The following is a 72,089-nucleotide window of genomic DNA, read 5'->3' as shown; positions in this document are numbered from 1 at the left end:
TTGACTGTTTCCTACAAAAACTAGAGGTTATCAGCTTTCTATAGAGGTCCAACATTTGATGGTAGGGCCCAAAAGAGGTGGGAACAGTGCCCTTGTAAATAAGCACAGTGCAATTTCAGGCAAAAACTTGAAATTTGTATTGAGATCCATGTGGTTAAGAAGGCTTTGTGAATCCGGCCCCAGGAGCAAGCCTTTGTAAATGACGCTGCTGTTCACTATTAGTCAGTAGCTCTTGTTTTGATCTAAACAGGGTTCCTGCCACCCCCCTAAAATTTCTCCCTGAATGTGCATGAATCACACAAGTGCCCTTTTTTTTTATCAAAAAGTGTCTCACTTAAGTGAGTAGTTTGCATCCCTGCTAACTACATTCTGTATGTTAAAGACTGTTTCCACTTGTTTCTTTTTTTACCAGGTTGTCCTACTGCTACACTGTCCCTAACTGCTGTAAACAGAGCTACTGCTACACTGTCCCCAACTGCTGTAAACAGAGCTACTGCTACACTGTCCCCAACTGCTGTAAACAGAGCTACTGTAAACAGAGCTACTGCTACACTGTCCCCAACTGCTGTAAACAGCGCTAAGAAACACCGTCAGGAGCTGGAGCTGACCAGACAAAAGCTTGAATGGCAGAAGGAGATGATCCTGGAACTTTCGAAGGAGAGAGATTTACTGAAGGATCAGTTGACTAAATGTAAGTAATACAAACACTGCCATATGTTCACGGAGAACTCTCCTTGAAAGGAAAAAAAAAACAACCAAAACAGTTGTGAACTGGAGTCAATTGCCCAGTAGGAATCAACTAATATTCCAAATGAATGTTCCTATAACTTGTGCCTGTTACTGTGCACATATTTGAATTATATTATAATTATATATTTGAGTTATTCTGGGGATTTTATTTTTATTTATCCTTTATTTTACCAGGTGATGTCTCATTGAGATATTCAAATCTCTTTTACAAGGAAGCCCTGGGGTTGAATAATGGACCTCATTAGCTCTGCCCAGAAAATCGAAGAGCAACAAAGTGTTGAATACATAGTACTGTATGTACTAAAGTGTATATTTGTGTATTTTCTTTGTTCAGCAGCTAGCGTGGAAGACCATGAGAGACAGGAACAATCTTCTGGAACCTCTGAATCCAGCTCTGCAAGAAATTCCGATTCCTCTGAGTCTTGGGACACAAGTGCTTCATTTACCTCTGACTCCTCTGACTCAGCTGATGAGAGGAAGAAGAAAAAGAAATCAAAAAAAGGAAAAAATAAAAGAAAGAGAAGCAGGAAGCAAAAGAGAAGCAAGAGCAGGAGCCACAAGAAGGAAAAGATAAAAAATAGACAAGTCAGACGAGGTAATTATGAATTCTATCACTCTTCTCTTCACATAACAATCTGCATTACCTGCTGTCCATTCAAAATGTTGCTGCAAGGCTATCCACTAGATCCAATTAACACACTTGTCTCACCTCTATGTTCAGCTTCCTTCACCGGCTTCCAAATCCCCACTATTACATGTAGAGCTTTACATGGTTAGGCCCCTGCATATGTAACAAAGGTCGTAATTCGTCCGCCGCTCACGGCCCTCTCGACACACACCGGCATGGTAGTCGAACGCTCTAACCACTGAGCTAAAAGCCCAGGCTTCCAACTCAGCGGTTAGAAGCGTTCTTACGGTTAGGGGTGTGAGGATTTACATGCGCAACTAGCATGCTAGCTCAGTTCGCCTCCGTTACACATATCCCAATGGTTCAAGAATCAAAGCTGCTTTCTGTCACACATAGCCATATAAAGGTCTGTGGTGATGCTGTATTTGTAACTGCTGCATGTTATGGAGTGCTTAGATTTGCTGACATTGTAGAACGTTTTAACTCAAGAAGCTGCAATCAGAACAACTCCCTACATGGCTCTTAAAGCCACCAATAGCAGTTAGACATATGTGATAGGTGCTCCAAGATATTGTGGGCTTAGCTAATAAGCTGCATAGGTCATTTTGAAGGACTGGCTATTTCTGTGTAACGCACTACACAAATAAATTACTAATGTTCTACTTACTTTTCTCAGCCCGTGGTCCAGATGAGGTTGTCAAAAGGTACAAACGTGTACTTAAAGCCTACATGAAAAGGGGGCATATCTCTGTCACTCGGGCCTGTGAGAAGATTGGAGTGGACCGAAACACTATTGTCAACAATGCAGCCATAGGAGAACTTTACATTGCTTCTCCTCAAAACTATAACAACCTGCTTAGAAACCGTGATGTCACTGAGAAAATCAGTGAATTCTGTAAAAGATGCACCAATGTTATCACAGATGACCCTGATATCAGCCACAGGATTAACACTATGAAAAAGGAAAGGAAGCTCCTTCCCATTAGGCTGAGTGATTAATTTTTTTGTTTTGTTTAAGTGATAATTGTGTTCATTTATTTCAATTTGTTAACATTTCTTGTTTTGTCATTGAGTGGCAAGAGTGGCTCGCCAAAAAGCACCCAGATGGACCCCTTGGCCGAATCCTAAAGGACATAGCCAACAAATATCATTGATTGTAGGCTATGTGTAGGTTTGTCTGAGGGTGAATGGTGTGTGTGCGTGTGTGTGTGTGTGTGTGTGTGTGTGTGTGTGAGAGTATATGCATGTGCAAGTGTTAAAAAAGTGAATTGTGTTAATTTAGGGAGAGGAGAAAGGAGAGGAGGAGAGGTAGAGGAACGAGGAGGAGAGGAAGAAAGGAAAGAGGAGAGGATGGGAGAGGAGGATAGAGGAAGTGAGGAAAGAGGAGAGGATGGGAGAGGAGGATAGAGGAAGTGAGGAAAGAGGATGGGGAGAAGATAAAAGAGGAAAGGAAGAGCAATATAAATGAGAGAAGGAGGAGAGTAGGAAAGAGAATGAGAGGAGGGAGAGAATGAGCAAATTTAATTTGTTCACATTTCTTGTTTTAAGAAGAGTTTTAGAAGAAGAGTGTTTGTTTATTATATCTTCTTCATATTATGTTTTCATACCAGTAATTTGTTTTGTGAATGAAGACAAAACGTGACTTCAATAAAAAATAAGCATTCTGATATCATCTGGTCATTCATTGCCAATTGATGTTTATCAATAAAGTAATGTCTTCAGGTTTGAGGAAATCATTAGGCCTAGGCTAGGCTATAGATTATTATTGTCTGTAGGCTACTAGCCTATGCCTTACATTTAGCCTTACATTTGCTTCATATATGCTTAAAGCATATATCTCCTCTCATAGCACCACTTAGGCCTACAACAAGTCTTGCTGATCCTAGCATTTAGGCTACCAACCGTCTTAAACTGACACGTAACTGTTAAAAACAGCACTCACTGATTCTTACTGTAGGCCTACTCTACCGTTTTTTAAATTGTCCTAAAATTGTTGAGAATTGCTTTAAAACTTTAACTGTTTACCATATTGTTAGGCGCTTTGGTTAAAAATGCGTCAGCCAAACGTAATGTGAAGTGGCTGGTAGCTGAGTAGTCAAGGTGCTCGTTTGTGAAGCTGGAGTCCAGGGTTCTCATCCTGGCCTGCACAAGTAGCCTTGCCAAATTTTGAAAATTCTGTAAGCAAATAGGCTACATCTCTTGGTGGACTAGGCTATCCCTTTCTGCCAAATTCAAACAAACTGGCGGGAAAGGTGTAGCCTAAAAACTATATAATTTACCTTATTTTCTCATCCACTATTTATCACAATTGTTGTCTTTCTACAATGAATACCCAGCCACTCGAATGGAATGCAATGCAACCATTGACCGATGTGTGTTCAGATTCCTTGAACAGAGGCGAACTTTCGTGGCAAGCTGGTTTCCTTTGCACTGTTAAATTTGAACGAATTTATGTTAACATTCCATCTCAACGGTAACCGCTGGCCCCTGCATGTTCCTGTGTAACGTTTGTGGAGAACTACGTTCGCAGACATTCATGGAAAACTGAAGGCAAACTGAAACATGTTTCAAATCCATCGCGAACGTTCGCCTAATGTTTGCGACTTTGAACGCACCCACTTGTCGTCTATAAGCCTCGGTTGCTAGGTAACCAAACTATACAAATCTGGCATAATATCTTTAGACTGCTGACAAACTGACTGTTTTATGCGTTCACTCAATAAAGATTATGGAAATGAAACACCACTTTTCCATCAGAAACATATTTGTAAAAAACATAACTTGTATGATATAGAACATTATCGGAATATAGAATCAAGATTAACAATTTCGTCGTTATAATAGGTAGGAATGTGGCTCAGTAAGTAGCGCGGCAATTCACGACGCAGGAGATCGGGGTTCAAATCCTGCTCGCTGCAGCAATTTTGAAGGTGCATTTCTCACAGCTTAACCGAGTTAGATAGATAGATACAGTAAATATATAGAGATAGAAGGTTGGGCTTGTGGAACTATAGGCTACGTGGACCTCGCTTTAGATTGGGGGGCTGCAAAATTTACTACAAATGGTTAAGAAAGGTCTTATAAGCGTATTAGTTATCCACCCTTTTATCTTATACACCATTAACTAGCATTAACATGCTGCTTGTTAACAGTTACAGGCTGCACGTCAACTGTTAACAAATATGCTTGTAAGTAACTTAAAAGGCTGCTTATAAACACTTACAAGCTGCATGTTAACAGTTACTTAATGTTATGAACAGTTAGCTAGCTGTTAGTTATGAATTGTTAACTGCTAATTATGCACTGTTAACGCCTAATAAGCACATGTTATTCTAAAGCGTTACCCAAATGTCTTATGGACAAATGATCTGTGTAATATGAAACCAAAATAGGTGTATATTTTCAGTTCTTTCCAACATGTTAAGTTTTGAAACCATAATGCATAATAATTTGGAACAATGTATTTTAAGTGATTGGCAAAAATGCCAATTTTTTCCAATAGAATCCAGGCTTTACAATCAAAAAGTGGTATACACTGTCATTTACATTGTTCATTTTTCCAAAATAGTCTAAGACAGTATGCATAGTAATTTGAAACAGTGTAGATTTATTCTGAAGTACTTGTTTCTCCAGAGGTTGTAAAGTCACCCATACTATTGTTTTCTTTTGTTGCATTTGTGGAAGACCTGAACATTAAAGCATTTTTCAGATCCTGCTTTGAGTGTGAATCTGTCTGCTGAATTTCTACCACTCTGTTATAATTATGTTCAGTTGTTTACTTAAAACAAAAACAAAACAAGAAACTAACAAGACCAAAAAGTAGTTTAATATGAAACCCTGATGGGCCATGGGTCATGTGCTGTGGCACACTCAATTTCAACACACTGTGTCCATTACAGTAGGTGGAGTGTGAGTGCACTGCAGGTGAGTGTCCACTAAAGTAGGAGAGAGGTAGTGTGAATGGAGGAGGAGTGCACTACAGGTCAGTGTCCAATAGTAGGGGAGGGAGGATGTGAGTACTGTAGGTCACATTTGCAGAGCAGTTGTAATGGCCTCTCTTAGGCGCATATACAAGTTAACAGCCTGATAAGGGTCCCAGGTAGATGCAGATCTAATTCGACCATGAAATCAAGGCAGAGTGAATAAACATCTCGATCACAGGGAATGGGCTCCCGAAAGATGCACTCAGTCTTGCATATATTAAGATGTTCCCTCTGAACAGGACAAAGGTGGTCTCTAACATTATAAACAGGGTTCCCGCGGATCCTTAAAAAGTCGTAAAAAGTCTTAAATACAACTTTCGGTTTTTAAGGCCTAAAAAAGTCTTAAATTGTCTGGGATGTCTTGAATTTTTGAAAGGGAGGTATTCAATTTGCGTATGGGACCGCCAGCAAGTGCAAGAGCGAGTGAAATGTCTCTATCCGGTTTTTCGTGTATTTAAAACGCAATTGTATAAGTGACTATAAGGCAACGGGAGGAAGTGTAGTGAAGAGTGAAGATGTTTTCACGGGTGTGGTTAAAGGTGTGAAAACGGTAATAATATGTACAAATATGCCTGACGTTTTCGTGGTGTAGCCGTGGTGTAGCCGCCGCTGAGAGATATGCAGGTAGCCTACATGAGGTAGAATGAGCGGGAGAAAGAGTTGGTAAGCCAGTTAGCGATAGGGTGGCCATACGTTGGAATTTAGGCAGGACATAGCCTATGGATTTTAAAAGCCCTGTCCGGCCCAGCCATAAGCCGGACGCTTATTTGTCCTTTTTGGAGTTGCGCTGGGCATCATGGTTTCACAAACTATGGACGTGAAGACTGCTGGTCAAATTATGCGCAGTGATTCTGTCACTCGTCTGATAATTTGCTGCGAAGGAAGGAACCACGGACTGACAGAAAAAGAAAACAAACGTTTTTGCAATCAGGAGGAAATATGTTAAGTTGATCTGTTTGCATCTTTCCAACGTGTGTTGCTGGCCTAGCCTAGGGAAGAAAATATCTGTCTAAGTTATAATACCTGTAATATCTGTCAACAGCTTGCTTGCCAGCCTTTCCCAGTAGGCCTACTTCGCAAAAGTTGTGAAATATAGCTGCATTTTTTTTAATGTCGGCGACTGGCTACATAAAAAAAAAAAAAAAACGTGCGTTCATAATACGTGCGTGCTTGAGATGAAACCAGCAGGATCTGAGGAGGACCTGTCTCTTAATTAATTTAAAACAAGTCAATGGTTTTACAATGTTTCAGTCAAGCTTTGGTTGGTTTAGATATAGGTATGCATAGGTATGCAAAATGTAAAGTCGTGGATTAACTTTAATTTGCTGTGCTGCATATGGGACAATAGATGCACATAGTACATGATATAAAGTAGGCCTATTAAAATATTTAAATAGCTTAGTCTAACTTTGAAAAAAATATTGAAGGGAATCCAGTCCAGTGCACATGTCTTTGGCAAGTAGCCTAGGCTACTACAGACACAGGTGAAGAACAGTCAGCCTCAGCCAGTAAGCACAACCAGATATGTACAGCCAGCTTCAAAAGCAAGCAGCCCAGACCCTAAAATTGGGCATTTATAGCTTTGAAGGTAATTCACACACAATTATTTTTCTTTCGCCAAAATATATGTGGTAACTTCTGTAGACATCCAAAATGGGGTGGGGGTTAAAATTAGTAGGAAAAAAAAAAACTATTGCATAAAACAGTTTTAAGTTGTCGTATGTATCTTTTTGCCGTGGTATAGTCTTAATTTTTCCATTTAGATGTCTTAAAAAGGTCTTAAAAGTCTTTAAATTTGCACTTGGAAAATGTGCAGATACCCTGTATAAAGCTTTGGCACGTTATACATGATAACAGGCCGGCCACTAGGGACATTGGGATTTCTTGATGGCCTGATGGTATGGGCGTTCCAGGTCTGTGCTGTGTCATCTAATTCATCCTGATGAGACAAAAGGTGACGATTAGGAAAGATGCAGCATAGTTCAGACTAAGTAAAATACGTGTAAAGCAACTGATTACTTTAATGTAGAATTTGGAAGAAACTTGTACAACACTGGTGCTGGTGGCCTCTTCTGTCAAGCACTAACTCTGCCCAAATAAAAGCTGTGTCGGCTTTGGCATATAGTGTTTAGCGTTGTAAAACGTTAAAAACAGATGTAAGGGGAAATGAACGACATGGCGTGCATATACCGGAAATTTTGCACGTTCAAGGTGGTGATAGTGTAACCTGCGTTGTTCTGCACGGTCCAGCCCTGCACACGCCGGGCTCTCACCTTTGACTCAGCAGCACCACGGACTAGGAGCGCAGCGCTAGCGAGTGAGCTAGAACCCTAGGGTGCCAGCGTCACTCACTAGTACGTTATGATAGCTAACACAGGGGAGAAAAGTGGAACTACTACTGTAGGTGTGTGGTTATCTAAAAATGCACATTTAAATAGCGCATCACAATAGGAAATTTGCAAGTATCAAACAGTGGTAGGATAATGTTGCATAACCATCCAGTTCAGTGTGCAGAGGTCCTGTAGAGTGTGCAGAGGTCGTAAACACTTTGACAGTTCTCAACCAGCTCGGCCACTAGCTAAAGCCCTTCCGGCATTCATCAGGCGCTTCTGTTGTGTACCATCACAACTACATGGTTTGGATGCAAAGGCAGATGGACCAAGCGATCAATGCATGCACATCACACCACACACAACTATGCTATATGCCTACATCTCATCTCCGACTGACTCACCTGAATAAGTCCCATGCAGCAGAACTGGATGAGACTTTTGTCCAAGAATCCCCCATCAAAGAACCCATTGCCCTTCAGCTCTCCAAATAACGCGATCCAGAACTCCACGCACTACCCTGGGACAGCCCTGTAGTCGAGCTACAGCCTCTAGGTAGTATCCACCAATCAACCTAGGATCGCTGCTGGTGGTGTAAGCGTTCAGCCAGATCATCTTCCTGGAGAAGCCATCAATGCAGCCATTGATGCATATGCAAACTCAATATCTCGCAAAAGAAACTCGAGATCTCGCAAAAGAAAGTCAATATCACGCAAAAGAAACTCGAGATCTCGCAAAAGAAAGTCAAGATCTCGCAAAACCAACTCGAGATCTCGCAAAACAAACTCAAGATCTCGCAAACCTAGTCAGTGTTTGTCCCAAGTACATACCTTTTCTCAGTATTTTTTTTTTTTTACCTTACCTTTTTTTTTTTATGTCACCTCACGGGCTGGACTGGACTGTTTTGGGATTGGGATTGCAGAGATATGAGCCTACTTCATGTGATTGTTGATTGGATTGGATTTAATTGGACTGGATTGGATTTGATTGGACTGGATTGGGATTGCTGAGATATGAGCCTACTTCATGTGATTGTTGATTGGATTGGATTGGATTGAATTAAACTGGATTGGACTGGACTGGACTGGATTGGACTGGATTTTATTTGATTGGATTGGAATGGATTGGACTGGACTGTATTGGGCTTGGGATTGCAGAGACATGAGCCTACTTCATGTGATTGTTGATTGGATTTGATTTAATTGGACTGGATTGGGATTACTGAGATATGAGACTACTTCAATGAGTAGTCAAGCATCACCTGTCATTTTCACAACTTTACCTTGGTCTGCTGATTTGGAGGGTTTCTGAAATAATTCAAAAATATTTTGATACCAGCTCGCCACACATTTGGATTGGATAGCGTAGATGCTATCCAGGCTCCGTTAACTGTGGCATCGCACAAACGTACCCAAGCATAAAAGTCAAGTTTATTTACTTTTGCAAACTAATGCTAACTCACTAGCTCGTTAGCTAACATGTTAAAGTAACTTTAACGTGACTTTCAACTTTCGATAGTTTTACAAGTTATTACGAAACTTCATATTACGTTAATGTAACGTTAACATAGGTCATATAATGTGAAGTCTGAAGTAGAGCTAAAGTTAGCTAATACAACGTTATTGAAAATGAGCTTTTTCACCACCGCAGCCAGTGCTGTGTACTTATCACATGGTGCTGATGACATTTAACCAAAAACATCTAGTCTGAGTGGGTCACGAGAAACATTCAATTTTGTGGTCAACGTGTGTGTTTTCCAAGGACCACTATTACGGGCACCACTGGAAACTCAGATGTGGAATCGGATCTGGACAGGAATACTCACCTCCGTAGACTAGTTGTTTCAAAACTTTTGCCTTAACTTCGACATCAACAGCTATTTTTATGGGACTCCCGGAATGTGACTAGTCTACATATGGACTAATTTTAATCGGATAGCAAATATTTTGGTCCTGAATGTTTTACAATGGCAGACCGCAGGACATTTAATGTGGTCGTTCTTGGAATAGGATTTCTTTTTATTTTTACCGCCTTTACAACACTTGGGAACATCGAAGTAAGTTATTATGAACTATATATAACTAACTTTGATAAAAGTTACAGCTGTCGCTGTCTGAATTGACATGTGATCTAATATATATAAATGCATGGCCTTTATTGATCTAAAAGCTTTCCACAGATTTCCTACTTAATTATTATGCTTCATAGGCTAACCTAGTTGATGTAACGTTAACGTTACATGTTATTTTAGTAGGCCTATGACCGCTTCATGATCAGATAACATTACCTTCGCGCTTTGAAGGCTACAACTTGCACAACACAACAGAGTGAGTCAGGGAAATTAGCTAACGTTGTGTCGTTCGTGAAGCATCGGATCAGTTGATCATGACCAGTACAGTTGAAGTCAATTAGTGTTATATAGACCAATGGTAGGCTACTTAACTTCATGCTGTATCTTTGGAGTAGGCTAACGTTAGTCTGTGAAGGCTTGCCAATGGTTACTGGGTCAGGCCTTTCTTTTACTGTCTATGGGTCAGGCGCATCTCGTGTTTTGAATTTGCTCGATACAGCAGGACGAATGACTGGAAAATTCAAATGTCACACTGTTCTGTTGGTGTCTGTAAGTCGACGCATTGTGGGGCTTTGATTTCCCTATGCGTCTGGTCTGATCACGGAGTTTAAGTTAAGTAACGTTACGGTTGGAAAATTGGATAGGATTCGCTTCCATTAGGCTACATCCAATTAATTTTACATCATTACAATTAATAGCCTGCCGTCGAGTCGCATGCTCCAAGACTTATGCATAGGCCTGGGCGGTCATAGATCGGCTACACATTTCTAAACTTTCGGATGGATTGAATGAATTTCTTTTGAGATTTGATCTTTATCTGTTAAATTTAATCATAAGGCTATTCATTATGAGTGAGAAACCCCTTTGAATATAGCTACCTCCTGTATGCAGCCTACACAGCATAGTCCAATATTTAGCTAGACTAAATGGACTATAGAGCAGGCTATATTAGCAATACATTTTATGTAAATGTCATATGATTGGAGGAAAACTGACGTTAGGATTCAAAGGTGTCAAGTGATCTACTCAAAGGTTACATTTGTGTTACTAGTGCTGCACAGTTGGACTGAACTGGTGTTGATTTGTTATTAACTGGTATATTAGTGTTGTTGTCAAAACCATGTGATGTGAGCTGGGATATAGCCTGATATGAACATCTGAAGAGAAAACGAATTGACTTTGGAGAGCAGCCCTCTGCTGGTAAAAAAACAGATTACTTCCATAACCTTTGTTCTGTATTCAGGTCATAATTGACACTATCAGGACCTCCCCTGCATGTAGCTTAGTTTAGTCATAAAGGTGGCAACTGTAAAAAATAGTTTTAATGCCACCATTTCAAGAAAGGTCCATGGATTTAATTGCATTTTTTGCTATAGCTTAAAGTGGAGTCAGGTATTGATTGTCAGCACATTTCTCTATGGCAGAATGATTTTGCCTAAATCCATATAGATTATTACACACCTTCCTAGGTTGATTTTTGTCCTAGTGGATTAAAGATGATGTCCATAATATGCAGTTAATTATGAACTATTACCAGGGAATTAGCATGAACAATGCTTTCACCAATGATGTTTCATCCTTACAGCACTTACCATCATTGACTCCATCACAATACTGTCACAATATTACCAAACAAAGCAAGTCGCCATAGTATTTGCTCACCATTAGGATTGGCCCTGTCCTAACCAGAGGACCAATCTCATGACTTGATGGGGCAAGCCCACTGTTTGGGCATCCCGTGGTGTTCAGTTGGATGTCATCTAGGAACATCCCTTCACAGAGAGCAATCCCATGAGCATACCGTGTGTGATTAAGGATGATTTTTGCCAGGGGGTCAGAAAAGGGCCCTTGTCAAACTTACTTGGACTTCCAAATAATGGCCCATTGTGGCTCTTAAGTGGGACAGCGGAAATCATTGATAGAGATGCAGACAAAACACTTAACAATGCTTGGGGAGAAAATCACTCAGAATGTAGTGGTTCACTGGCCATGGGGCACCAAACATTAAGATACTATTCTGAAATCACACAAGTAAACCACTAGGCGACAGTAACTATACCCATATTGCTCATTCTTGGCACTTGAGGTCAATGACGCTACAGAGACTCTCTGCTCTACACTGGCATCTTGTCTGAATGCAGCATGTCCTCTTTCCTCAAGACCTACTCGTTCTAAACCTCGCCATCCATGGCTGACGAACAGTATAGTCTCAGTACGAAAGGAACTTAGAGCTGCTGAGAGGAAATGGTGTAAATCCAGAGATGGAAATGATCTTAGTAACTACCAGTCTTTGCTGTCATCCTTTTCATCCACTGTTACACTTGCAAAAAAGGCATTCTATCAAAGCAAGATTGAGAGCGCCACTGACAGTAGAAAACTTTTTTCTACTTTCAAATCTCTTCTCAATCCTCCACCACCACCATCAACTACTTCACTGTCAGCAGATGACTTTGCAACATTTTTCACTGAAAAAGTTGCTAAAATAAGTGCTCAGTTTGATGCTCCTATAAGGAGGGCTTTGCCTTGTGTTAGTATGACCGCATCATTTGACTCTTTCTCTCCTCTTGATGAGGAAGCAGTCTCTCAATTGCTTCAGCGATGTCGTTCAACAACATGCCCATTAGATCCTGTCCCGTCCACTCTTCTACAGTCTATCTCACCCGTTGTTCTACCAGCAGTCACACATGTATTTAATGCTTCACTCAGTTCTGGAATAGTTCCTTATTCTTTTAAACAGGCTAGGGTTACACCTCTGCTAAAGAAAAGTACACTTAATCCAACTGAGGTGAAGAACTACAGACCTGTCTCCCTTCTTCCTTTCTTGTCAAAGGTTTTGGAGAAAGTGGTCTTCAAGCAAGTTTGTGACTTTCTTCACCAGAATAATCTACTAGACTCTATGCAGTCTGGTTTCAAGAGTGGTCATTCTACTGAAACTGCTCTTCTGTCTGTGACTGAAGCATTGAGAGTAGCTAAGTCCTCTGCTCAGTCATCAGTATTAATTCTACTAGATTTATCTGCAGCCTTTGATACTGTTAACCATGACATTCTCCTATCTATACTATCTGAACTGGGAATTTCTGGAAAAGCTCTTGACTGGTTTGAATCTTACCTTAAAGGGCGTTCTTTCGATGTGTCTTGGCAGGGACAGGTATCTAAGTCTCATGACCTCACCACAGGTGTGCCTCAGGGATCAGTATTAGGACCCTTGCTTTTCTCTATTTACACCACTTCCTTAGGTGATACCATTCGCTCCCATGGATTTGACTATCACTGTTATGCAGATGACACTCAACTTTACCTGTCTTTCCCACCTGATGACTCTAGTGTTTCCCACCAGATTTCTGCATGCCTTAAGGATATTTCAGCCTGGATGAAAGATCGGCACCTTCAGCTTAATCTCTCAAAAACAGAGTTTTTGGTGTTTCCAGCTAAAACAGCTATTCCCCAACAGATTAACATCCAGCTTGACTCAACTTCACTGACCCCAACTAGATCGGCACGAAACTTGGGCATTGTAATTGATGACCGACTTAACTTCTCTGAGCATATAGCTTCTATTGCAAAATCATGTCGGTTTATGCTTTACAACATTAGGAAGATCAGACCTTATCTGACACAAGATTCCACACAACTTCTTGTTCAGACCATGGTCATCTCTAAGCTGGACTATTGTAATTCACTATTAGCTGGCTTACCCGCTTGTGTAACAAGATCATTACAGCTGATTCAGAATGCTGGAGCACGCCTGGTCTTCAATCAGCCAAAGAGGACACATGTAACTCCTTTCCTAGTTACTCTCCATTGGCTCCCTATAGTAGCCAGAATTAAATTTAAATATCTCACTTTGGCCTATAGGACACTAACTAGATCTGCTCCTAGTTAATTTAATTCAATAATCAAGCCTTACACCCCCAACCGCCCACTGCGGTCTTCTGGTGAGCGTATGTTGTGTCGACCAGTCATGAAAACTGGGTCTAATTCCAGACTCTTTTCTTCAGTGGTTCCATGTTGGTGGAATGAACTGCCCAGTGCTCTCTGTTCCTGTGGTAGTTTTGGGTCGTTTAAGGCGAGACACGGCAGGTGAAAACATCGTTTTTTCATGCACTGGTCAATTTCGAGATTTTGAGCTAGTATGTTACCTTAGCATGTATTCTATCACACTACTACAACAAAAAAGTCCGATTTACACATTTAGGTGTTTATTTCATTATATTGTGTCTACTCGCGCCTGTATATTTCTCCTAAATTCAGCAAAAGTTAGCATTCTAACCTTGCATGCACTCCCGCGACCGTGGTCCAAAACATAACATGTGTAGTACCGTTGGAAAGCTCTGTTTTTCCTGTATCACGCTATGTGATCCATATATGGACACTTCCTTTGTATCAGCAACCAATCGCGAAAGTTCAAAGGCGAGTCTAGGCTGAGAACGGAATCTCATTGGCTGTCTTTCAAGGCTGTTTTCTCAAAATGAGTTTCCGCTCACACTCTGAGCTCAAAAACTCTACTTCAGAAGCACGTACATACACCAAACTTTCTAGACTTATGCCTAACTATATGTCGAAGATTTCTACAGAGGGGTTTGTTGATATATTATTCCTAGCCTGACTTACATGACATTTTATGCCTAAAAACATGGAAAAAAGCGATTTTTTAGGGCTAGTGACATAATTTTCTGATTTACAGGATAACAAAAGTAGATATTCATAAATCCCTCTGTAGATGTTTTCCCATCTAATATCTGAACACAATGAAAACATAATTTTGAACCTGGCTGTATCCAATGCTCAGGTTTCGTGCCTTAAAATGTATGCAAATTAGCGCATATTTAATTAGATAATGCCTAATTTGCATATGTAAACATTAAATTACAGCAAACTTGTAATACATTTTTTTCTCATATTAATGTAAGTAATCAACTGGGCAAGTTTCATAGTGATATCTGCTTGTTAAAAATTTTACCCTATTCACCTGTAGTGTCTCGCCTTAAGAGGGGTCTAAAGACATTCCTATTCAACATATACTTAGTTGTTTAAGCGCTTATGTGTTATGGTTTATATAATGTTGTTTTATTTTAATTGGGCTGTTAATTAATTTGACATTATTGTTTATTATTGATATTCTCCTTAATGTAGTCTTAGCATGTCATTGTTTTTATATTATTGATTGAATTGACATTATTGTTTTATTATTGCCTTTCCCCTTTTTTACATTGCTTTTTTATTAGGCTATTGATTGAATTGATATTATTGTGTACTACAACTATTACTATACCTTACTATATTTGACCTACATTTTAATCTGTATCCTGTTAAATTTTAAATATTATTATGTTGTTTTGTATTTATGTGTCGCTTTGGACAAAGGCGTCTGCTAAATCCATAACCATAACCATAACTTCATGTGATTGTTGATTGGATTGGATTAGATTGAATTGGACTGGACTGGATTGGATTTGATTGGACTGGATTGGGATTGCTGAGATATGAGCCGACTTCAAGTGATTATTTATTGGATTGAATTGGACTGGATTGGGATTGCTGAGATATGAGCCTACTTCGTGTGATTGTTGATTGGATTGAATTGGACTGGATTGGATTAGGATTGGGTCTTTAGTCCATGTACAGAGTTTGGTTTCAATCCATGAAAGCGTTAGTAAGATATGAGCCTAATTCATGTCATAGTTTTCCCTAGTGGTCAAAAGACACCAAATGTATTGTAGCTATTCAGGATGTGTTCATGAGTCCACGTTGGCTTTGCCGCCAAACTTGATTGGTCACGACGGGCGACGGGTTTTGAATATGGCTCCAAAAAGCAATGCATTTGTGAGTCATGGTCTGAAGATCATCTGCGTCAAGTTTCGTAAAAAACGAACACACTTTGCGAACTTTGATGCCTTTTAAGTGTTTTTGATGAAATACAATGGCGGCAGATCCAACATGGCAGAAATTGACGTCATGGGGTGCGTTGAGTTCGGCCTCATCCAAGACTTCCAAAGATATTGCGATATTCGAAATCGGGCATACGGTTCAAAAGTTAATTGCATGGATGCGATGTCAACTTTGACCCATTGGTGGCGCTAGACTGTCTGTGGTTCAGGCATAAAACTTGCTCAAATTCATTTTTATACTGTCCCGAATCAATGTGCAAAATTTCACAACTTTTTACTGTACGGTTCTATGGGCTGCCATAGACTCCCATGGCGGAAGAAAGTTGTGTAATAATAAGAAAAGGTAGAATCACTATGGGTTGCCTCGCAGCTTCGCTGCTTGGCCCCCAATAATAAGAATACGTAGAATCACTATGGGTTGCCTCGCAGCTTCGCTGCTTGGCCCCCAAATATAGCTGCAAGCAGCAATGTGGGGGCCAAGCAGTTGAGCAGGAGTTGTCATGGGAACCCAATGTTACATTATACACACACCCAATTAACCCCCCATCCCACACACACACACATATACAAAGATAAACATCCTCTCCCACACACCCCAATAGCCCCCAACACATACGCATGCCTCAAACATCACCAAATTTATTGTGCGTCCTCAGGTTGTAGTCACAAGTCCACATACCAAGTTTGGTGTCGATAGGAGAAAGTGTTGATAATTATAGTGCCTCTAGTGGTCAAATGTCACTAAATATATTGAGCGTCTTCAGGATGTGGTCCCGAGTCCTTGTACCAAGTTTGGTGTCAATACGAGAAAGTGTTGCAAACTATAGCACCCCTAGTGGTCAAAAGTTGCTAAAATTATTGTGTCTCCTTAGGATGTGGTCCTGAGTCCATGAACCAAGTTTTTTTTTGATACGTTAAAGCATTGCTGAGATATTACCTAATCTTCTGTTACTCTAGCGCCGCCCTAGTGGTTGAAGGTCACCAAATTTATTTTGTGTCCTCAGGATAACATTCCAAATCCATATAATAAGTTGGGTTTCGATAGGTGAAAGCATTGCTGAAATATGAGCCCACTTCCTTTGATTATAGCGCCCCCCTAGTGGTCAAAGGTCATTACATTTATTGAGCCTCATCCTTATGGGTCCTGACCCCATGTACTGACTTTGGTTTTTCTATGTCAAAGCGTTGCTGAAATATGACTATACTTCCTGTGATTATAGTGCCACACAGTGGTCAAAATGCACCAAATTTCTCGAGCCTTGTAATTGGGTCCTGAGACCATGTACTGAGTTTGGTGATAATACGCGAAAGCCTTGCTGAGATATCACTTCACTTCCACTTGATTGATCGTCACGGGCAACAGGTTTTGAATATGGTTCCAGAAAGCAATGCATTTATGAGTCATGGTCTGAAGATCATCTGCGTCAAGTTTCGTGAAAATCGGACAAACTTTGTGACCTTTGATGCCTTTCAAGTGTTTTTGATGACATCCAGTATGGCGGTTGGATCATTTATGTCGATGTCACATGTTGGCATGTGGCGGCCTAAGGACCTCTCAAGGTATTAACCCTTAGAACCCTAAGCTGTTTTTAGGGCATTTTCACTACCTTTATTCATAAGGATTTATTCTGGTCATTGTAAGTGCCACACACATATATTATATAGCATTGATTTTATTTTGATTTTTAAAGAATTAAAATATAAAAAGTTTATTATAAAAATTCTTATATTTCGACATGTATCTCACCACAGCAAGCTCACAGCTCTACATGCATTTAATGTGTGTGTAGGGCAGACTGTCCTGAATCTGGCAATTTAATTGCCATGTTGGAGGGATACTCTGGGGCTGAGCAATTTACAGAGATATTTGCTGTGTGATTTACGGAAATAAATGCCATGATGTTGAAAAATGACCTTTCTGCGCTCCATATCTGTGACATGAACTGATCTGACCTGACTTGACCCGAAGTTGCGTGTTAGCCTGCGTGCCTGTGTGTATGCAGTCATAATAATTCTCAACTTTTTACTGCATTGCCATGAACAAAGTAAAGGCAAAAAAGGTGTTTATTTGTTGAACAAATTGGGATGCAATGTGAGCCTTGAATTGGATGCCATGCAGGAATTTGCTAGGATCTCAAAACCGGAATATGAACATGCTTTGCCATAGAGAAACACATGATAGCATTGGATTATAAACATGCTTTGCCACAAGAACAGACAAAAACGTGGGTTAAGTCCAACTATATGAAGTTATTATTTTGCTGTCACTTCGTCTGTTTTATAACCCAGAAGGATGTACTTGGTATCAAATGATAGCTCTGAGTCTCCTCTTTCATCTGACATGCGTGGCATATCTATGCGATCACAGGTCCGCGAGTAATTCAAACGAGAGTAATGAGTGTGCAGCGTTGGTTTGTGTACATGACGTTATTATTTTGCAGTCACTTCGTCTGGTTTTATAAGCCAGAAGGATCGATGAACATGGTACCAATGGATAGCCCTGTGCCCCCTCTTTCATCTGATATGCTTGCCATATCGATGCGATCACGGGTTCGCGAGTAATTCAAACTAGAGTAATGTGTGTGCAGGTGAATGCAGAGAAGTATAGACTGTAAATATGATGCAATATGTGTAGTCTCGTTGGAAAGCCCCACTTCTGCTCTGTCGTGCAATAAAGGTTTCATCTCGCTGCGATGAACCGTTCCGGAGCAATGTAACAGAGAAGAAAGGATGTGTTTTTTGACGCACTTTGCGTCAATCGGGTTTTAAGGGTTAATGGGTTACATTGTTTAACAGTGGATTATTGTAGTGAGGACTTTTATTTTGAAACAGTTTTGGGCACAGGAAACAGTTGAATAGGATGTGTAGTCTTAATTGACCCAGATTGTATGCTTAAAGCTTGAGGCTGCAGGTGGCCTGAACACCTGCCATAGGATTCTAATTGCTTAACGACCGTATTATGATGTCATAATCGGCAATGTTAAGTCTATGGGGATTTTTAAAAAGTTTTTCTTTAATAGTTTAAAAAGTATAAAAGTTTCAAAGTTGAAAAGACATAGCAGCTTCATCCGTTTGTATACCTACATTACAAAGTTTGAATGAAGTTTCTAAGTTAAACTGTTCAAGAGAAATAGCGTACGGAAAAAGTGGTAAGCGGAATAATAATAACTAGAAATGCAATTCCAAGGAATTACCAGTGCATGAAAATGCTAAAGTTGTGATGTAAAATATCATGTATAGTTAAAGCAGATAATACAGAAATGGTTACTACGGTGATGCTAGGATAGACATGGTGGTTGCATAGCTTAATAAAAGTTGATAGTTTAAAAGTAGACTGTTTAAAAGCTGAATGTAGATAGTTTAAAAGTTGTTGATAGACAGTAGATAGTTTAAAAGTTGTTGATAGATAGTTTAATGATAGTTTAAAAGTAGACCGTTTAAAGGTTGAAGGTACATAGTTTAAAAGTGGTTGACAGACTGGAAGTTGAATGAATGTTGATATTCAAATAGTTTAATGGCTGTGTATAGGTAGATATTTGACGATAACTGAAAGTTGGAATGGCTCTAATGTTTGCTAGCAGTTATGCTAAGATTTTTAATTCTGCTAACCATGCTACTTAATGTTTTATAGCAGTGCTAGCAATGTTAACATGCTAACCATGCTACTTAGCTAACTTAACTAACATTTTCTAGCAGTTTTGCTAAACATGCTAACTATGTTAGCAATGTTAACATGCTAACTATATTAACCATGTGACTTAGCTAACCAAGCTTATCATTTTTAGTAGTAATGTTAATTAGCATGTTAGCATGCTAACTATATTAACCATGTTACTTAGCTAACTTAGCTAATCATTTTTAGCAGTTATGCTAACTATGTGAACTAGCATGTTAACATGCTAACTATGCTAACCATGTTACTTAGCTAACCTAGCTAATCATTTTTAGAAATTTTGCTAAAAATGTTAGCATCCTAACTATGCTAACCATGTTACTTACTTAGCTAACCTAGCTAATCATTTGTAGCAGTTTTGCTAAAAATGCTAACTAGCATGTTAACATGCTAGCATGCTAACTATGTTAACCATGTTACTTAGTTGACTTAGCCAATCATTTTTAGCAGTTATGCTAACTATGCTAACTAACATGCTAACATGTTAGCATGCTAACCATGTTACTTAGCTAACCTAGCCAATCATTTTAGTAGTTATGCTAACTATGCTAACTAGCATGCTAACTATGCTAACCATGTGACTTAGCTAACCTAGCTAATCATTTTTAGCAGTTTTGTTAAAAATGCTAACAATGTTAACATGCTAACTTTGTTAACCATGCTAACTAGCTACAGTGGGTAGGAGTCATAGTTGATGAAAAATGTTGACATAGTTGATGACAAGTTAAAAGTTGTTGATAGACAGCTAGTGAATGTATATAGTTTAAAAGTTGAATGTAGATAGTTTAAAAGTTGTTGATAGACAGCTAGTTTAATAGATAGATAGTTTAATGATAGTTTAAAAGTAGACCGTTTAAAAGTTGAATGTAAAAAGTTCAGTAGTTTAATGGGTTACATTGTTTAACAGTGGATTATTGTAGTGAGGACTTTTATTTTGAAACAGTTTTGGGCAGAGGAAACAGTTGAATAGGATGTGTAGTCTTAATTGACCCAGATTATATGCTTAAAGCCTGAGGCTGCAGGTGGCCTGAACACCTGCCATAGGATTCTAATTGCTTAACGGCCGTATTATGATGTCACAATCGGCAATGTTAAGTCTATGGGGATTTTTAAAAAGTTTTTCTTTAATAGTTTAAAAAGTATAAAAGTTTCAAAGTTGAAAAGACATAGCAGCTTTGTCCATTTGAATACCTACGTTACAAAGTTTGAATGAAGTTTCTAAGTTAAACTGTTCAAGAGAAATAGCGTACGGAAAAAGTGGTAAGCGGAATAATAATAAGAAGAAGTTGTTGCCTAGGAAGAACAGTACAGTGCATTTTCATGCACTGTAATAAGAAGTTGCCTAGGAAGAACAGTACAGTGCATTTTCATGCACTGTAATAATAAGATGTTGCCTAGGAAGAACAGTACAGTGCATTTTCATGCACTGTAATAAGAAAAGGTAGAATCACTATGGGTTGCCGCGCAGCTTCGCTGCTTGGCCCCCAATAAGAAAAGGTACAAACACTATGGGTTGCCGTGCAGCTTCGCTGCTTGGCCCCCAACAATGGGTGCCTTCGCAGCTTCGCTGCTAGGCCCCCCAAAAGGTAGAATCACTATGGGTTGCCTCGCAGCTTGGCCCCCAAATATAGCTGCAAGCAGCAATGTGGGGGCCAAGTAGTTGAGCAGTATCAACCAAAGTCCACATACCAATTTGGTTGCGATAGGTGAAAGTGTTGCTAATCATAGAGCCCCTAGTGGTCAAATGTCACCAAATGTATTGTGGGTCCTTAGGATCAGGTCCCGAGTCCATGTACCAAGTTTGGTTTTGATAGATAAAGGCGTTGCTGAGATATGAGCTAATTTACTGTATCTCTAGCGCCCCCCTAGTGGTCGAAGGTCACCAAATGTATTGTGTGTCCTCAGGATGGTATCCCAAGTCCATATACCAAGTTTGGTTTCTATATGTGAAAGCATTGCTGAGATATGAGCCTACTTCCTGTGATTATAGCGCCACACAGTGGTCAAAATTTACCACATTTCTTGAGCCTCCTCCTAATTGGGTTCTGAGCCCATGTAACAAGTTTGGTGTCTATACGAGAAAGTGTTGATAATTATAGCACCCCTAGTGGTCAAAAGTCACCAAATTTATTGTGCATCCTCAGGTTGTAGTCACGAGTCCACACAGTGGTCAAAATTTACCAAATTTCTTGAGCCTCCTCCTAATTGGGTTCTGAGCCCATGTAACAAGTTTGGTTTTGATACGTGAAAGCATTACTGAGATATCCCTTCACATCCAGTTTGGCGGCTTCGCCGCCAATTTTGATTGGCTGTTATGGGCGAAAGGTTTTAGGTTTGAAGACAAAAAGGGATAGCTTTTTTGAGGCTTGGACTGAAGATTATGTGTGTCAAATTTGGTGTCAATTGGACAAACTTTGACCTGTAAAAACTTTTAGGTGTTTTTTATTAAATCCAATATGGTGGCCGAATCAATTAGGATGACATCACAGTTTTGCTTGTGTCAGCCTAAGGACCTCTGACTGTATTAACAGACCCCACTAGTACATTTTAATTCCAAACACAACAGCAGCTACAGGCCAAAACACATTGTTCCTAATTGCAGCGCCCCCTAGAGGTCAAAGGTCACTAAAGTATTTGAACATCCTCCTAATGGAGTCATGAGTCTACGTACTAAGTTTGATTATGATACATGAAATGGTTGCGGAGATATGAGCTAACTTCCTGTTTGGCGGCGAAGCCACACATTTCGATTGGCTGTTACAGGAGAGCGGTTTTAGTTCCGAAGACGAAAAGGGATAACTTTTATGCGGCTTGGTCTGAAGATCATATATACTAAGTTTCGTGAAAATCGGACAAACTATGTGAGGCGTGAAACTTTAGTTTCACTTTGGATAAAATCCGGAAAATGACGTCATAGGATGCGTTGAACTCGGCATGGGCCAAGGATTCCAACAATACCTAATTTTTGACAATCGGGTCAACAGGTCAAAAGTTACGTGCGTGAACGTACGTCCAACTTTGGCTTGTTGGTGGCGCTAGAGTGGCGCTTCGCTGCTAGGCCCCCAATAATAGCAAAAAAAAATAGTAACTCAATGGGTGCCTTCGCAGCTTCGCTGCTAGGCCCCCAATCAGAAAACTAACAAACACAATGGGTGCCTTCGCAGCTTCGCTGCTTGGCCCCCAAAAAACATCCCGGGAGTGACACCCGACCAGTTTTTTTATACTAACCTTTTTTTTCTTGGTGGGCTCATTGCAAGTTGATATTACTGCGCCACCGTCTATGCTTCAGGCTCAAATATTGAGCGGAAGTTTATACGCGGTTGTGAGGTGTCTGAAAAAATAGTTCCACAATGGCAAACGGCTGGAAATCATACGTTACGCCGATACATTTGATTTTAAATAACCAACGAACACCACTAACCACTCGGTGAGTTGCAGTTTTGAAAACGAACGTTAAGGGTTGTTTTAGGACATGTTTGAGCATGTCTGTAGGCAGCCACTCTGACTAGTCAAAGGCGATTCAAAACCAGTCAGAAAAGTCGAGACAGGACCAATCGTCAAAATTTCGGTGTCCACCACTTTAGTTCATCTAAAACAAACCAGAAGATGGTCTCAAAGTGCTAAATACCAGAATTTTCCTTTAATTACTGCTTTTAATTTATTATTTTTTAAGTTGCTCTTGAGCTGAATAATTTCATTACATATAATTAATTTTATAAGTACAGTACATGACAATAAAACTACTTGAACTTGAACATAAACTACATGCGTAGTTCACTTTTTATTTTTTACCAGCAACCAAAAAAAAAAAGAAAGCACAATAGATACAATCCAAGGATAAAGTCAAACACAGTCAAACACAAAAGGGCAAGGCACAAAAGATCCAGGCAGTATATCCAAAACACAGGAAAAGCATAAAACTTGACAGAAGCAATTCTCCGAAACCAAAATCGGTTACAATCTCACAAATAACATCAAATAAACACATTTTGTTGGCAAAAGGTTCTAATCCCATCAAAACATGTAACAAAAACAAATATTTCCTTCAAACAACACAACTTGTGGCCAAATGAATACATTTTTCCAATCAATCATTACACAATTGACAATAAAATACAGCTATCAATTTGCAACAGAGCATCCTTGCTTGCATTTTGTGCTACCTGCCTCTGAATTACTATAAAACCCATATTACAAATACTTTGAAGCAAAATGTATTGATACCATTATTTTCTCATTCTTTGGCGGTAAACTGAAATACTCAGAAAAGAAAAGAAACCAAATGAAACCTATTACATAGGAATAGAGTAACCAAAAAAGTTCAAATACATAGGTACATATTCAGTCCACTCTGTCACAACAATTAGGCTACATATTCTCATCTTGCAGAGAGCAACACACCTTTATGGATGGATACAGACTGATTGCAGATTGAATGATTGTGGGTAGGAGTGTCATAGGGACACTGGTGTTTTCACACTAATGGAGGTAATTTCTAACAGTTGTGAGGAGATTGCTTGCTTATGTTTGCCATTGTGAAACCAATGGCATCTGGGCTGCTTGAATGATGCAAGAGTGTGAAAAATGAGTGAACCCAATAGAAAAGTATGTACATTATGCATTTGCAAGAGATCACTTCAGCTGTGCTTTGGAGGTGATTATTACATTACATTTGGCTGACGCATTTTTAACCAAAGCGACTAACAACATGGTAACAGTTACGTTTTAAAGCAATTCTCTCAACAATTTTAGGACAATTTAAAAACGGTAGAGTACAGTAAGAATAAGTGCATCAGTGAGTGCTGTTTTTAAACAGTTGAGTGTCAGTTCAAGATGGCTGGTAAGTGCTAGCATCAGCAAGACTTGTTGTAAGTGGTGCTATGAGAGATGTTTTCTAAGGGATGTCCCTGCCCTTGTAGGAACTGGCAGTGTGTTCCACCAACGAGGAACAACAGATGAGAAAAGTTTGGATTGGCCTGAGTGTACCGGTGGTAGAGCTAGACATTGTTCGTCTGAGGAGCGCAGCGGTCTGGAGGTAGCGTATATCTGTATGAGGTCATTCAAGTAGGCAGGAGCAGAACCGGCGACTACTTTGTAGGATAGTGTGCATCCCAGTTTCATTATGCAGGAAAAAGCAATTAGGAAAACTGTAAATACCGACAAGCCTAACTCCATGGAAACAGCATAGCGATTGAATAGCCTAATCCACTGCACAAAAATATAGGAATTGTAACATGTAGGCCTATCAGAGATAATTATGTCTTTTGCCGGATTCATCAATCCAAATATTGGACCCATATTTCTGAAATTTGATGAGGTTTTCTGCTGTCACAATAATCGATCTGTCACAGGGGACGAAGAAATTATGTGCTATTACCGGATCTTTTCCCCGACATTTATGCTTACACATAGACTTCAAAAACCCTGAGCGCTTACAATTACAGATGCCTTTCTCGATAAGGATGGTGACATACAATTCCCCCTCACCCTTGATATTGATCACTTCCTTGGGCGGAATTCTTATGGAACGCACAAGAGAATCACGACTGTAACTGTTGTTTTGGCCATAACCACCGGAAATTTGTGAAGAATTATTTGACAAAGAAGCACTGACATTACATTGTGATTCCATAGTTCCCATCCTCATTTTATTCACCTCATAGGATAGTTTGATGTAGTTGTTTGTGGCATTGGCCACATAGGTGTTGGACCTCGAGACGTCACCCCCCATTATTGATTAGAGACATATATCTGTGGAGAAAAAAATAGAACAATGCACTGAGCATAATATTTCAGTAACACTTTAGTGCTTAGGCATCAGTTTAGGTGGGGGATGGTGGGGATGTGCACCAACCACTTTTTTGTCTTGAGTCATTATGTCGCCACCACTCAAGGGCATAGGTTTGGTCTGAGCTTTGGTGGGGACACTGACCCAGCCCCCCCCCCCCCCCTCCCAATCCACTTGAAGCCGATGCCTATATGCCTCATCACTTTTGTTTTCTTCCCGCAGTCTTTTCTCTCGTCCTTCTTTTTACCCCCCTGCGCTCCACCTCCATCTTTCTGCCCCCATCCCATCGTTACCTGTCTCCTGCTCTGTTTCTCTCGCTTCTCTTCTTCGATTGCTTCAATTAGTCCTTTTGGATAGTGTCCCTGTTTTTAGACAGTTTTCCATGTTTGCCTAGCCTTCTACATAGCCTATACTTCCTCGAAACTAACACGCCAGATATTCTAGCTGCCCGCAGGAAATCATATGCATTGTGGGTAGCTTATTTTTTTATGAAAACATAGAGCTAAATCACACAAAATCAGAACTAAATCACAGAGCTAAACATAGCTCTGCGAGACACTCTGGCAAAGAGCAATGATGCACGTTACTTTTACCCCAACATTCCGGGGAAACAGCTAAACTGATGAAGACAGCGCTGCAACGTTGGAGGACAGTACACATTGGTCGTAGTGTTATCCGATTGCGTCGAAGTCCGAAATCATTCAGAGTAAACATGATATAGTGTTATCCAATTGCGTGCAGTGAGATTTTTAAATGCATGCTTGTTGCCGCCCCTCGAGCCATTACATTGTTCTTTGCCAGACCCTTAATCTTTCTAGATTATCAGGGTCTGGATTTTCCAGGCTACGTTTCCATATCATTATAACCCTATTAGAAATTATTTGTTATTTATGAACTAATTCAATTATTAATTAATTAATAATTTCTTGCACATTTCCGACATTGCCCTTTTCATCTCGCGTACCCCCTAGTGGCAGCTCTTAGGGAATCCCTGGCCTAGGCTATCCTTTGTAGTTCATATTGAGGTATAGATAATGTTTTCTCATTAACTAAACATTGAAACAAGAATTTGCACTGTAGGCTATATGCTTCAACAAAGAGTTGTTGCTCTAGGCTTGGCTCAATAGCATGTTGGATTAATTGAAACTGAATCTAGCTTAGGCTCGACCTACTAAATAAATAAACAAACTGAAAGATCCTTAATTCTTTATTGATGCATTTAGAGGTAAAACACAAGTAATAGGCTACATCATGAACTCTCTCTCTCTTTCTCTCTCTCTGCGGGCGCACGCCCGCAAACACACACACATTGACACAGACGTGTTCAATCGGTTTAAACCCTTGATATCTGTCTGTTGCCTAAACTTTACATTTTTATGAACTGAACCAGAAATCTGTCTAATGAAAGAAAGTTGAAATTATCATTAGGCCTATAACAGGCATCCACAAACTTAACAAAAATGCATCTGTATAGACGATCCTGTTTGATTTAGGTTAGCTGTTTGGCTGCACTGTGTAAAAAGAGAATGGAATACACCAAGATTTAATCTATTTCGACGCGCCTCCAGCCCCTGACCAGCTGAGCTGAAAGCGCGCTCACTTGATGCGCTTGTTGCGGGAATGCAGGTTGCAGCGCACCCTCTGTCACGTGCCTGCGTTAGAGGGAGAGGGGAAGAGAAGATGGAAGGTCTTGTAGACTAATCATACACTCTGTAAACCAGCTTGCTGATAGTTTAGGGCTGTGCCCCTTCCTCTCCCCCACCTGACGTGGAGTACACTACCCAGCACCAGGGTGACATCAACACAGCTGCATAGTATTTGAAGGTCAAGGGGGGGGAAATCGTCAGGCATATTCTTTCTACCGTCCAGTCAAGCAGCTGTCAACATGGGGAATTTTTTGATGGGGAATTAGACGACAGGGTCTCCATCATCTCACTCATTACGGAGTTGCACTCTCATACGAGGTAAAGCGTAAAAAGTAGGGCTGTCAAAATAACTGATTAATTTCGATTAATTAATTTGAGAAAAAATAACTGATTAAAAAAAATTGTGCAGATTAATCGTTTCCGTATGACCTTTGACCCCGAGCCATTCTAGTCAGTAAAAATTAGACTGTAAAATGAAGGAGAGAAGAAAATGTGCTGCCTGGATCATTGATTGGAACATTTACTTTTAAAAAATGGCCTGATGGTGCATATCACCGGAGTTCATCAACTATAGTCGCACATCAATGCAAAGAAATAAGTGTTGACATTGAGGGGAGTGTTAATTTATTTTAATTGTGTCCCCTAGGTTATATCTGTGGCCTGAAATGCCTTGTATGTGAAAAAAAAACTTCCTGAAGCACTGTTGAATTCCTCAGCATATTAGGTCATATCATAGATTATTATGGCCATTATTTGAACAGTGAAAATAATAATAAAAGAGTTTTTGAACTTTAATGTCACTAATGCTGATTATTCAATGATTCATTTGAATTAAAATATTTAAAATACTTTCACAGCAAAAATTATATATGCGATTAATTTAGATTAATTAATCACAGAGTATGTAATTAATTAGATAATTTTTTTTAATCGATTGACAGCCCTAGTAAAAAGCATTCAGCGTTAGGTGTCTTAATCGATGGTCTGGTAGAAAAGGGTATCATTCCTCAGCCTGAAAGTCCGCCTGCTCTGACTGAAGAGTCAGATGATGGTGACCCATCACCTGATGGGGCTGGTGGAGGTCATCCTCTGACTCCTCGTAAGAAATCTCCGCCAAAGACTCCGCGTCGACTCAAATCCCCCGATCGTGTCGATCCAAAAATACAAGAGCTACAGCTGCGTAAAGATCTTGAAGAATTAGAGATTCGTAGGGAAGAATTGGCATGTCGTAAAGAGTTAAAACTACAGGAGTTAAAGATACAAGCCCGTGAGCAAGAGCTTGCTTCTCAGTTGGAGATTGCTAGGTTACAATTGGCTGCTAAAAAGGAAGGTCATTTGATGTTGCTAGAAACATTAAACTCGTCCCTCCTTTCAATGAAAAGGATGTGGACCGCTATTTTGTCCATTTCGAACGCGTTGCCACTTCTCTATCTTGGCCCAAGGTTGCTTGGCCACTCCTTCTCCAGTGTGTGCTGGTGGGAAGGGCCCAGCAAGTATACTCGTCCCTGTCAGTAGTACAGAGTGCAGATTACGATGGAGTAAAAACTGCTATTCTTCGAGCTTATGAGCTTGTGCCTGAAGCGTATAGGTTGCGGTTCAGACGCTACCGTAAAACAGACAGGCAGACCTTCATAGAATTCGCCCGAGAAAAAGAGCAGTTCTTTACGCGTTGGTGCGCAGTACAAAATGTCACCGATTATGCCCAGCTTTGCCAACTAATTCTCATTGAGGAGTTCAAAAACTGTCTCCCTGATTCCGTGGCGATGTACGTCAGCGAACAGAGGGCCGAGTCTCTCGAGAAAGCCGCTGTTCTTGCTGACGAGTTTGTGCTAACCCATAAAGTGCGCGACAAGCCGCGGAAGCCTGAGACCGTGAACAGGGTGAACTCGCCGCCGGAGAGTAGCTCACAACGCCAATCTGATAGCTCCGACATCAAGTGCAATTACTGTAAGAAACCCGGTCACCTGGTGACAGATTGTCTGTCACTCAAAAGGAAAAACGCTAAAAGTGCAGGTTGATTGCTACTAAACGAAAACCTCAATGAATCCCAAGTGTGAGTACGGATCTTGAGTGTGATCAGTCGGAGGCTTACAAGCCATTTGTGCGTGTAGGCTACGTTTCCCTCCCAGGCAGCGATAACCTTAAACCTATAAGAATTCTTCATGACACTGGTGCCAGCCAATCCATGATATTAGAGGGAGTACTACCCTTGTCTGACAAAACTGCACTAGGGAGTAGTGTTTTGGTACGTGGGATAGGCATGACTTTTATTCCAGTTCCTCTCCATAAAGTCCAGCTCGAGTCTGAGCTGGTTTCTGATTGCATCGTAGTGGGAGTACGGCCGTCTTTACCAGTTCCAGGCATCGACTTTCTTCTTGGGAACGATATTGCTGGTGGGGGTATTTGGGAAAAGTCAGTTCAATTTCCAGAAGTTGTTGCTGTGCCACTGCGCCCTGAGGAGGACGAGTGCGGTAAAAAGTTTCCGGATGTTTTTCCATCATGCGCTATCACCCGTGCAATGACCAAACAGATCGATGCGTCCAATGCGAATGCATTTGAGGATTTGCAGAATACTTTTCTGGCGGATCTCAATTCGGACTCGTCAAAAATAATTGTGTCTAACACCTCTCAACCTGTATCACCTGCCATAGGCAGGGATGAGAAAAAACAGTGGCTGACTCAAAATCCAAAAATTCCAATATCTAGGGCGGATTTAATTAAAAACCAAGTGGAGGATGAAACTCTCACGTCATGTTTGGCATCGGCTTGTCCTTCCATTGATCTTGTGTCGCAGCCTCAAGGCTACTTCTTTCGCGAAGGGGTCTTAATGAGAAAATGGAGGCCTCACAATGTTCCAGACGATTGGCGGGCAGTTTCTCAAATCGTTGTGCCTGTTTGTTATCGAGGGGAAATACTACGAGTAGCCCATGATGCTGCTGCTGGACACTTAGGCGTCACTAAGACATATGATCGCGTCTTGCGTCATTTCTATTGGCCAGGACTTAAAAAGGATGTGAGGCATTTTTGCAAAACCTGCCACATTTGTCAGATAATAGGCAAGCCGAATCAAAAGATTCCTCCCGCTCCGCTGTACCCGATCCCTGTGATCCGAGATCCCTTTGAGCACGTAATTATTGATTGTGTAGGTCCGCTCCCACGTTCCACTAGTGGGTACCAATATTTGTTCACTTTGATGTGTGCCAATACCTGCTTTCCAGAGGCTGTTCCTCTGCGGAAGATAACGACCAAAACTGTGGTGCAAGCAATGATTAAGTTCTTCTCGCTCGTCGGACTACCCCGGGTAGTACAAAGCGACCGGGGAACTAACTTCACTTCTCGTGTTTTTGCCAAGGTTCTGAGACAGCTTAAGATTGAGCACAACATCTCTAGCGCATTTCATCCCGAAAGCCAAGGAGCACTTGAGAGGTATCACCAAACGTTTAAGTCAATGCTCAAGGCCTACTGTCTTGAACTAGGGGCGAGCTGGGAGGAGGGAGTTCCCTGGTTACTGCTGGCTTCCAGAGAAGTGGTCCAAGAGTCCACTGGGTTCAGCCCGGCTGAACTAGTGTTCTGCCATACGCCCCGCGGCCCACTTGCGGTTCTCAAGGAGGCTTGGTTGAGTGAGTCTAACCCCCGAACTGTGTTACACCACGTTTGTGACATCCGATCGCGCCTGTTCACAGCACGTGAAATGGCGAAAAAGCATCTGCAAGGTGCACAATCGAAAATGAAGAAATGGTACGATACAAAAGCGAAAGAACGTGTGTTTAACCCTTTGCAGACCGCGCCGAACATTCCATTTTTTCATACTCGATGGCCTTATGGCACAAAAAGGCTTATTGTGTGATTATGCTACATGACAGAGATATAATTTACCCACCATTATAATCAGGAGAAATAGCCCTTTCAAATGGTATAAAATATAATTAATAATTTTGAGGAGAACACACACATTATTTTAAAAATATCTTTAAAATTCAACCCCAAAAAACACAAAACTATCAGTTTGTCAAGATTAATCTCATTTTTCCCCCAATTTCTGTTGTAGATAGAGAAAAACCTAGAGTGTATGGGAGATTCACAATTTTGTCCTCTACTCAGTGATGAAAACAGAATCAATGTATCACCTTTTGTTCAAAAGTTATGATAAATTTATTAGACCTTTGCCGACGGCACGAAACATTCCGTTTTTTCATACTTGATGCCCTTGTGAGACAAAAAGGCTTATTGTGTGGCCATGCTACATGGCAGAGATAAGATATACCCACCATTGTAATCAGGAGAACTAGCCCTTTAAAATGGCACATATCATAGTTAATAAGTTTGAGGGTAACACACATTGTTTTTAAACAATACCTTCAAAATTCAACATCAAAAAACACGAAAATATCAATTTGTCAAGATGAATCTTACTTTTCACCTAATGTCTATTGTAGATATAGTGTGTGAAAGATAGACAGTGTTGTGTTCTCCTCAGTGAAACAAACAGAATCAATTTATCACCTTTGGTTCAGAAGTTATGATTAATTTACTCATAACTGCAAGTCGCAGTAACAAGTAGAATTTTTAAAGAGTAGGATGTTTTCCTTTCCTGGTTTGACATCTGACCAAAAATACACAGATATAATGGTCATGTAACAAATATAAGATGTTTTACCATAAAAACAAGATGCATAGCTAAATATAGGATGTCTTACTGTACTGTGAAGAGGCAAAATCAATTGTGGGGAGGAAAGATAAAGGCTGAAATAAAGACTAGCCAGATGGTAACAGAGAGATATATAATCCACCTTATGTCAAAAGTGATGGATGGCCCTAATTAAATCAAAAATGTGCTGATTAAGAGGGCGGGGCTAGGGGCCAGGGGGCGTTACCTTCCAGATCATTCTTGATCACGTGAGGTAGGCGTATCTTATGACGTCATGATGGGAGGTCTTACTTTCTGCAGGCGTGTCTTATGACGTCGTGCGAAGGGGTGGGGATGGCTTTGTTTTTTTTGTTTTTTTCTGTGTGTCTCTCTCTCTCTCTTTCCCTCTGGTACCTTAAAACCTAAAAAGTTTAAAGTTTTTAAAAAATGTATAAAAAGAAGTAATACTTTTTAAAAATGTATTATTGAAAAAATAAAAGGAAATTAAAATCAAAGTCTGTAAAGCACAACCTGAGTGTGAGGCAGCAGAGTTGAACAGAATTTGTGTGGAGCCTGTGTGGCGTGCGTGACTTGCGAGAGAGTCTGAGTTCAGAGCCTGGGCCTAGGCCTAGTAGTAACGGTAGGCAGGCAGGCAGAGTCCTGGGGATGCCTGCGAGAGAGTCTGAGTTCAGAGCCTGGGCCTGGGCCTAGTAGTAGCGGTAGAGGCAGGCAGACAGAGTCCTGGGGATGCCTGCGAGAGAGCCTGAGTTCAGAGCCTGGAGCTCCTATAGTCGCACGTCTTCTCCCTCGGATGGTTTGGCTGCAAATGACTGAAAAACGGGAGATGTGGAGGGGGCGTGATTAAACAAATGGGAGGAATCAAAAAATGTGAAAAACAAGCACAGCATGGGGGATAGGGGTTGAACTTGCACGTGCACATGTATGTTGAAAAACACAGGCATTCCTTAAGCATTAAGTCACGCATCAAGGACGAGGGTCGTAAACACAGAGAGGATAAAAGGAGCAGATGCAATCGGGGCCCCGGGTAACCTTTTTAAAATTCTCCTTCTCTTCAGCATCAGCGCGCATAAGAGGTGAAACCTAGGTTAGCCATTGTGTGAAAATGGCTGAGCAGAGAATTCCCTCTCCCACACGGAGGGTCCCATTACAGCCTGCAAAGCCTCACTTCACTGATGAAAATGCTAATGATGGAACCGGCGATGCTTTTACAACATTCCAATTACAAATTCCTTCTTCGGCGCAGAGGGTCCCATTACAGCCGGCAAAGCATTACCTCACTGGTGAAGATGCTAATGTTGGAACCGGAGAGGGGCCAGTGTTATTTGAGACGGAGCCGCAGCATGAACAACCTTGGAACGTTGTTTTGCTCGGGAGGGAGCGGAGAGTAATATGGAGATGTCTCGAGTGTGTTTCGGGAGAAGGGTACGAAGTGGAGTTGGGCATGATTCAGTTTCTCCCCGGTTATAAGTTGCATAGTTTTAAATTGAAGCCTCATGAGTTTTTTCTGTTTGTGTTGGGATGTCAAAGCGTCAACCAAAGCATTGCTACACCATCCAGCGGGTTTAGTGCCCTGATTGAGGTTATGATTACTCAAAGTTTGTATAAACATTATTCAAAGACAGTGTTGGGCAAGTTACTTCAAAATCGTAATGTACTATGCATTACTTATTACTGTCATTTCAAAGTAATTTGTTACATTATAATATTACTGTCTCTGAATTGTAAGGCATTACACTACTATTGCATTACTTTTAAGTTACTTTCACCAAAATATCTAGAAATATGGATTTGACATTCTAAATGCAGTTTATTATGCTCAATGCAGCTTGCTCTTCCAATGGAGGGAGATCTGGTATAGCATAATGACTGAGCTAGGCTTAAGGCAACAGTATGCAATAGGCGCAGTGCTCATAATGCAATACAAGGAACAATCATAGTCAGAATTTGGTTAAAAACCGACAAAAGGTCAAAGTCTGGTAAATTGTGATAGAAATACTGTAACTTTAAGGCCAAGGCCTACTCATTAAAATCAATAGAGAGCCTACTATATTGTAAATCAACGCTTAAAGGAACCATATAAGATTGTGGCCAAAACGGGTACTACAATCACTTTCAAATTACTGTAGAGCGGTGTATCCCCTTCCCCTCCCCTCTGACTGGCAGAGTTGGCAACCGGATGACGAAACACTACTGACTTTGTGATTAGTAGATAGGTGGAGGGTGGCGCATTAGGCCAAAACACAACATGACAACATCAACATCATTTGAGGGCAGCAACTTCACTTTTTAAATGACAATATCCTGGCCAGATTACTGTTGTCAGTGATATAAGTATTTGAAATGAACATGATTTCTTAATGTCTAGTGACATATCAGGGCAATTTTATGATTAATTGAAATACAATTTTTACATATGGTTCCTTTAATAAAGACATGTCAAGATGGTGGCCTGCTGGCCATTTCGGTGCCCTAAGTGAGTGGCTTTGAGTGAGTGACATTTAAATGATAACTCAAACACCTAAAGTAAAATAAAAGGCCTATTATTTACAGACCATTACTGTGTATTTTTAAACATTAATTTCTGAAGAAATGCTGTTTTACTTATAAATGGTGCACTGTCACTTTAAGAGCATTGATCTTTACGTTGTCATAATGCCCTTTTGCCAGCTCTTGTTTACAAGCCTTATTTGTTTGAGTTACATTGATAGCACAATATTAACAATAATATGCACAATGTTAAGTTGTTTTAAGCAACCTTCATTGCTTTGGAAATGGAAGTATGCAATGACATGTTGCTTCACATTTCGTTTTGCGAATGTAGCCTAAATGCTTGGAAAACGAATGATTGAAGACCCACCAATTCTAGTACTACGTGGTGATTGAGAGAACACAAACTTGCATGTAACATCGTGTTAGTGCATTTTGACATTGTAAACGTTATTGATGAAGAGTGAAACGCAGTTTGCAGTAAAGCTACTATTCATTGGTTACATTTGGGTGCCCCCTCTGTCCTTTGGTGCCCAACGCAAAGTGCGTGATGCGCGTGGTGGGAGCGGTGGCACTGCCAGGCTACACAATCTTTTTCTGCATTTCTATTCCTTAATTTAAGTTCACAGCACAAAGCTGACATGCACAACAGCATAGTTTGTGTTTTATCAAGAATCAAAAAGATTAGCGTGGCACTACTTTAGATGTTTCATTAATTTACTTGTGCTATTTCGCGAGCTGAGAAATCTGTCGGTTTCGCACACAAAGTGCACTAACTATTATGTTCTTCATAGCCTTGTCTCTGACGAGCTGAAAATAATGAGCGTAGGCTTATGTCCATCCCGCAAATAGAGTCCGCCTGCGAGTCTGCTGCAGCTATTTTGCGCGGATTTTTTCTACTCTGTTGTTCTCGCGTGGTGTTTGCGAATATGTATCAAAACAAAACAAGCGCTTAATTTTGGGTTAAACTGCATTGTAACGCGCGTTACTGAAGTTTGTACCGAGTAAATATTACCCAATTTTTTTTTTGTAATGCCTTACATTACCGCGTTACCGCAAACAGCAATATATTACAGTAATTACATTACTTTTGTAACGCATTACTCCCAACACTGTTCAAAGAGCATTTATATCGATGGTCTCTCCAAAGATGTTTTAGTTATCCGTATGTGTAAGGATGTGACTCGGATGAACGTGTTTCGTTTCAGAAGAATGAACGCAAGAAAGCGTGATGTTGTTGTACCAAGAAAAATGACCTTTCTCCTAATTGATTTACCTATATTGTTTCAAACCTTACAAGACATTGCGTACCATTTGAATGTAAAAACTACACAACTACAATATTTCCCTCCTATACCTCCAAATGATGAAATGAATGATATTGAAATGGAAACGGTATCGTCCGAGTTATCAATGATGGAACTCGGCTCGCCCCCGAAAGAAGCAAATGAGATGATGCAATATAAACGTTTTTCAACACCATCACCTGCACATTTGATGTTTAAACATGTGTACTTTTAAGAATGAAATAAACTTTTTATTTTATGTCTTCATCCGTGTTCTTGCCTCATCTCTATCATCAATGTTGTCCGTAGACTTGATTTTGTTTTAAAAAAAGACACCCCGAGCCACACGCACACATGTGCGCTTCAATCACTTGTTGCGTCTCAGCGCCTCGATGTCTCCACTCAGGGTGCAACAATACCCAACGTTCAAGGTTAGGGTCAGAGTTTAGAGAAGAAATGCACCTTATCTGATCATCATCCTTGAGAGAGCGTTTTAAAAATAAAACAGCAGCGGCTGAACTATCGGGCCTTTCATACAAAGCACCATGCACGCAACCCTCCTATTCATACAAGGGTCATATACACAACCCCTAATGAATGTAAGAAATGAGGTGGGCTTAACCCTTATCTTGATTTTTTGAAAAACGCAACTCGTCAAGTCACGAGACAGTAGATTCACACGCACACACACACACCCACACACACACACATACGCAGGCGCCTCAATGACTGCTTGCGTCTCACTGCCTCCAGTCAGGGTAAAACAATACCCCTAACGTTTAAGGTAAGGTCTAAGTTTAGAGAAGAATGTCAAAAGACTAGGCTATTGCATTCTTTTTAGCCTTGGGAGGAGAATAAAAGCATCTCATCTTTAGTGGTGTTATAGAGAAGGCAGCAAAGAACTTGTTTCCTGATCCGACAAGAGAAGGCCTGACAAAAGAATCCGACAGAGCATAATGGAAGAGGCTAGAGCTGCATCCGCAAATATTAATGAGACTTTATGTTCTCTTTTCCCTTTTCATATAAGCTAGTTTAATATATTTACTATATCATCCCATATAAACCTGAATGCTTCTTTTATAGCCTAGGATCACACGCTACAAGTGAGGAGAGACTATTAAACCCTCCCACTCCTGGTGAGTTGAGGCCTATGCCTATAGGTTATGAAATGATTTGCTTCTGGAATATTCTTACATAGCCTTTTTTCGTTACTAAATGTTTTTTTGTTTTTTTACGTGTTTGTAGGCGGAGAAAGTAGCCATCCATTAGGTAAGTTTTATTTCAACCTGCTTTACCCTACCATTCGCACACTATTCATGTTCGCTTGGAGGGAGAGAGGAAATTGAAAAATTTTTGTACATTTAAAAACGTTTTTAGAGGTTTCATTAAACAACTAAACAAAGACCCTAGTTCATAGTTTATGTTCTTTTCCGCAGATGGTAACGACGAACTCATACAAAGCAGCGAGTTCCAGGGTGAGTAGACCGTATATCGAAATGTTCATTACATTACATTAAACCGTCTTGCATATGTCTGCTATTAGCCTATATTAGGCTACAGAGGATCATATCGTCCCGCAGAGCAGCTTTCAGACTATCGCACACTACTCCTGCTCCTTAACCACGAGGCTACACTACCACAGTCCATAAAATAGACTTTGCCGAAACCTGGGGATTGAACAGTCAAACACTCTCCCATCTGAGCTATAGCTATTTCGGCTGTTCAATATTCTATCCCCATAGACCTATCGCTGTTTGTAACATTTGTTTTCTTTTGCTAGATATACTAGGACAACTCGATGCCGAAGGATTGGAACGTAAGTAGGCTAGCTATAGCCTATACGTAACATAGTTATTCAAATTGTGACTATTCAAAATGAAAAATATGTTTTTAATAAATATGCTTTTTCTTCATACAGAATTTCTTGATCCTGAAATCTTTGAAGAATTCTCATCGGACGAACTGACGCCCGGTCAAGACAGGACCAATACAGTTTCCTCGCGTAAGTTGATTTGATTCAGCCTAAAAGAAAAATCCCGTCTCTACTCCCGCCAAAACTAACCTACACAAACAAAGATAACAACTTCCTCTATTACTAATCTACTACTGCCATCTAGCGGTTCGAGAAAAAAGTGTTAGTTTTTGTATGACGATGTTTGAAAGTATGCTAAGTTAGAACTAATGTTATGTTTGTTTCCATAGGTCTGAGACCCCGAGTCAAACCGGGGGTACTTGCTCCTATTTCAGAGAAAACTCGGAGCAGACTATCGCGCCCAAATAGGCAGTCCAGGGGGCGAAGAAACACTCCACAAAGACAGTCAACTCCAACTAACGGAGAACAACCGGCGCAACCACCACCAGCGCCACCAAACACGCCATCGAGTGATCATAATAATGAAGCGGTAGGGGCAAACGGCTTTGTTTTTCAGTCTGATGCCTGCCAAGCATCACCTCATGCTCCAAAGCAACCTCAGCCTCAGTCTTGTGTAAACAACAGGGCAAGAGCAGGCCTACAGCCTTCACCTTCCCAGTTAAGACAACATGTCCTCCTGAATTTTTTCTCCAGACATATATGCAAAGAGTTTCGAGTGAAATTGCATTCGATCTGGAATGACTTACGATTAAGTATCATAGATCCTGCTGTGTATAAACGATTAAATAAACCAATATGTAATATAGCTCGGGACTTTGATGTAAATATTATAAGGACCGCTGTCGTATTGAAACGATTGGCATCCATTACTCCTTAAGACAATATTACCAACATTAATAATTTGAGTAGGCTATTCTGATCAATGTTTGGGGTTTGCTGTTTGGCTTTATTGTTTGAAATTGTAGCGGAAATAAAAGTTATCTGTATTGGTTACTTTTTAGTCAATTTTGTTGTCTAAATTGTAGAGGATTAATACTTTGAGTAGACTATTCTGATCAATGTTTGGGGTTTGCTGTTTGGCTTTATTGTTTGAAATTGTAGCGGAAATAAAAGTTCTCTGTATTGGTTACTTTTTAGTCAATTTTGTTGTCTGACTTTTGTTTTAAATTGTAACGAAAATAAAAAGTTCTTTGTATCGGTTACTTTTTAGTCCATTTACCGTCTGACTTTTGTTTTAAAACTTGCTGGATAATATAAAATGGATACTTCTAGCGATAATTCCGTTGAAGAACAGGTTTCATTTGATGATGATTTGTCTCAAGAATACCATAGTCTGATAGAGCAACTGAGAATGTTATCGGGTCATAATATTGCTACACCTGCTATTGATAATGTTAATACAACCTCAACTAATATGGTTACAGATGCTTTTGATAATGTTAATACTGAGCCAACTAATGAAGAACATGTTTCATTTAATGATTTGTCTCAAGAATACCGTAGTCTGATAGAGCAACTGAGAATGTTATCAGATCCCACTTTTGTTGAAGAGGGTCCAGTAGAGCTCAGTAGAGCTCACGATTCTGTCCAAGCAGGAGGTTCCAACACCGATAGACCTGATTGTATTGACATTTCTGATAATGACCCGTTAGAGGGTCCTAGCTCTGTTCAGAGGGGAGGAGGTAATGACTCAGAGACCCAAGTTTACGTTCGTAACAGACCAAAGTTTCGTAATGTAGAGTTTATAAGAAACATAAATATTCCCCGTTCTGAAAACAATGTTCCTGATTTTTCCGAATATTACATAACTATGTTACAAGCTATCGATGAGCTGATCAGCAGAATTGCTCCCTACCAGCAGGAAGGAAGCCTCATTCAAGTTCGGGTAGAAAATGAACGTCTAACAGTACCTGTTTCAGTGATTTTACCTAGAGATAGTAGAGATCTGACAGAGTTGTACGAAATATTAGACCGATTAGTCCAATCAAATAGCATATTATTGGCCGATGACCCCACTTCCATCATTGTTAATTTGATTCGTCCGTTACAGGGGGGTCACAGAAGAAAATTATCTTCTCTGTTGTTAAGCGAGATTATTAAAAAAAAAGGGCAACACATTTTTATAATCAATAATGATTATAAAAATATCTGCTTTAGTCTATCAATTTGTCATCTATTAAATTCCTCCGACGCTGATTCAACCGTCCTGAAACAAGCGCTAGAGTTACAGAAGGCAATAGGCTTAACAACTGAGAGAGGCGTATCTCTACACGACGTACCGAGGTTTGAAGATCATTTGAGACTTAACATTATAATCTTTTACTATAATGAAGGAAGTTTATCTCACTATTCTACGCATGCAAACCTCAGATATGAAAAAAACCTCTATCTTTTTTTACATGAGAATCATTTCTACGGTATAAAAAATCTGAAAGGCTTCCTCGGTTGTAGGTTTTTCTGCGAATACTGCTTAAAACCGTATACAACACAAACGTCTCATTCCTGTCCTATGCGCTGTTCCATCTGTCAGCATGCACCTTGCACTCTAAATCAATTAAAACACTGCTCAGACTGCAATAGAACATGCAGGTCCATTGAATGTTTCGATCGTCACAAAGAACTCAACTTTCACCCAAAATCAAAAACATACAATGCTAATTGTGATCTTTTTAAAAAATGTCAAGAGTGCCACATGCTTTACAACGTAGGAATTACAAAACGCACAAAGCACTCGTGCCCCGAGCCCATCTGTCTCATTTGTGGAGAATCATTGATGATAGAAATTGGCGATATTCAAACAGATTGTTCAACAAGGCGAAGAATGAATGAAGACGAAGTAAAAAGTCACGAATGCTTCATTCAACCGTTACTCCCTCCTCTGGAATTACTGATAAATACATATTTTATGATTTCGAGTGTAGCCAGAAAACGGATGAAAAAAACATGAGAACGCACATTCCCATCTTCGTTTGCGCTGTTAATTCCAAAGATGAATGGTTCAGTGCTCAAGGACCCGGTTGTGTAGCCATGTTTTTCAAACATTACAGGCGAAAAAAGTATAAAAATTACACCTTTATCGCTCATAATGCAAAGGGCTACGATAACTATATTTTACTCAATTATTTAGTTTCGGAAGGCATCACTCCCCGCATCATTCTACAAGGGAGTAAATTGCTATTCATGCATGATCCCCTGTACAACCAACGATATCTAGATTCTCTTGCGTATTTATCAATGCGTCTATCTCAAATGCCTAAGGCTTTAGGGTTTGATAATAACGATTCGATACTGAGGCTGGAAAAGGGATATTTCCCGCACAAGTTTAGTTGTCTGACTAAATTAAATTATGTGGGAAAGTACCCGCCCGCTGAAGATTTTGGTTTTAATGAAATGAGCATGAACGAGAGGGAAAAGTTTTTAAAATGGTACGATGGGGTGAAACATGGTGTCTTTGATTTTCAGAGAGAAATGAAATTGTACTGTCAACAGGATGTCCGTATATTACAGCTCGGCTGTCTACGCTTTCGCCAGGAAATTATTACAGAGACCGCTATTGACCCCTTTACTTGTATATCTTTGCCAGGGCTTTGCATGACGGTGTTCAGGACGAACCACTTGAAAAAAAACACTCTGAGCATAGTCACCCCCCATAAATACAGAGATCATTTTAAAGCTTATTCTCACGCTTCTATTCAATGGTTAGAATTCGTTTCCCATTGCCGAGGCATTTTTATTCAACACGCTTTGAATAAAGGGGAAAAAAAGATTGGTCCGTATCATATAGACGGTTATGCTGAAGCGGATGGTGTAAAAATATGTTTCGAGTTTATGGGCTGCGCATTTCACGGTTGCCCGCAATGCACCAGAGCCCAAGACATTTGCCCTTGGTCTGATGAAACCTTTGATTCGTTATATCAGAAAACTTTGGATAGAATTCATGAATTAGAAAGCCTGTACGGGTGTGAGGTGGTTGTAATGTGGGAGCATCGTTGGAATGAGTTAAAGCGTTCTGATGCTCAAGCGCGAGCGTTCATGTCTTCCTTTGAACTCCCCCCAGCATTTTCATACAGGCAAGCCCTCTACGGAGGACGCACCTCGGCGATATGTTTAAGATACACCGCCAGACCCGATGAAAAGATTTGCTACTTGGATGTTAATTCGCTATACCCCTCGGTTATGTCTTGTAAAAAGTTTCCTACGGGCCACCCCATCCTCATTTATTCAGACTTTAGAGATCCCAGAGAATATTTCGGACTCGTGCATGCTAAGGTGTTCCCTCCTAGGTCTCTGTATTTTCCTCTCTTGCCTTACAAATCATCTTCGGGAAAATTGCTTTTCACTCTTTGCAGAACTTGCAGCGAGATAAACAACCAAACCTCCTCTTGTAAGCACTCTCAGGAAGAGAGAGCAATCACAGGCGTGTGGGTAACCGAAGAGTTTAACAGGGCTCTAGAGTTGGGTTACAAAGTAGGTAAGATTTACCAGGTTTGGCATTACCCTAACCAAAGCACAGATCTCTTTAAAGACTACATACAAACTTTCCTAAAGGGAAAGCAAGAGGCCTCCGGTTTTCCCTCCTTGGTGAAGGATGAAGCCTCTAAACAAAAATATTTGAAGGAGTTTTCTGAAATTGAAGGGGTATCTTTGGATCCCTCGAGAATCTCTTGTAATCCTGCCAAGAGACAGGTGTTAAAATCTTGTTTGAACACGCTGTACGGTAAATTATGTCAAAAGAATAATTATGACAAGAGCGTCATAGTCACTAAAGCGGATGATTTTTTTAATTATGTATTTAACGAAACATACAACATTAAAGAGTTTAGCTTTTTAAACGATAATGTTGCTTTGGTTAAGTGGGAATACGCTCCACCTTTTTCCTCCAGACCCACAAAAACAAACGCTATAGTAGCTAGTTTCATCACGGCCTACGGCAAAATGGTTCTATACGAATTCTTGCACTCGTTAGGCAGTCGCGTTGTTTATCACGACACTGATAGCATAGTATTTACTCAACGAAACGATCAAGAAACCTTGCCTCAAAGTCCTTTTCTGGGGAGGTTAAGTAATGAATTATCAGAGGATGAATACATTCAAGAATGGGTGGCCGCCGGTCCTAAAAGCTACGCTTTCAAAACCAATACGGGGAAGGTATCCATTAAAATGAAGGGAATTAGTAAGACTTTTGTGAATTGTGAAAAGGTTAATTTTGATTCTTTCAAAGAGTTAACCGAAGAGTTTCTAAAAAATCCCAATACCTCCTCCTCCATTCTAACCTCTAGAGACAGCATAGTCAGAGATAAAAGAACGTTTTCACTATACACAAAACTACTTGAAAAAAAGTTTTCGGTGCTGTATGACAAACGCAGATTGTTCCCCGACTACACGAGCTTACCGTTCGGTTACTGATTTCTTTCTTTCCTTCTAAGGCTATCAAAGGATGGCGTTTGAAGAGAGCGCAGAGTTAAAATACGATCCCCGACTCCAGCTTCCTTTTAGCGCGATTTTAGCAGGGCCCAGCGGTTGCGGGAAGACGCATTTTGTGAAACGGGTGCTGGAGAATCCCGAACACGTTTTCAGCCAAATACCCGATAATATCGTTTGGGTTTATTCCTCATGGCAACCTCTGTACGATGATTTAAAGAGACGGATCAAGATTAACTTTATAAAGGGGATTCCCGACTCGCTCACCGACGATAGTATTTTTCCTAGAGGTTTCCAACATTTGCTTATTCTCGACGATGTCTTGTCCACAGCCTCGCAACACCCCGAAGTCGTAAAGATTTTTACCGAGCTCCGACATCACGGGCAACTTTCTGTGTTTTACCTCAGTCAAAATGTATTTCATAAGGGTAAAAATAGTCGTACCATCAGTCTCAATAGCCAATATATGATTCTATTTAAAAATCCTCGCGATAAGTTACAAATTAGAATTCTGGCCGGTCAGATGTTTCCTTCGCAAAGAGACTTTTTTTTGCAAAGCTTTGATGATGCTACTAGCATGCCTTACGGATATTTATTGGTAGATTGCACGGCAACCTGTCCAGATAGATTACGACTGAGGAGCGGACTACTACCTGGAGAGTTTCCGGCTGTTTACGTGCCAAAGACATAAAAACAATTTGCTATTTGTGAAGGAAAAGATGTCCGAGAGAGTTAAAAGCCAGTTGGGATTTTTTAGAGCCTTACTCTTTGCTAAGTCCCCGGTGAGAAAACGTCTTTTGAAACAGTGTTCACCCGACGCTCTGAGGGCTCTGTGCGAAGTAGCTTTGAATGCTCTAAAGGGTAACATTTCTCTCAACAAGGAGCAATTCAAGAAACTAAAGAGACATAGAAAATTCATTAAAGTTTTGGCTGCTAAAACCATAGCTTTAAAAAATAAAAAGAAACTGGTCTTACAGAAGGGTAAAGGATTTTTACTCCCTCTGTTGGGGGCCGCCATTCCGCTTCTGACCAGTCTGATAACCGGAAAATAAACAACATGAAAGGCGCTGAGAAATTATATTTAATCTCCGGAGATGAAATGAAGAGGCTGCGTCACGGGGGCGCTTCCGAGGAGACTCGTATCAGAGTAAATGCTCTTGATGATTTGGACGATAAAATGAGAGAGATTTTAAACCGTACAAATCTACATCCGAGGGAGAAAATTAGACTCTATAACCAGCTATTGTTGCGTTATCTTAATCTCATCAGGCAAGGTTCTGATGAGATGCAAGGAATCAAACTATCTCTCCCCACAGAACCGTCCGATCTTGCTCCCCCCGAACCGGAGACCAAAGACCTCGTGTCTGAGCGAGGTAAAGATGATGATGCGGATAAAATTGTAGGGGAGGTATTAGAACATATACCCGAAAGGCAAACTAAAAAGGCCAAGGCTGTTTTGCAAAAATTACAGGATCCTCAGTCTTTGCCTCTCTGGAATGAAACGGGTGAATTTGTCTCGCAAGGAGTAGATTTAATTAAAAACCTAATGGCTCCTCAAAAAATATCTTTTCAAAATCGTCCTCCCGGATGGGAGCAATTTCTTAGAGAGGTGGCCTCTCGCAACATCCCCCTCTCCGTCGTCACAAACAACGAAGCTAGACAAAAAATTCAAAACATGAGACAATATCCTGCCTTCTTTGCTTCTCTTTCTGCTTCTACGCCTCTCCCCGGGCAGCAGAGACACATCAAACGAGCGCTTGCTTTAGAAAGTAACGCTTCCTCCCCTATCTTTCCTTCCAAAAAGACCAAACTAGAGACGAATTGGGTACTCCTCCGGCTCTCGAATACGACTATGGGTTAAGAAATAGACATTCTTCTAGGGTCAAATCTTGGTTACAACAAGACGAATCAGACACTCCTCCGCCTCTCGAATACGATTATGACTTAAGAAACGAACCTCCTCCTTGGGACAGAACTCTGGACAGTATAGATTATTTCACTACCCCTTCTAGTACCCCCTCTTCAACTCAGAGAAAAAAGTCACAAAAAAGAACTTGGTTGGAAAGTTGAGCATTTTTTTGAAAAATGTGTTTAATCTATTATGTGTTTTATATTGTTTTTCATTGTTTAATCTGATGTGTATTTTTATTATTCTGTTTTGTAATTCTTTGAATGAAACAAAGGAAAAAATAAAGAATACAAAGATTAAAGTTTATTGTTCTTGTTAAATGTTTATTGAGTCAGAGTACATGATTTTATGCATTGACACCATAATCATCTTTAAACATGACTAAAGAACAAGCATTTTGAACACAATAGCCTGAGGAACACACTTTTACACACTTTTGATATTTTCGAACATACCCTTGAACCATTTTATCATTTTTCTCAACATTCTGAGAATAAAGCCTCATGATTTGCTTCATGGATAATCCTCTGGTACGTTGACAAAGGTAAAAGGCACAATGTTGACCGCAGACGGAAGAGGTTTCATCTTGCAGTTGAACGGTATTGTAACTGATTTCTGTAGCCTGTCTCCTTAAAAATGTCAGTATATCTGCAGGATAATGTTGATAAAAGGGCGGAAATCCAAAAGGATCAAAAAACTCTGCTTGCTGTTCATTTTCTAAAAACAGAGCTATCCAATGTTCACCTTGTTTGTAATGCGGATGGGTGTTGACTATGAATCCTACAGGTCTGTGGTGAGGATGTGTCACGGGGAGTTGATCGCAAGCCCATACACCTCCGAAGGCTCCTCTTAGTAAGGGGTTGAGTAAAGATTGAAGTTGTATCGTGTTCATTTTTAAATTTTTTAAAAAGCTATAGAGTTAATAATCCATCAACACTTGTCTTCTGGAATTAATTTCTAAAATTGTATCAAAAGTAGCATAGGCTAAGAGAGTATAAGTGGTAGGTAGCGCTTGTCTGAATCTCATTTCCAATCTCAGGCTCCCGCTGCCGCTTGGTGATAAGACACCGTCGTTCTCATCGTCGCATGATAAATTAAAACAAAATAGAGTATAACCGTTTCCAAATTCCTCCCGACCAATTGCTAAGCTTGAATCTTTCAAATGACGGCCTGTCGCCAGAAATAAGTTATAGTACTCGCGTAAATTAATCCCCTGATCAAATCGCGGTGTAAACGGCTTCGCTGGAATTTGCCTGCCGTCCAGAGAGAGCGCGAGATATTCGCAATTTGCGTGTTCGAAGCAGAAGGGATTCGCGCTGTATCCTCCCGAAAACGCAATTTGATTTACGAGCGCCAATACTAGAGTTTTTGGTAAATTTCCGAGGAAAAGATTTTCTTGATTGCACACGCGGCTTCCTTGAGCTAAGGTGAAGGACTTGATCACCGTTCTCGTGAGTGGATAGATGGCGTTAGCCTTTAGCAGAGCGGCTGAGTGCCCCAGACGTACGGCCGGTGAAACTTCTACTTTTTTAACAAACAGAGAAGCTCCCAATATATTAAGTTTAAAGGTTGCATCATGCGCTCCCATCAAACAAAACTCATTTTTAGCTCTAATGAGTTTGACTCTTAAATCTACACCGTTCAACAAAAGCCTATCGCAAAAAAACAGGTCTGCGTGCAACGGCCCCAGCAATTCAAACTCTCTGGAGCGTGCTGAAACCGCCATTCTTTTCTGAAGCCCCTTGTTCTCTCCGTCCGCCGTAATAGCCTGCATTTTTCCAGCAGTATCGAGATAAAACAATCCTCCGGTGAACTGGCTCTGAAGAGAAGCTTTTGAGAAGGATAATAGACATTCCAACAGGGCTCTGTAAGGATGAGTTGAGCTCGATTGACTAATTAATCTATCTCCCAAGGTAACATCGCATTGTGAAAATATGGTATTGAGAGGATAGTTGATTAGCCCTACGCTGTCTTCGGCTCCTAAAGCCGTACCGTCTTGTTTGGTGATGTTTAGTCGTAAGTAAAGAAGTACATTATTAAGATCTGTGTACTTTTGCGAATCGGACGGTATAAAAAAATCCAAGGGGCCCGTCTCTGAAATGGCTGACAGGGGGCCGATTTCCACATAGCTAGCATCTTCGATAGACATTTGTGTGAAAGGAGCCGAAAACAAGTCCAGTTCAGGTTTGGTGTATTCCGGTGATAAATGATGTAACTGAGCCATTGTTTGGTTTGTACGTCCGTTGTAGGTTCCTTGCACGTCCGTGTGTTTTCTAAAAGATATCGGGTAAAATATTTTTTCTTCCCGCTCTTCTCCTTCTACGAGAGGTGCGAGCTTTAGCACTGCTTCTCCGTACTGAAGCTCTACGTCTCTTTACGGTTCCCTTTTTAATCCTTCTACCGCGTCGTAGACCCGGAGGCCTCCTTCTAAAACCTTTAGACAGCACCATTAATCCGCCTCCTGTTTGTTCGTCGGAACTCTGAGAGGTTATCCTTTTTATAGCAGAAGTAGCCATCTCCGAAGCAATGTTTTTAGCGGCTTCTTTTAAGTGAGGTTTGGCTACATTGAAACCTTTTTTAGCTAAAGGCATGACAAATCTTGGCATGCGTTTTAGTATAGAGCCTATACCTCTTCCATACAGCACGGCAGAACCGCTGAAACCGGGCAGACTCCCTCCAGCCTGCGCCTGATAGTAATTTATCAGACGTCTGGGGTCTTGGTGGTGGAGTTGCATAGTTCTCATGTTTTTTTTGTTCCGCTTGACGTCTTCACAGAGAAAGAATAGGTTTTATCGGTCGAAAGTGGAGCTTCACAATGACCTTCCCGTAGGAAAAGTTGATGTATTTATTTTGATCCGTTTTGATTTCAATTCTTATGTTTTCTATGTGAGACTGGCTGATCGGTATGTAGTGAGGACGATCGTATTGAATGTTGACGATGTCGTTCTGCCTTCCTTTTATTTCTACGGTTCTCAAAAGAGGAACGTGGCTGTCGCCCACACGGTGGCATTCTACAATGTCGGAATACACAAATAAATGATAGACTCCGGCATTAATATCGCATGGATATTCTCCATCGACATCCCCTGTATTCGTTATACGGGTTTTCATTCCTAGAATGTACTGCAGGGGTTGAGAGACTTGTAGGAAGAGATCGTCGCTCCCCTGAAAATGAACTTTGTTGTTTATCGGACAATAGCCCACTCTAATGTTTAAGCTCTGCTTTTGAAATGTAGTGTTAAGTTCATCCAGCACGTTGTGAATGTTGGGGTAATGACCAGGGGTAATACCAATCTGCTTGGTCACATGATCCAGGTCGTCCGGTATCCCTGCCTTTAGCTTGGCTTTTAAGACGTAAAGCACCTCAAGCCTGCTTTCCCAACTTTCAATTAACCTCCAGGTTCTCGGGTAACTAATCTCGCACAAACCAACCTCCCATCGTTCTGTTCCAAAGTCTATAGGTTGAGAGAGATGCACCGTATAGTTGGAGCTTGTGTTCCCCGAGTAGGTCGATTGGCTGCTGTTGGATGGTAAGGTGACAAAAAAACCCTCCCTCTCCATCATTTTCTTTTCCTTTCAAAATGAATGTCTTGAAGTTGTTGCGCGGGAATCCAACTATTAAATTTATCGGGCCAACCCTTCCATTTAACCAGAACTAGTCTTTTCCCGTGTTGAGTCTTTCTCTGCAACACCTTTTCCACGTGATAAGGCTTGTCCTCGGCCACTTTGACCTTCTGTAACTCTGCTTCATAAAAACTACCTTTTATATTTTCTCCGAGTGTATCCTTCAGCTTATACATGGGAGGGAAACGGGGTAGGGTCTGTTCCACCTCAAATACCTCATCAGAAAAGCTTTGTAGATACCCCTTAGAAAATATTCCTCGAACTTTAGAAATTCGAACCGTGTCCCCTTTTTGAAAATTGAATTTTGTGCCTTTTTTGATTTTGCCGGAGCTCTTATTCCCGTACAAGTTATAAAATACCTCTAGAGCATTTTCTGCATTGACCTCAGCAGGTCTCATGCGAATACTCTTGTGATAACTACTATTATAACTCTCTAACAAATCGGCCAGCACATCGATATAACGATGAGTGTTTTGTGATGTAAAATACCTCCACATGCGAGTTTTTAGCGTTCTGTTAAATCTCTCCACGACCGAAGCCTTCAAATCAGAAGCGGTGGAAAAATGTTTAATCCCATGTTTCTCAACCAATTGAGCAAAATGCTTATTAAAAAATTCTCGACCGTCATCCGTCTGCAATTTCTCTGGGATTCCCGACTCTTTTAAAACAGATTCAAATGCCTTAGCCACCTCATCCCCTGATTTGGTTTTTAACGTTCTGGCATAGGCCTTTTTACTAAATACATCAATAACCGTTAACATATATTTGACACCGTCGTTGTCTTGTTTCAGCATTTGCATATCGCATAAATCTGCTTGAAATTGGTACAAGGGGCGAGGAACAAATACTCTGTTTCTGAGATAGCGGAGACGCATGGGCTTATGCAGAGTGTATGCATCCTGTTTTGATAACCAATCCTCAGCTTTTTCTTTGTCCACTTTTTGCCCAAATTTTTCCTGCACAACCTTCAATAATCGTTCCTTCCCTCCTAAAGATCCTGGATCTGAGGGGTTATAATAAGTCTCCTTCATCACTTTTTCCCAACGTGGTAGCACATTCTTTTTTTTCCTTTTAACCATGTTGAAGGTCGAGTATAAAATGATGTAAGAAACAAAAGTTTTTTTTTTATTATGCTGTCACACTTTATTATATATATATAAAATGATTACACTTCAAACATTGAATATGGTTCACACTTTCATGCATAAATGATTGAAACAATGAATATAGTTCACACTCTCATGCTTAAAAAAGTTGGTTTCAAAAACAGATCCAGACGTACAAACACTTCAGGAGTGCATCTGATGGCAATGTACTCGTGTACAGGATCAAGCACTTCATTTACATTCACGCATTCGCCTTGACTAAATTGAAAAACCACTACATCTACTAAAACTTTATAAATGCAGAGTATGCGTCCCATGTTAAGCTCCCCTAAAACATCAATCACCTTTTCCAAACTCCTCACCAGCTCTATACCTCTTTGGGATTTCAAATATTCAATGTGTTTTCCCCACCCTCCTTCACAATTTTTCTCTATAAGAGCCAGAGTATTTTTTAGCCGTAGCACAGTATCATGTTCGTTATGCATATAGTCTAAAGGATGGTACACTGTAACATTATTGATCTTATCAGCTATCAGTCTTTAACAAACAATACATTCGATTTGTGACATAGAAACCAATAGCCCTACCCTCATTGTCTGAAGGTTTTAGAAGAGACCCAGACCCCCCCATTTTCTAGAATAATCAGAATCAAAGTAGGGAGGGTTTGGCGGGGTAATATTCTCTTTGTCCTCTTCCCCAAATTTATCTGCAGAAGTAGTTTTAGAAATGTCAGCGGCTGCGGCAATAGCAGCATCAAAGTCCTCGGGGGTAGCTGGAGGAGCCGGAGGAGAGGAGTCAGTGGAGTCAGTGGCGGGAGCAGTAGGTTGAGAAGAATCAGTCGTTGGAGCAGGAGTCTCGCAACATTGCAAGTGATATGTAGATTCCCAGATAATCTTAATGGCCGGTGTATTTGCGTCACGGAAAAAACCTAGACGTTCCAAATTCTCTTGAATAACAGGATCAATGTCTTCAGCCTCGCGGAAATCATACAGAAACCCTTCGATGATCCCTTGAAGCCGTTGTCGCTCGATGGTCATCCCCTGGTTTTTTCAACAGTTTCTCCAGCGTTGGGAAGAAGCCCCAAAAGTCAGACATCAATTCTTCATGGTGATTATAGAAAAAGTTTTTCGGTGCAGGGTAGAGGCAAGGGTGCCTGATCTGTGAAGGGTGGTTTTGTTCACATCCTTCGCAGTGATCTCTGATATAGCGTTTAATCAGACTGTTCAAAACGGTGATCACTGCTGCTTTGACGCTGTCCAATATAGGCTGACTAAACACATGATTCAGCAGCAAATGAGTTAGCAAATTGGAATCCTCCTTCTCAGCAGCAGCGGATCTGAGTGCCTCATCATCATTTGACACCAAAGTATCAAAGGGATGTGTATCTCATTTTCTTTAGCCTTTTCCTTATCCTCACCCACTTGACGAGAGAGTGTAATGAAAGACAGATGTGTTTCATTCTTCAGGCAACAAAAACACCTGAAATACACATTCTCATCATCTGTAGGTACAGAGCACCACGCCGCAGAGGTACTCTCTTCACCCCCCGATTTAGCTTTCAAACAGTTACCGATGATCTCTTGACACGTTTTAAAGTCGTAAGATCTCAAAATGATGGGGTCCTGTTCCGTCATAGTATACATACTCAGCTGCCCCAACTGAAAATAAAAGTCGTAGCCTAAAATGATATTACACCATCTCTCTTTTCCTCCTAGCTCGTTGGGAGGAGGATCTTGATATCTGGAGGTAAAAATGGGCTTCTGTTTTTTCCTTGCTGGAGCGTTCGCCAAGCCTTCGTCAGGTTTAGAAATCCTGTTTTGAGGAGTGAGTACTTCGCTAGACGATCCCGCAACAACATCCATATCAATAATGAGCGCATCTTCCTCACTGCCACTGGCACTGCCACTAGCACTGCCGCTAGCACTAGCACTGTCAGTACCTCTCATTCTCTCAGCCATGTTTGCTCTTTCTCTCTAGCTGAAACATAGAAGACTGTATGTGGTCTTTTATCCTCTCACTAACCGATTCTCTATTTTTACAACCCATCGGCGCTTGATCACCTAACGTGTCTTAATGCTTAAGGAATGTCTGTGTTTGCAACATAGGCTACATATATGTAATCCTACACCATCTCCCCCCAATCCTATTGTGCTTGAACTTTCAACCGCATGTCATAAGGCTTAAAGGAGAATTTTAAAAAGGTTACCCGGGGCCCGATTGCATCTGCTCCTTTTATTCTCTCTGTGTTTACGACCCTCGTCCTTGATGGCCCAGCGTGACTTAATGCTTAAGGAATGCCCCGCGTTTGCAACATAGGCTACATGTATGTAATCCTACACCAACCCCTATTGTGCTTGAACTTTCAATCGCATGCCATAAGGCTTAAAGGAGAATTTTAAAAAGGTTACCCGGGGCCCCGATTGCATCTGCTCCTTTTATCCTCTCTGTGTTTACGACCCTCGTCCTTGATGGCCCAGCGTGACTTAATGCTTAAGGAATGCCTGTGTTTTTCAACATACATGTGCACGTGCAAGTTCAACCCCTATCCCCCATGCTGTGCTTGTTTTTCACATTTTTTGATTCCTCCCATTTGTTTAATCACGCCCCCTCCACATCTCCCGTTTTTCAGTCATTTGCAGCCAAACCATCCGAGGGAGAAGACGTGCGACTATAGGAGCTCCAGGCTCTGAACTCAGGCTCTCTCGCAGGCATCCCCAGGACTCTGTCTGCCTGCCTCTACCGCTACTACTAGGCCCAGGCCCAGGCTCTGAACTCAGACTCTCTCGCAGGCATCCCCAGGACTCTGCCTGCCTGCCTACCGTTACTACTAGGCCCAGGCCCAGGCTCTGAACTCAGACTCTCTCGCAAGTCACGCACGCCACACAGGCTCCACACAAATTCTGTTCAACTCTGCTGCCTCACACTCAGGTTGTGCTTTACAGACTTTGATTTTAATTTCCTTTTATTTTTTCAATAATACATTTTTAAAAAGTATTACTTCTTTTTATACATTTTTTAAAAACTTTAAACTTTTTAGGTTTTAAGGTACCAGAGGGAAAGAGAGAGAGAGAGACACACAGAAAAAAACAAAAAAAACAAAGCCATCCCCACCCCTTCGCACGACGTCATAAGACACGCCTGCAGAAAGTAAGACCTCCCATCATGACGTCATAAGATACGCCTACCTCACGTGATCAAGAATAGGCTTGTTTGACTTCGGCTGAGTCTGACTTGGTCTGGCTTACTACGTAAACGTGATCTTCAGAGCCTAGCCGGGAGGAGCTACAACAGAGGGCAGCTCATCCCGGACAGAAAGGCTACAGTCTGCCTGACGTGACTCGCGGGAGACATCGCGGGAGATATCGCGGAATGTTGTTTGCAATAAACACAGCAGAACTTTCATTCTTACTCATTAAAATGAGCATGATGACTGACGAAATAAATTCTTATGATGTAGTTTAAATAAACCACTGTTGTCATACAGTTAACAGGCCTGCATTGTAGCACATAAATTCAATATCAAGTGTTTTCCCTATATGTGTGTCTATCTATTTAGCCAACAGCAGAAAATAACAGAATATCCAAACGTTTTCAGTAGGCTAGCCTACCATTGTTGCAGAAATCACGTATAAGAAGGTATCCCTTCGATTTCTGTTTATTTTCGCATATTCCAACATAAGGAAGCAGCATGAGCCTCTAGTCATAATCGTCATGAGGACATTCCTCCCAAATGGCCCTATCACGTCTTTGAACTGGCCCTATCACGTCTTTGAACTGACGTCATGAGGGCATGTTTCAGCTCATGCAGCTCGTGGAAGGCAACTGCAAGATCTGTCTGCAGGCTAAGACTCCCGCGATATTTTAAGGCCATGTGACATGGTGTCACGGTGGTAAGTCCCTCCCCGGCTGACAGAAGTCGGACAGAATTTCTAACCAGTATGCATTGCGTCCATCCCAGTATGCATTGTGTTCAACCCAGCATACATCACATCAAGTCAGATCTGCACAGATCTGCCGCAAGTCGAACTCCCCTAATGATCTGGAAGGTAACGCCCCCTGGCCCCTAGCCCCGCCCTCTTAATCAGCACATTTTTTATTTAATTAGGGCCATCCATCACTTTTGACATAAGGTGGATTATATATCTCTCTGGTAACTGCTTCTCCGTGTGCTTCATTCTACTATGAAAACAAGAATAAGAGACACTGGCACATGTGTTAGGTTTACGAAAGAGGAAATAAATCATTTTATTTAGATAAGTCTAACAATTTCATTAAATAATCAGGAACAACAACTTCAGGTAAATAACATAAACATATGTTTACAAACTACAAGACAACAGTATAACAAAGATCAACAAAATACTTTAACATGATGAACAAAGCATCAATTGATATTATAGCATAACAAAGCATCAATTTACATTCACACATATAAACAATTAAAACATTAAAAGAAAATCAATACATTTAACAACCATACAGCATTTAATTCGATACAATATATAATTAACGATATCATTTGCCCTACACATAAGGTGATACACTAACGCCGCATTCACACCAGATCCGTGGTGTGTGTGTTGTCACAGCTGTGGCGTGTGTGTGTGTGTCCATCTAAGCCTAGCAGACGATGAGGTGTAAATGCTACTGGAGTTGGTGTCCCTGTCTGTGTTAGAAGGATAGGCAAAGTGTATGCTTTCTACCTGACATGGGACTTGACCAAGCTCAAAATAAAGAAATTGTCAGATAAGAAAATTAGAAATTGAATTACAAATCTAAGCAAACTTCCTGAATTTCCCCTTGGGGATCAATAAAGTGTCTATCTATCTATCTATCTATCTATCTATCTATCTATCTAAACTATAATCACTATAATCCCTGTCATTATTGTTATAAGCAACACTCTTATCACAACCAGAAATGTGCATACGCCCAGTTGGGCGAACACACACACACACACACACACAAACATCATTGTCTTCCTCTTCATCCAGAAACTACCCATCCATGTCCCATGTCCATGCCATTGTGGTCCTTGGGGTCATGTTTGCCATCAGCAGTCGGCTGCTTTCACCTCAGTTGCACGTACTTCTCTCCCTCCATCTAAAATAACAAAAAATCACAGGTCTGATAGTGAATAGGTTGTTTAGTTTTATTTTGCATTACTTCCACATAATCTTAATCACCATCAACTCTTTTCACTAAAAGTATTTTTGTCACTGGAGGACTCCAATATTGCTTGGAGAGGTAACATTAGTCTCAGAGCTCACTATTAGTGTTATTGCCTTGGTTAAACCATACATAGCATACCAGCTTACAAGCAAACATTGATTCATGAACATGAGTCAGGAGATATGACAGAAAACATCTAAACAGCGTATGCATACACATACACACCGTGCATAGGCTACTGCAGTTGCGTAAAGACAAATTACCCCCATAAAATTATGTGTCGACATGTAGGCTTGGGTATATGAGCTCCCATCATAGTTAGCCACCCAAAAACCTCATAATCGTAGAAGCCAACCTTACAGCCTAAAAGTTAAACAATACTAAGACACATTTCTAACAAATCTTCAGTCATGTATTGATGAAAACAACAGTCAATGAATAAAATCCTTACACCATCGGTGATCAACACAGTCTTCACGTCGGTAACATAACATTACGTTGTCATTCATGTCAGATGTTTCTATCTAAGTAAGCTAAGCAACTTGGCTACAAACAACTGTAAATTGTGTTATACATATTACGAAGGAATGAAAGGTTTATTTGACAATAAAATACCGATTAGGCGTACTTGACATAAAGTTGCCAGTCATGAAGCAAGGGAGTGAACTTTATCGCGACTACGCGTCAAGGACATGTTGCAGCCTCTCCTGATGCTAACGTTACCTAACTTAGCTAGTTTTCTGTATCATCAGATGACAAGCAAGCAACATCGTTCAAAATAGAACAAATCGTTAAAGTTTCAGTCCTAGTAGGTCTGTAATTTTGGTTGACATATAGTAACCCCCCAAAAATGATTGAAAATAATGAGTTTACTAAAGATTACGGTGTGCTAAAATACAAGCTGTCATATCAGCTGAAGTGAACACACACACGCATTATGTTACGGCCATGCATACAAGGTGTAATTACCAGCAAAAATAACTTTTAAAAACGATTTTGAAGTAATAACATGGATAACAAGTAGTAATAACATAAAAAGACTTGTTTTTACCTCAGATGATCCAGTAGTTTCTCCTTTAGACGACGTGAAGATCAACGATGCATAGTGCTTCCTGCTGTTTTTCCTCTAGTGGAGGGAGACGTCAACTCTTGATTTTTCCTTCACGTAGTAAAAGTAATTCGCGCCACAAATCTCTTAACCAATCATATCGCCAGAAAGCCTATGATGTGACGTTTTTGAGGAAGTTTTCATTGATAAAATTGGTTGGGGTATGGCAGAGTTATTAGACTGAACGTCATCGGTACTGGGATACCGAAATTAGAACGTGCGGTCTGCAAAGGGTTAAGCCGGGTGACAAAGTACTCGCGCTACTCCCTGTCCCTGGTTCGTCATTACAGTGCCGATTTAGTGGTCCGTATACAATCAAGCGTAAAATATCTGACCGTGATTATGTAATCCATACGCCGGAGCGCCGTCAAAGCTCACGGATGACTCACGTGAACATGCTCAAACCGTACTTCGAGCGAAAGTGCGATACCGCAACACTCTCCGTGGTCCTGAATCAGGAGCCTCTGCTCACTAAAGTGACACCTGTTATGTTATCCTCGTTGGTGGGTACTGAGGAAGATGACATAACAGACCCAAGTAGGTCTGTCCCGGTAGGCAGGCTGAGGAACTCGGAGATGCTGGCGAAACTTCCAGAGTTCCTCTCGTATCTAATGCCTTCTGAGAGTAAGTCCAACGGCTGATATGCAACTTTAGAAATCTTTTCGGTGACGTGCCGTCGCAAACTACAGTGCTCGAGCATGATATTGATGTTGGTTCCACTCCACCGATTAAGCAGCATCCATATCGAGCTAACCCCATCAAAAGGGCACATTTGCAACGGGAAGTAGACTACATGTTACGCCATAACATCGCTGAGCCCAGCGTTAGCGCTTGGAGCTCCCCTTGCATTCTCGTAGGCAAATCTGATGGTTCTCTGCGTTTCTGTACGGATTACCGTAAAGTTAATTCGGTTACGAAGCCAGATTGTTTTCCTCTGCCTCGTGCAGATGACTGTGTAGACAGGGTGGGGGCCGCTGTTTACGTCAGTAAATTCGACATGCTCAAGGGCTATTGGCAAGTCCCGTTAACCGCTCGCGCCAGGGAAATCTCTGCATTCGTCACCCCCGACGCATTTCTAAACTATCGGGTAATGGCATTTGGAATGCGTAACGCCCCATCCTGTTTCCAAAGGCTGGTAAATATCGTCTTAAATGGCATGTCTGACTGTGAAGCCTTTTTAGACGATATCGTGGTATACAGTCAGACATGGCCAGCACACATGCGTCAGATCCGCGAGCTGTTCCAGCGGTTGACAGATGCCAATCTCACACTAAACTTAGCTAAGTGTGAATTCGCCAAAGCTAAAATTACATACTTAGGCCAAGTAGTAGGTGGGGGTGAAGTTCGGCCCGTGGAGGCCAAAGTTGCGGCGATCCTAGAATTCCCTGCGCCTGATGACCGACGCAGTCTTAGGTATGGTAGGATACTACCGTAGCTTTTGCCAGAACTTCTCGTCCGTAGTGTCACCACTCACTGACTTATTGAGTCCAAAAGTTCCATTCGTATGGACTGACAAGTGCCAGTGTGCATTCGAGACTGTAAAGAGTCTTCTTATTTCCGCACCCGTGCTGCAAGCCCCCGATTTCGGCCGACCATTTAATCTCGCGGTCGATGCGAGTGATGTAGGAGCAGGAGCTGTCCTTCTCCAACGTGGTCCTGACGACGTCGAGCATCCCGTGTGCTACTTTTCTCGAAAGTTCAATTCACATCAGCGAGCATATTCGACTATCGAAAAAGAAGCACTCAGCCTCGTGCTCGCAATTCAACAATTCGAGGTTTACCTCGGCTCGTCATCTTATCCAATCACAGTGTACAGTGACCACGACCCATTGCGCTTCTTAAATAAGATGCACAACTCCAACCAACGCCTTATGCGTTGGAGCCTTATTCTACAACCGTATGACCTCGAAATAATGCATGTGCGCGGGGCAGATAGTATCATAGCCGATGCATTATCTCGTGTCCATTAGGTTGAGGATTTGTTTTGCTTTACGTTTGACAGCCATTGATGTTCGAGCTTCAGTTAGGCTGCCGTTAGTTTAGAAGTTGGGTCACTGGTAGTAATATTCTGTTTGAGAATCCTAGGTCCGAGAAAAAAAAAAAAAAAAAACACTGCGTTATGCATCTCTTGAATGGCTTAGGTATTTTAAAATGTGTGTGTATATCTATGTGCTTGAATATGTGTGAATGTTTCCATGCTTGACTTGGTCGTGTATGACTGGGTTCTTGAATTTCAGTTGTATACAGTATTCACTGGTTTTGTGATTCCTAGCTTATGATGGCTAGAGCCACCATTTCGGTGGGAGGGTGTTACGAACCCTTATTGTTTAGTTAGTTTGCAGTCATGTTGAGCTCCCCCTGCTGGGGCGAGTATGTCTTGCGTTTGTGCTTTCACCTTTTTCCGTGTGCCCACAGGTTAACTACCCATAATCAGGTGCACCTGGCACAGCCTACTTAAGGCCACCCGCTGCTTGCCTCAGTCTCTCTCTCTCTCACCAAACAGATGAGGATCGTGTGACCGGCTTGTAGCCAGCGCCATCACCTTCGTCTGTTTTCCCAAACATTATCCCCTGCGAGGGATCGTACTCTCGTGCCTTTTGGCCGCTTTTGACCATTCTTGCGAGGGTTACAAAATAAACTACCCCTCTTTTTGATAATCCGTCTCTTTGGTCTCTTAATCCATGTTTAGTGCTTATCATGGGCCGTAACAATAGGCATGGTATGTTTATGACATAAAAGAGGAATTTATTGAACGCATTTGATCACAGCTGATTATGCAGAAACCGCTAATTACACAGAAACATTTTCAACTGGAGCAAAACAATGCATGAATGTAGCTTCTGCGCTTCACATGAAACACAATTGAGACAATAGATTGACCATATTGGACAACTGCAAAGCCTTATCATAGGCATGTACATTCATGACATAAAAAGTGTAACTTAGCCTATAGAACGAAAATGACAAATTACGCAGTCGGCTAAACATTTTGAACTTGCGCAAAACTGATGAACCCAGCATCAGTGCGTCGCATAAATTAAAACACAAATTGAAGCAACAACTTGACCATTGGACAATCCTACCACAAAACCTTTCCATCGGCCTGCAACGTTTTATAAAAAGTGGAATATGAATGCATTTCATCACACCTGGCAATTAAACAGAGCTGTGGCTGTTCGTGATTTGACTGATTCTTGAGAGCGAGGAGCGAGATATTTGCACCGCTCAGCTCCGTTCACTAGCTCTGATTCGGAGGCACATCACATATGTAAAGATTATAAAAACTGATTCTTTTTCGATTCATGGCACGGTTCTTATTCAAAGAAGCAGGTGAAAAAGTGGGATGATGCTGCAATTGAGACTCTTCAGGCCTGCTTCGAGTGCACTGACTGGGAGGTGCTAACGCTGGGCAAGAGCCTAGAGTCGGCTGCAGATGTGGTAACCGACTACATAACTTTCTGTGAGGCGATGATTGTCCCTACTAAGACTGTTAAGGTATTTTCTAACAACAAGCCTTGGATAACAAAAGCCCTGAAATCAACTCTAAATGAAAAGAAAATTGAGTCCAAACTCATTCAAAATAAACTGAATAAACAATTAAAAGCAGCAAAGAGGGAATATAAGGAGAGAATTGAGAGAAACTTCCTGGAAGGTAAGCCAAGAGATGCATGGCAAGGAGTCAAAACCCTAGCTGGCCTCCCCAACAACAACTCAGCTCTACCCACCACCGGGGAAAAAGACTGCATTGACATGGCCAGTTTTACTGCAGGTTCCAGAATTGGACTACTCGCAGGAGAGGGAGAAACTGACAGAGGAGCTCACTGCTAGGATGCCGGGCTATGTAAATCGGGAGCTGCAGCAGACGGAGGTTGAGCTGGTGTTGAGAAGGACGAGGCCGGGCTATGTAAATTGGGAGCTGCAGCAGGTGGATGTTGAGCTGGTGTTGAGAAGGACGAGGCCAAATAAAGCACCAGGGCCAGACCACCTCTTTAACCGCCTGCTGAAGGCCTGCAGTGACCAGCTTGCTGGTGTCTACTGCCACCTCTTTAACCGCCTGCTGAAGGCCTGCAGTGACCAGCTTGCTGGTGTCTACTGCCACCTCTTTAACCGCCTGCTGAAGGCCTGCAGTGACCAGCTTGCTGGGGTCTACTGCCACCTCTGGCTGAACATTCTATCCCCTCAGTCTGGAAATCTTCCATCATATGCCCTGTGTCTAAAAAGAGTAACCCCACCTGCGACAATGACTACCGACCCGTGGCCTTAACATCCCTGGTCATGAAAGGCTTTGAGAGGCTAATGATCACACAACTACAGGCGGAGGTCAGTAAGTACGTTGACCCGCTTCAGTTTGCGTACAAACATCACAGAGGGGTAGACGACGCCACACTGACGCTGCTGCATGGAGCCTATACCCACCTTGAGAAGCCCAAGTCCTTTGTACAGCTGGTGTTCATAGACTTCTCGAGTGCCTTTAACACTGTGCAACCCCATCTAATGGGACAACATCTTATCCAGATGGAGGTCAATCCCCACCTCATACTCTGGGTGCTCGTATTCCTGACAGACAGACACCAGAGAGTGAGAGTTAACGGCCACCTCAGCTCATCCAGAAGGATCTCTACAGATGCTCCACAGGGCTCTGTCATCTCACCAGTTCTTTACACTCTCTACACCAACAACTGCAGAAGAACAAACCCAGACATTACATACATCAAGTATTCTGACGACACTGTCATCATGGACTCCACAAACTCATCCGATCAGCTACAGTCTGAGCTGGCCACTTTTTAAAACTGGTGCAGCCGGAACTGCCTTGATCTCAATATCACTAAAACAAAAGAACTAATAATAGACTTCAGAAAGCCCCCCCCCACCATCCCCACTCTGACTGTCAACAACCAGCTGATAGCTGGTTGTTGACAGTTGACACATACAGATATCTTGGGACAATAATCGACCACAAACTCAACTTCAAAACAAATACCGATACCATTTACTCCAAGTGTCAGCAGTGTCTCTTTTTCCTACGTAAACTCCGCAAACTCCAGGTCCACCAATCCGTTCTGACAGCATTCTACAGATGTTTCATTGAATCCATAATCACCTTCAACATCACTTCCTGGTTTGGAGCACTGTCCAACATCCATAGGAACCCACTAAACAGAATCATCAAACTGAGCAGTAAAATAACTGGACAACAGCAGGAATCACTCAGCAGCATATACAACAAAAGGACTAAGCAAAAAGCAAAACAAATCACTTTGGACATCACACACACTCTACACAGTCAGTATGGCCTCCTACCCTCAGGCCACAGATACAGAGCACCTACACTAAGGACAAATAGAGCCCTGTCAAGCTTTGTCCCAGCATCCATTAGACTTTTGAATGGTTGAACTGTCTTCTCTCTCTTTTAACACCTTGGACTCTTTTTAACTATTATTTATTGTCCCTCCACTGTGGAGATATTAACAACTTATTTATTCATCAGGCTCAGCAAAGTTTTTATTATCTGCCATATGTCCAGTGTGGGCTGAAGATGATGTGTGTGTGTGTGTTTGTTTATTGTATGTATTGTACAATACATACAATCACACCCTGATGCTCTTCCACAAGAAGTTCCAGTGAAGTTCCTAACAGAAAAATAAAGTTCTTTGAATTGAATTGAATTGAATTGATTATTATTTTTTAATGCGTTCTGCGGAGAAGGGAGAGTGGCTTTTTTTTTGACTACGTAGTTAAGGCGGCAGGCGTGTTTTGCCAAGACGGCCGCCTTGACTGCAAAGTGCTGCGGGAAACCCTGAGTTTTTCGGAAACGCAATTCTAGTTTTTATAAGTAACTATTTACTTTATTTCTAAGAATAAAATTCTACAACAGATCACCTAATAAGAAATTAAGGCCTGCCTCGAATACAAGATTGCCCCAAATAAAGACCTACTTTGCACAGCCTAAGTAAATAAAAGACCCCGGTCACAATTTGAGGTAAGCGGGTCGGATCGCGGTACGGGTATAATTTTGTCATTATTTAGTATTCACGGTCCAAGTTGCAGTTGGGTTGATTAAAATATTGGGTGAGCTTGGGCGCTTGTGACCAAACCCGTGCAACACTGATATAAAGTTATTAGTGCTTTCAGCCACCGACATGAGCCAGCACATGAAAATATAGTACTGAAACCTATAATATATTGCACCTTCAAATGCACCTTTTCATGATCTTGTCTAATTTTACAGCAGTGTGTCTTATTTTGACATACACCTATACAAACATCTATAGCAGGGGTGTCCAAACTACAGCCCGCCACACACTTTAATCTGGGCTGCTGAGCATTTATTAGTTTATCATAGATCCGGCCTGCCACGCACTTTAATTTGGCCGGCCGAGCATTTAATTAGGTTATCATAGGCTGCTCATTATTTTTTTCCAGCGATAGACGACGTTGTGATTAACTTTAGGCTACTGCAAACTGCTTTACACACTTATTAGTGAGCGTTTACAATGGCAATGTCAAAACAGCTTGTTACAGTGGGCATCGCTTTCAAATGACCACTTCTGTCGCGCATTACGAGGCGTGAAGCTGCGTGAAGCTTTAGTACCACTTTCAACCACTGTGCGTCGCTCTGCCTGCCGCCCCTTCTGAAAAAGCAGGAGACTTGCCGAGAGTAATCCCAGCCTATGAATTCAATAACAAAATAAATCATGCATAATTAAACATTATCTCGATTTAGGCTACTTGGGTATGGCTTAAGGCTTGACTACACGGTGGTAACGAAAATCGAAATCGAAATTTGCTGTCTACATTATTGTCAGTGTTGGGGGTAACGCAACTACGCAAATCAAAACAGTGGTGTGATAATTGAGCCAGTAGAGAAATAACTGTTCAGAATTAATCTGTAGCCTTGGGTAGGCTTCTGCAGAAAATAATGTTGTTGCCGATGTAATACTATCTGGCGACGTTTTTAGCAGGCTATGCAATAGAGGCTTAGACCAGTGGTCCCCAACCACCGGGCCGTGGGACATTCCTAACCGGGCCGTAGCCTACGACATGAGTTTTAAAAAAATACATGCAAACTAAACTCAATTTAATTCGCAATAATGTCACGTTTTTATATGGCATAGGCCTATATGCAGTTGTTTGATTGCACGCATGTTTGCATTTTGCAAGGTCTATTTTCTTACGTCTGTCTGTCCCGCCTTCAACACTTTACATATTGCCTTCAGCGCTGCGCAGCCTCAGGTCAGCTCACTTCACTTGATTAGTTCTTGGCGAACGGTAGTGTCACACGAAGTTAGCTAAACTGCTAGAATGAGCATCAAAAAACAAACATCTTTAACAGGTCACTGGCCAGAGTGTTCGAGAGCCGCTGCAGAGATTTCTTACAGAAAAAAAGTCACCGTTAGCCGCACATTTTAGTGATGAGGACTGGGTGTCAAAACTCGCTTACCTGTGTGGCATATTCGGGTTGCTTAATGACCTCAACCTGTCAGGGGAGAATGACGACTGTTTAAACTGGCAGATAAAGTCGCTGCATTTAAAGCCAAGCTTAATTTGTGGGGATGAATGTGGACGGGGTGTATTTGATATGTTCCAAACAGTAGTGGGGGTTTTGGGAGAGACTGAGGCAGGGCCCTTTCTCTCGCAGCTGGTGCGCGATCACGTTGTTGCGCTTTCAAATGAGTTTGAGCGTTAGGCTACTTCCCATCCTCCAAAGATCCACGGCAAACCAATGAGTGGGTCCCCAACCCATTTGTCAATATACCGAATAGTCCTATCTTGTCAGCGCAGGAGGAAGAGCAGTTGATCGAAATTGCAAATGACGGTGGTCTTAAGAGTGTGTATGAGGAAACCTCTCTGGCGGGTTTTTGGATCAAAACCAAAGCAGAATATCCCGAGATAGCCGTAAAAGAGCTGAAAACGTTGCTACCATTTCCCACCACGTATCTATGTGAGGCCGGGTTTTCTGCAATGACTGCAACTAAGACCAAATTGCGCAATCGACTGGACATTTCAAACACACTGAGGGTGTCACTGTCTTCCATCACCCCCAGATGGAACCTTCTTGTTGATAGATGTAGCTTCAAGTTGTTAAATTTTCATAGTTCATATTGTTCAATTCTTCAAGTTCACGTTTTTCCCATTTTTAAGAGTTTGTTACCTTCACTGTTCATACATAACTGGAGCTAGTTCTTTTCAAGTAGGCTAATGCATGCACAACACATATGGAACATGGAAACCCGCCCCTCCCCCCGGTCCGTGAAAAAAAAATGGGAATCAAACCGGTCCATGGTACATAAAAGGTTGGGGACCCCTGGCTTAGACAACTATGACCCACGTTTTGGTTTTGTAAATTAATTTGCCCTACTTCTTGACTGCAATGTAGTCAATTGACTGCTTGACATGTCACTTTTATTTTTCTGTACAATAAACAAATACATCTGCTTTATGCCGCAGAATTACATTCATATTTGGCTGACTTCTGCAGACGCGCAAAAAAACACTGCCAGGCCATCCTTAAAAATATTTTCGTTTGCCGTAACCCGACCGACCCTGTCAATTTAGAACCGACCCAAATATTTTTTTTTTCCCCTTTTAGTCCGACAGACTTGCCGGTTGTAAACTTGCGTTAAGACCGACCGATTTTTTACTCTAAACAACCAGTAGGCTACAAATAAAATACTATTTATTTTAGTAGGCCTAAGTATTGTGAATATAAATTGCCTACATACAAACGTAGGCTCTCTTAAATAAAACCCTGTGGCATCATCTCTAGACCATTGGTTTACGCATGTCACACTATGGCCTATAAGCTTCGTTTCATTCACACAAACATCTCGACTCAAAGCTTATTACTTGGCACGAAGCTCTGGAAGAACTGTGCCCAGATCTTTTCCCATTCTTTCTCCCCTCTAGTCTAACAGTGACCGTGTTGAAGAATTGAAATTGGTTGTGGTCTTTTCAGCATTTCTCAAAATAAGGGCTTAACCCAGATTCGAACTCTTGGACAGGGGACTGATAACTGCTGCGTAACAGCGGCTGTCATCAGCCGGCCTTAACGCACTGTGCCACAGAATTGACGGAGTGGGTGAATAGCCTAGGGATAAATAACAATAGAGTACACAACTGTTTCACCAGCACATTTAAATGACTTGACTAAAATCGTGCATAACTGGAGGTACACCTGTTATCTGAGCAGTCTGTATGTCCTCATTTTGCGAATGGCATTGTGTCATGTAAGGTTGCAAAATCTAGAGAAATGTGTGAGGTGGTCAGCAAGGGACAATTGAGACACACATTGGATTGTGTTATTACTCGAACATTCCACACTATCCACAGCTGTGGTATCGAGGGCAGGAGGATTACTGTTAGCGCAGGCTTTATATAAAATTCTTCAACAGAAGGCCTGCCTCGAATGCAGGCTTGCCCAAAATAAATGCTTGTGGTTTGCGCAGCCTACAGTAAGTAGGTTAAATAACAGACCCGCCACAATGTGCGGTATGATGAATTTTTACGAGCAAGATGTTTTTGGTGCCCTGCATGTTCTTAAATAACAATGATCATCAGTAGGCTAATATTCGACCATTATTTTGTGTAAATGGGCTATGCATTGGGTTAGACACCAGGGGCCATATTCACAAAGCCTTTTATCTTACCACTAGTAGGAGTAGGCTACTCCTAAATAGCAATAAAAGATTTTAGCTATAGGTGTTTCTCTTATTAAGTTATTCACAAAGCCTTTTAGACCTAGGCTACTCTTAGTAAGGGAAAATGACAACTCCTGAACAGATTCTGGAGCTGAGCGCTCTAGAATCTTTGACTAACAGTCTAAGAGTGAGTGAGTCTTCGTTGCTATGGATGACGTTAATGCACGAGCACAAGTGCACAAGTGACCACCTTGATTGGCTGATGATTGTAACGCGGGAATGATTCCAAACACCTCCCTTACGATGAGTGGCAGGTGACAGGTCTGAGAATGCGTGCGCTACACAAGGACGGAAGATGATGAATATCTGAATAAAAAGGCCTAGCCTAAATGAATCAAGAGTAAGGCAAAACAAATAGCCTAGTAGCCTAATAAAACATACGGATTGATGAAGTATCTTTGTAATATTATTAAATTAATCTGTTACTATGCCTATGCCTACGCTTGCAAAAGAGAACATTTTAATTTGATTCACAATAATGTTGACAATGAGTAGCCTAGTTTTGGTTGTTGTTGGTGGCATTATTGCATGTTAGTTATGCCTACAATGCAAAATTGCTTCCTCACGATTGGAAGCTCCTGTAGCCGCATAGGATTTCAGGCGAAATGCCACAAAACTGATTTGTGAATAGGTCTGTGAGTTAGGAGTCCTCTTGACTTTTAAGCTGTCACAGCTGGTGGGAAGGTGTGATTTGTTGGGGGAAGGTGTGATTTGCAGGGCCGGATTAACTGGGCACAAATGTCTGATGGCCCCCCTGCCCCCCAGTCAACGTGAATCGGTCAGTTAACCTGTTGAGGAGTGAATTATTTTCCTGTTTCCTTATAGAATTCTAAGCAAACGATCTATAGTTTCAGTGTTCTCAATACAGTCTATGGGGGAAATCTCTGAGGGTAATTGTCACATCATAATGTGGAACTCTCGGTTCGCAAACATTCTAATCACATATTTGTGACCGTACTCCTCTAGGCCTATATCTATACTATACTATATGTGTTTCTTCTACGGCTGCAAACGGGATTCACTCGCAGTTAACCAAATATTTCTTTATTAGGGCAGGGCAGGCATATTTCTGGCTATTAAATTATTTCTAAACCAGTCTGCTAAAGTCTGTAGTGAAGTCTGTGTAGCAAGGGCGTAGATTTGCGTGGGGTCCGAAGGACGTGTCCACACCAATATCAAATAATGACTGAAATGTCCCCACCAATATTTAGGTCGAAACGGAAAAACGCGCCTCATGCAAAGGGTTAACATAATTTCCCACTTCAGTACCGCCACCCAAAATACGTCTTTGAGACAGGTTTGTTTTTTGATTGACTTAGCTCGCTGTAGCCTATGCTGTCGATTAAAAGTTTTTGGCACACTTAGCTGCAAAGATCTTAGCTCTACAATCTTTGCTTGGCTGTGGATTCGAGGATGTCGGGCAAGAAAAGAAAGGCGGAGGACATCAGAAGGTATTGTAGGCCTAAGTCATAATATTATGCGGTATTTCAAGGCATATAAATGCCAGAAACTTCGTTTTTTGGTACACATTTAGTTGACAGTGATATATGTGTATAGCCTATTAAATGGACGTTGGAATCGACCAAATACCAGCTAGATCGCGATGGCATTTGTGTACTATGACAATGGTTACTACTAGGGAATTCATGCTTTTAACCAGCATTGCTATAAATATTTGCTGAAATGAATGAAAATGGCAAAAACACGAGGATGTCAGTGAAAACAAATGCATTTCTATGGGCTTGACGTGGTGGAGATAGAACATGAATGCAAAACATTGTTTCCAACCGTTTTCTCACTCATAATGGCAATCGATTTGTTACTTTGTCAGATGACAGAAAAAGCAACCCAGCCGCTACCCTTATCAGACAGCGGTGGTGTGGCAGGGTCACTCAGCAGCAGGTTCTTGAATACGGACATGGTGGTTAATTGATTTTTTAGTGTTAGCTAGTTATAGGCTAGTTAGACCTAGTGAATACTACTGGTCTTCTTCGAGATTTGAGTCGTGCTATGTCACTGCTCATGACATCAATATTTTATTTATAAAGTGACAGAGGAACCCGGCCAGGTTGTTGCACAGATAGGGAAGATTCAGGGCTACAGTGTTCCTCAGATAGGGAAGATTCAGGGCTACAGTGTTCCTCAGATAGGGAAGATTCAGGGCTACAGGTACATTTTGACATGGTGTTTTGACATGGTGTTTTGACAATGTTTTACTGCATATGCATCAGTAGGTAATGCATCAAAGCAAACGCATCATACATTATTTATTTATTTATTATTTTATTTTATTACAGTGCATGAAAATGCACTGTACTGTTCTTCCTAGGCAACTTCTTCTTCTTATTATTATTATTCCGCTTAGCACTTTTTCTAGACGCAATTTCTCTTGAACAGTTTAACTTAGAAACTTCATTCAAACTTTGTAACGTAGGTCTTCAAACAGATCGGGTTGCTATATCTTTTCAACTTTGAAACTTTTATACTTTTTAAACTATTAAAGAAAAACTTTTTAAAAATCCCCATAGACTTAACATTGCCGATTATGACATCATAATACGGCCATTAAGCAATTAGAATCCTATGGCAGGTGTTCAGGCCACCTGGATCTCACATGGAGGTATTATATATAACTGGAGAGAGTGACTAAGTCCCGCCCTCCATACAAATGAATGGTGGAGGCTAGGCTAGTAAATCCGGCCAATTCATAGTCAACGCCATCTTGAACACTGGGGTTCGGATCCAGCGCCAGTCGACTCTGACCATGCGCCAGTTACAAAGCTGGAAATGACGCATGGACCAACGTCGATTTTTATTGGATATTCTGTAAAAAGAGTGTCATCCTCCAGTAAGAGGGTGGCGATAATGCACATAAAGTCCTTGCCTCATAACAAGAAGAAGAAAAAGTTGCTCGGGAACGCGCATGGAGTCCGAGTGGAGTCGCCCTGAAGCGCAACTTAATTTCATTGGATAACACAGCGGCTCTAACTAGGAGCGGTCTGCTTGCTGTCCTGCTGCAAATATGCATTCGAACTTGACGTGAAATATCCGTAGTCGAACTATAAATAAACTATTCGGTTTTTAGTGCCAAGTGTAGCGCATTTTTACAGTCTATGATTAGTTTGTTTTTTATTTTATTGTTTGCCATCTCATAGCGGGTGCTCTAAACGTATTCTAGCGTTGGCCCATGACCAAATCAAGCCAATAATAGCCAGTAGCCACAATAATGACTGGAGCCAGAGCCCTCAATAGCCACCCTGTTTTGAAAATAATATTGAAGATAGTATTGAAGATAACGCACAAAACGGTCAGCCTGAGCGGACAATTACGTCCCCAACTCATCTAAAATGTGGAGTCTTTATTTTGAGTTGTACACCGCAGATGGTAAAGTAACGGTTAAAGAGAATATTGTCTGCGGACTCAGCAAAAAACAGTTTACTTACGCATCCACGACGTCCAATCTTTGCGCTCACCTGTGGAGTTACCATCCAAATGAAGCAGCGGTGTCAGAGGCACAGTAGACGGCCAGAGCATCGCCAGGCGTCCAACATCGTATGATTGCATTTCCGTAAATCCTAAATTATGTCCAGGGTCTGCTATTTACTTAGGCTGCAAAGCACAAGTATTTATTTGAGGTATGCTTATTCGAGGCAGACCTTTATTTCTTACATTGTACGTTATTGTGAGACATGCGTTTTGTTTGGAGCGGCATACCAGGCTATCAAACGCAGACGATTTTCGGCTTTGGTATGGGATTTAATTTACTTTTTGACTTTTATTATATAGTTAAATGTTGAGGCTGATGGGCATTTAAATATAGAGGGTATTTGATGATCACTGTAAAGTTTCGTGTAGTTGAAAAAGTGTTGGAATTTCCAGCTGTTTGCGAGACAAGGCCATTTTCATTCATTGAACGTGCGCTGTGCTCTAATGGAATCCTTATTGCATAGAGAAGTAGCCTAAATTGAGTTTTTTTTTTTTTTAATTATGCATGGTTTACTTTTTATTAAATTCGTAGGCTGGAATGCCTCGCGGCAATAATTGTGTTTAAATGTAGTAGCCTAGTGCTTCAGCCTCTGGCAAGCTCCAAAGGGGGCGGCTAGGTTGAGAGCAACGTGTTGGATGGTGTAACGAGACAAGGTCTTTATGCCGCTGTTCATATGTTTAGGCTACGTTTGTTCGGGACAAACAACAACGAAACAAGATCAATACAATTTTCTTTATTTGTTTATTTGTCATATGATGGATAAACAACCATAATATGCACGTCTTCTCATAGGATCCTCAAGAAATACGCACTGAATAACGTTTGGCTGTAGCCGCCGGATAGGTACCCGCCCACCAACATGTACGCGCATGAGAGCTCGTGCCCAACACGGATTTTCGTGCATGGAGCTGGTTCCAAATGCTCCATGCAGCGCCATATTTGAAAATGGCGTATGCTAACATGCCAAAGCTAATCTGCACGCTCTTGACCCCCTGGGATCTCAACTGCCAGTCTCAGGCTTTAAGCATACAAACTGGCCCTATTAAGACTACACATCCTGTTAAACTGCTTCCTCTGCCAAAAACTGTTTCAAAATAAAAGTCCTCACTACAATATGTCACTGTTAAACAATTTAACCCTTTAAACTACTGAACTTTTTAACTGTTTAGCCATTGTAACTGTTACTTGTCATCAACTATGACTCCTACCCACTGTAGCTAGTTAGCATGGTTAGCATAGTTAGCATGTTAGCATGTTAGTTAGCATTTTTAGCAAAATTACTAAAAATGATTAGCTAAGTTAGCTAAGTCACATGGTTAGCATGTTAGCATGCTAGTTAGCATTTTTAGCAAAACTGCTAAAAATGATTAGCTAAGTCACATGGTTAACATAGTTAGCATGCTAGCAAAATTACTAAAAATGATTAGCTAAGTTAGCTAAGTCACATGGTTAGCATAGTTAGCATGCTAGTTAGCATAGTTAGCATAACTGCTAAAATTATTAGCTAAGTTAGCTAAGTAATATGGTTAACATAGTTAGCATGCTAATATTGTTAGCATAGTTAGCATGTTTAATAAAACTGCTAGAAAATGTTAGTTAAGTTAGCTAAGTAACATGGTTAGCATGCTAGCACTGCTATAAAACATTAGCTAAGTAGCATGGTTAACAGAATTAAAAATCTTAGCATAACTGCTAGCAAACATTAGAGCCGTTCAAACTTTCAGTTATCATCAAATATCTACCTATTCACAGCCATTAAACTATTTGTATATCAACATTCATTAAACTGCTAGAAAACGTTAGCTAAGTAGCATGGTTAGCAGGTTAGTATTGCTAGCACTGCTATAAAACATTAGCTAAGTAGCATGGTTAGCATAGTTAAAAATCTTAGCATAGCTGCTAGCAAACATTAGAGCCATTCCAACTTTCAGTTATCGCCAAATATCTACCTATACACAGCCATTAAACTATTTGAATATCAACATTCATTCAACTTCCAGTCTGTCAACAACTTTTAAACTATTTACCTTCAACTTTTAAATGGTCTACTTTTAAACTATCATTAAACTATCTATTAAACTAGCTGTCTATCAACAACTTTTAAACGATCTACTGTCTATCAACAACTTTTAAACTATCTACATTCAGCTTTTAAACAGTCTACTTTTAAACTATCAACTTTTATTAAGCTATGCAACCACCATGTCTATCCTAGCATCACCGTAGTAACCTATTGTATTATCTGTTTTAACTATACATGATATTTTACATCACAACTTTAGCATTTTCATGCACTGGTAATTCCTTGGAATTGCATTTCTAGTTATTAATTTTTTTTTTGGGGGGGGGGGGCTGGATAGTGTCCCCACCAAAGCTCAGACCAAACCTACGCCCTTGCTGTGTAGGGTTTTCAGGGCTCCATTTCTTTTTAAGAGACACCCTGCTCACTTGAGCCATCTATCGGTTGTTTGGGTTGTTGCAGCGTCTCACTGGAAAAATACAAATTAAAGTCGCGCGGACCGCGAGTGAAGCTGGTCGAAACACTGCCCACTGTACATCGAGATACATAGTATCTCCATTGTAGCAGATCTAACTACGCTACTCCATTTAATTGGGAACACATTTGAGCGTGCACGGGAGGGAGAGAGCACGGCAGGTTCCAGCTGGCTTGTCATTGTTGATAATTGATATCTCCTTTTTATAATTGATATCTCCTTTTTATAAGAAACTTTTAAAAGGAAATCGCGATGGCAACAGTAGTTCCCACTACTGACCATTTATAATCTGTGAGAGGGCATAGCACTAGCCATAGGCTAGTGGAGCTGGCAAAAGAGTCTTAAAGTGACAGTGCACCATTTATAAATGAATTAAACAATATCAAATGAACAGTATTTCTTAAGAAATTAATTTTCTACAACAAAATTACTTTGTCATTTAAATTATACAAAACGTTATATATATATATATACACATAATTTTTTATTGTGTGGCCCGCCAATTTTCAAAACCCAAGGTGGCCCTTGAGTCAAAAAGTTTGGACACCCCTGATCTATAGCATTCCCATTTCAATTCCACATTAATGCACTAGATAGGCTAAAGCCATGGTTGTCAAACTGGGGTATGCGTACCCCCAGGGGTACGTGGACTGATTTCAGGGGGTACGCGAAAAAAGATCTAAGTCATATGCCTTTTCAAACGTTTTCTCTATCCCACGTTGGTAACTTAACTTCCGCATTTGCACTGCACATTAAAAATGTATTTTCTCTGCATTAACAAAATATTTGAGAGTGGAGACAGAGAGGGTAAAACAGCGTTTCTCAAACTGTGGGTCGCGGAGACATGCCAGGTGGGGTGCGAACTGACGTGAAAAACAGGAGTTTTTTTAATTAATTTTTTTATCTGTAGCATAGGCCCAGGTAGCACCCGATGTGCAATGGACGCACTGTGTTATTCATAGGGAAGCGCTCATATCAAGGCAGCTTAGTTAGTCCCGACCTGAATGAGCTTTTG

At 41.0% G+C, this 72,089-nt stretch overlaps 1 long non-coding RNA gene across 1 annotated transcript; it reads left to right on the top strand.

The window, feature by feature from the left end:
• Positions 1 to 36,259: 36,259 nt before the first annotated feature.
• Positions 36,260 to 37,497, top strand: LOC143137404 (uncharacterized). Its single transcript, XR_012989952.1, has 6 exons — positions 36,260 to 36,314; positions 36,424 to 36,447; positions 36,615 to 36,653; positions 36,959 to 36,994; positions 37,097 to 37,180; positions 37,381 to 37,497. It is a non-coding gene; the product is annotated as an uncharacterized LOC143137404 (long non-coding RNA).
• The last annotated feature ends 34,592 nt before the right edge of the window (positions 37,498 to 72,089 follow it).

This window comes from Alosa pseudoharengus, unplaced genomic scaffold (genome assembly GCF_046254945.1).
Source record: "Alosa pseudoharengus isolate Yale_2024_CS ecotype anadromous, Long Island Sound unplaced genomic scaffold, YU_APseudo_1.1 YU_APseudo_1.1_scf_21, whole genome shotgun sequence".
NCBI classification, from domain to species: Eukaryota; Metazoa; Chordata; class Actinopteri; order Clupeiformes; family Clupeidae; genus Alosa; species Alosa pseudoharengus.
The sequence above is the reverse complement of the archived record's forward strand: the minus strand, read 5'-3'. Positions and strand labels throughout refer to the sequence as shown.